Below are 68372 nucleotides of genomic sequence, written 5' to 3' on the forward strand. Positions count from 1 at the left end.
GTGCAACCGGACCTTTTCTTTCTGGTTATTTCAGTTTGCAAACGGAATACTGGTATTTGGGAAGGACTGGTGGAGAACAGCCGGGCTCCCTACCCAGCCCCACAGCCAGGTGAAGAGTTAAAGCTATTCTGTAAACATCGGAGTTTCCTCCTCGCGGAATTCACGCCCCTCTTTCCTCATCCTCATCTTCTTTGTTTTCTTCTTCTTCCTCTTCTTCTTCGTCATCTTCTTCTTCTTCTTCTTCTTCTTCGGCCCCCTCGCCCCCGCCCTCCCGACCCCCCGCATCGGCCCCCCCGCCCCCGCCGCGCCCTCTGCGCCTCTCCAGCTCCTCGCCATCGCCTCTCCCCCCTCCCCGCCCCGTGCGCCCATCATCACATCTGCAATTAAATAAAAAGCTCGATTTAAACAGTATAAAGTCCTTAAAACGCTGCGGTGTTGGGTGGAGGGGGTGACGGCCGGGCCGGCCCCCGGGCTAGGAGAAGATGTGGATGGCTTGGGTGGCGGGCACGTGGCAGGCGGGGCACTGGGGCTGTGCGCGGCCGCAGATGCGCAGGGCGCACTCCATGCAGAACAGGTTGTGGCCGCAGGGCACCAGCGCGGCCATCACCTCGCTCTCCAGGCACACCATGCACTCCCGGGAGCTCTTGCGGTGCCCGTCCGAGCTGCTCGAGTCGGTGGGCGAGCCCGAGGCGGCCGAGATGCTGCCGGGCAGCGAGGAGGAGGAGGAGTAGCCGGTGCTGTTGGAGAAGGAGGAGAGCGAGCCCTGGGCGGGCAGCCAGGCCAGCGCGCCGGCGGGGTCGCTGGGGATGCGCCGCGCCGAGGGGTGCTCCAGCCCCGCCGCCCCGGCCTCGGGCAGCGTGGGCGACAGGCGCGGCGTGGCCGGGCCGCTGTTGCGTCTCTGCGAGCTGTTGATGGAGGAGCAGCTGCTGAAGGCTTGCAGGGGGTTGCCCGAGCGCTCGAAGGGCGACCAGATGGCGGTGGTGGGCGTGGTGAGGTCGAGGGCCAGGAAGTCGAAGCCGAAGTCGCACTCGTCGGAGCCCAGCGGGGCCGGGGGCTCGCTGAAGGTGCTGTAGGGGCTGGTGGGGCTGGCGGCCGCCACGCGCCCGCTGTAGAAGGACTCGGTGGAGCCGCTGCCCAGCGAGCTGAGGCTGTCGTTGCGCAGCGCGGCCGAGGGGCGCTGGGCGGCGTGCGGGGCCTTGGCCCAGGGCGCGGCCGCGCCGCCCTGCAGCTCCAGGCAGACGTCGGTGCCGTTGGAGTGGAAGTCGTTGTCGGCGTTGACGTCGATGAAGGAGCCTGTCCTCATGGTGATGTGCGCCTCGATCTCCTCGCGCGCCCGGTCCACGTTCTCGGGCATGCCCGTCACCTCGAACACGGGCTCCTTGTCGCGGCTCGGCGTCACGATGTACGTGTGCGTCTGCTGCTGGATGCGCTTGATGGTGGCGCCCTTGGGGCCCACCACCAGCCCCACCACGCGGTAGGGCACCCTCACCTGGATGGTGGTCTGCCCCGGCAGGTTGGGCGGCCCCTGCAGGGCCCCCGCCAGCCCGTTGACTTTGTTGCGCGTGGCCCGGATCATGGAGAAGTGCTCGGCGGCCGACAGGATCTCGCGCTTGGCCATCTCCACGTCCTCCTTCCTGCCCGTGACGATGAACACGGGCTCCTCGCCCCGCACCGGCGTCTTGATGTACGTGTTGGTCTTGGCACGCAGCGCTTTGATCTTGCAGCCTGCGGGGCAAGGAGAGGGGGAAATGACACATCAACGCCGAGACCTCACGGTGACCCTGTGCTCACCCAGGATGGGGCGCAAAGGACCAGCAGGAACCTGCAGGTGCCTCTGGCTCTGCATCTGCAGCACGGGCTCCCTTGGAGAGAGGGCTCCCTCCCGCCCCTGAGGCAGATGGGGGCTCATGGCTCAGTGCTGGGGGGCTGCCCTGGCTTCTCCCAGCTCCTGGCACTGTTCTGACCCTCAGGGGGTGGGGATCAGCAGGATGCAGACTGCAGCCCTGCCCCAGAGGCGTGGGACAGCATGGGCAGAGGTGCCAGGACAGGCAGCCATGGGGGCACCATCAGGGCAGGTGAGAAGCTCTGGAGATTCACTCCAGAGGTGTTTAAGGAGGTACAAGAGAAGAAAAGATGCCAAGATGGAAAGGAAGGAAAAGGCTGTTTGGATCCTGCAGGTCCACTGACACCTCTGAGCCAGCAGCTGAACCTGAGGAACAGCCCTGGATGCACTCCTGGAGAGACAGGGGAGCTGGACCTCCCCAGGGCAGGGGACACAGCCACCCCTCCCCAGGGCAGGAGACACAGCCACCCCTCCCCAGGGCAGGAGACACAGCCACCCCTCCCCTCCCTGTCCCACAGGAGGGATCCCCAGTGCCTGGGCTGGGGCAGGGCTGCTCCCCAGACTCCTGCTTCCCCCACAGCAGGGATGTGATTCAGCAGGCAGAGCTGCCATGGCTGGCTGTGGGACTGGGAGATGGTGCTGCAGCTCTGCCTTTGCCCCGTGCAGCCCTGGACACAGCCATGGGGACAGCCCTGGACACAGACCTCGGGACAGCCCTGGGCACTGCCCTGTGCACAGCCATGGGGACAGCCCCTGGGCACTGCCCTGTCCAGGCCCAGCTGGGATCTGGCTGCAGGTCCTGGCAGCACCATCCAGCCAAAGGCTCCCGCTCTCCTCTGGGCTGCAAAAGGCTCCAACTCTCCTCCAGGGCCACTTTGCTCTGCTCCACTGAGGAGCAGTCTATGGCTGCCAGCCCAGCTCCACTCCCTGCACCCCCAGCCCTAATTGCATCCACTCATAATTAAGTCCCTGTGAATCAGGCACAGTACAACTGGAGCTGAGTTCACTGGCCACTGGCACACAGCAGTGAATGACCCCTGTCTGCCCCCTCCCACCCCTGAGCTCTGCAGGGCACCCAGCACAAAGCTGGGAGCCAGCAGGGATGGAGGTGCTCCACTGGAGCCCTGAGCTGGCCCTGTCCATGGCACACACTGCTGCACATGCCTGTGGATAAACAGCTCCACTCCTCCAGGCACAGCCGAGCGCCTGCCTGGCTCCTCTGAACGGCTCAGGGCACTCCTGCCCCTCCTCCTCTTCCCAGACGCTCCCTGAGGAAGGGCAGGGCTGCTCTTCCAGCTGGGAGGCTGGGAAGGAGAGGCCTAGAAGGCTGAAGGGCCTCAGCACATGATAGATACAGAGCTGCTGGAGCCAGTCCAGAGAGATGCTGCAAGGGCTGGAGCCCCTCTGCTCTGGGGACAGCCTGGGACAGCTGGGGGTGCTCACCTGGAGAAGAGAAGGATCCAGGGAGAGCTCAGAGCCCCTGGCAGGGCCTGAAGGGGCTCCAGGAGAGCTGGAGAGAGACTGGGGACAAGGGATGGAGGGACAGGACCCAGGGAATGGCTGCCACTGCCAGAGTGCAGGGTTAGGGTTAGGGATATGGGATATTGGGCAGGAATTGTTCCCTGGGAGGGTGGGGAGTACTGGGTTTCTGTAACCAGGTTTTGGTAGCAGTGAGGTTACAGGGGTGGTTCGTGTGAGCAGCTGCCCAAAGCTTCCCCTGTGTCCAGCAGAGCCAATTCCAGCTGGCTCCAGGATGGACCTGGCACTGGCCAAGGCCCAGCCCAGCAGAGGTGGTGGGGACACCTCAGGAACATGAATTTGAGAAGGAAGAAAGGTCTTGTGCAGTTGTAATTGGGCCTAGAGAAGAGCAGGGTTAGATGTGAGAGGAGCAGCTCTGCAGACTCCCAGGGCACAGGGAGGAGGGGCAGGAGCTGCTCCAGGCACTGCAGATCCCTGCAGCCTCTGGGGAAACCATGGTGAGGCCATGGAGGTGCACAGGGGTGCAGAGCTGCAGCCCCAGCAGGAGCCCAAGCTGGAGCAGGGACAGCCCCAAAGGAGGCTGTGACCTGTGGGAAGCATGACGTGGAGCAGGGACTGCAGAGCCAGAGAGGAGCCCAGGCTGCAGCAGGTCTGCTGGAAGCACTTGTGACCCTGAGGGGACAGTGTGTGAGCTGCCCCACGGGAGGGACCCCACCCTGGGGCAGGGAAAGGGCTGCAACTCCTCTCCCTCAGCAGCAGCAGGAACAATGTGGGATGAACTGACTGTGATCCCCATTCCCATCTCCCTGCTGGAGGGCAGAGGGAGAGCCCAGGAAGGAGGGAGGGGTAAGGGGAAGGCATTCTTAAGATTTATTTTACTTCTTGTGGTCCTGCTCTGATTTTGTTAATAATAAAATCAATTAGTATCCCCAAGTTGAGTCTGTATGGCCCTTGACAATACTGGGTAAGGGATCTTTCCCTGCCTTTATCTCAACCCATGAACCCTCTGTTGTATTTTCTCTCCCCTGTCCACTTGTGGAGGGCAGAGATGGAGCAGCTTTGGTGGGTGCCTGGAACCAGCCAGAGCCAACCCACTACAGTGAAACAGAGTGCCCAGAGCAGCTGTGGCTGCTCCATCCCTGGAAAGGTCCAAGGCCAGGCTGGATGGGGCTTGGAGCACTCTGAGATAGTGAAAGGTGGTGGCACTGGATGAGCTTTAATATCCCCTCCAACACAAACCATTCTGGGATTCTGTGACTCAGCCAGGGCTGGAATGGCTGAGGTTGACTCAGGTCTGCCCCAACCAGGTAAATCAATCCAGGCTCCCCAGCAGCACCTGGAGAGCAGAGGAGCTGTGCTGCTCCTGCAGCCCCAGGTGTGCATTAGGCCTCATGGATGACAGAGAGCAGCAGGAGCTGCCCTGGGTGTCACAGCCAGGCTCCCTGCACCACTAATCCCAGGCAGGTGCATTTCTGGCTGGGGCACACAGCAAAGCAATGGCCCAAGGACTGGGGCAGGGCAGAACCATCCAAGGCGACATTTAGTGAATTATTATCATGTGCCAGCTCCTACAGGGCTGTCCTGGGAGAGGCATCTACTCCCACATTCCCCTCCCAGATTTATCCTGCTGTAAGATCTGCCCCTGCTCCACTGCTTGGCAAACCAGGACAAGCCCAGGGCAGTGGGAAGAGGCTCTGCTGGTGCCTCCCATGGGCACCAGCCTCATGCCCAAGGTCCCAAATTCATCCTTTGCAGCATCACAGAATCATGGAATATCCTGAGCTGGAAGGGACCATCAGTGCAGCCCCTGTCCCTGCCCAGACCCCCCAGCAACCCCACCCTGAGGATCCCTGAGAAGCCTGGGCAGTGCCCAGCACCCTCGGGGGGCAGAACCTTTCCTTGAGCTCCATCCCTACCCTCAACAAGTGAGAGTTTCAGGATGTAAAGCCACTGGCAGCTCCAGGAGCACTCAGGAGCCACATCCACATGGCTTAGTGAGGTTCTTCCTCACCCCACTCCATCACCCCAGCAACACCAGTAGGACCCAAATGGTGCCATGTCAGCACCAAAGAGAGGAAGAGTTTGTCTGGCTGCTCCTGCAAGCTCTTCACAGGGACAAAGCCAGAAACCTTGGATAAAAATCAAAGGGGTGCCTGGCTTGGCCAGTTCCACCCTCCTCAAACCAGCAGCACAGGAAAAATGCCCCCAGCCCATGGCTGCTGGCTGCTGCCAGGGCCATGGATGGCACCAAACACAGCTGGAGTGGGAGCTGGGTTTCCCAGGGGAGGGGTAGGAGAGGATGGCAGATCAGGGAGGGTGGGGTGTGGGATCACCCGCCACCTGTCCCAGAACCAGGAAGACAGGCACAGGCCAGGGCCAGGGAAGCCACTGCCTGAGGCCATGTGCTGGCACCAGCACCAGGAACTGTGCCTGGAGGAGTCTCCAGCGTGGGGACACACCAGGGGACTGATCTGTCCTGCCCTGGCCCCAGGCCCAAACTCCTCCTGAGACACCCCTTGGCTGCAGGGACTGCCAGGCCAAGGTCCCAATGCTGGAGGGGGCAGGATGAGCTGCAGCCTCCCCAGGCTGAACCTGCCTGGCACAGGGAGCTGCTGAGGAGACACAAACACAAGCTCCCAGCAGGACACCCCTGTCCTCCAGCACAGCTGCACCCCCTGAGGGGCTGAGCCAGGGCTGCCCCTGCTCCTGCTCAGGAGGGCAGATGGCACCTCGTGCCTGAGCCCCCAGAGCCTGATGGACCTGAACTGCAACCTGGGGAAATCATGGAATGCTTTGGGTTGGAAAGGATTTTAGAGTTAATTTGTTCCACCTTTTTCAATGGGCAGGGACACCTCCCACTGTCCCAGGCTGCTCCAGCCCCAGTGTCCAGCCTGGCCTGGGACACTGCCAGGGATCCAGGGGCAGCCACAGCTGCTCTGGGCACCCTGTGCCAGGGCTCCCCACCCTCCCAGGGAACAATTCCTGCCCAATATCCCATCCAGCCCTGCCCTCTGCCAGTGGCAGCCATTCCCTGGGTCCTGTCCCTCCATCCCTTGTCCCCAGTCCCTCTCCAGCTCTCCTGGAGCCCCTTTAGGCCCTGCCAGGGGCTCTGAGCTCTCCCTGGATCCTTCTCTTCTCCAGGTGAACACCTCCAGCTCTCCCAGCCTGGCTCCAGCCCTTGGAGCATCTCTGGTCTCCGCTGGACTGACTTCAGCAGCTCCACATTGTTCTTGTACTTGGAATGATCCAGAGCAGTACGAGGACATTTCAGATGAGCCCCTGCAAACCCCCACCCCAGCACGGTGTGACACCATCCTGGATGGCCACACCCCTGTGAAGCTCTGCAGGATCAGGGTCATGCCAGAGGGGCTGTGGCAGGGACCTGGAGCTGCCAGCCAGGCAGGGCCACACCTCAGCCCAGCAGCAGCAGGAGGCATTCACACATCCCCCTGGCCAAGGGCTGCTGTGCAGCACCAATGGCAACAGAGCAGAACAAAGTGCCAGACTTTGCTGCAAGTCTCCACCAAAGCAGCTTTAATGATACAGATAAAAACAGCCCAAAACCAGAGGCAGGATGGAGGGGACAGACCCAGGGATGCTTGAGCCCCAAGAGCCCTTGGTGAACACCAGAGCCTGGGTCCCACCACAGCCCCAGAGTGGCTCAGCTGCTGTTACATCTCCTTGGTGGAGCTCTGATCCCAAACTAATCCTGATACCCCACAGCCACACTCAGCTGCCAGCAAACCTTGGTTTCCAAAGCTCTCACCCCCCCTCCAAGTCACAGCCCCCTGTGCCACCACACCCAGCTCTGCCTGCAGGGACAGCCCCGATGGGGGGAGAGCAGGACACTCCTCCCAGTCTTCCCAGCTCCAGGCCCTCCTCTTTCACCCTGTCCCCATCCCACATGGCTCCCATTACACTCCACTCTGCAAAGCTGCCCTGGCTGAACCCATCCCACCTGCCCTTGGGATGGGATATTGGTAATTTCTGACAAGAAACAGAATCCCAGGGAATTCTCCCTGGTGATAATGGTGGTGATGGAGGCAGCACCCAAGGAAAGGCAGCTGCTCTCACTGGACATCCTCACTTGGCATCACCAAAGAAAACTTGGTTTCAGACAGATCAGGGCTGAGACCACTGCAAGAGCCCATGAAAACCAGTACAGCACTGGGAGAGAGGGCTGGGAAGAGCCTCTCCATCCTCTGTGCTCCAATAACCGTTACACTGGAGGTGATGAATCCCATGCAGCTCATCCCCTTGCCCAGACCACGTCTCTGCTTGACCAAGGAGGTCTGTGCTGGCAATGCCCAGCTCAGACTGGTGAGCTGGTGAAACCCAAAAAGCACCAGCAGAGCTTTTTTGGAGGAGCCTCTGATGGCAGCAGGCAGGAGGATGGTGTCTGTCACAGGCTTGGGAACCTTCTGCTGCCTCACCCCTGGAGTGCCCTACCCAGGGCTCTTCCTCTTCCCTGCTCTGCAGCATCTCCTGGCCTTTGATCCAGAGTTCTGGAGCTCCCAGTCCCCTTCATTACCAGGGAATGGCACAGGATGGGCCAGGACTGGGACCAGGCATGGAGGAGAAAACGCTGCACCTCCATCACAGCTCCTCTCCCCTCGCTGAGCACTCCTTCCCAACTCTGCACACAGGAACCAACTCATCCCTGCTGCACATCACACCTTGGCTTCTCCTCCAGACACTGGAGAGCAGGGCAGGGAGGCTGGGCTCCTCTCCTCGGGACACAGTGTGCAGCCAGTGCCAGTTCTCAGATGTACAGGCAGATCCTTCAGCAACCAGATCCATCTGTGTGACCAAGCTCAGGAGTTCCCAGCTCTGCTTCGACCCAGCTGCCAGGAGGATGTGCCAGGTGCCTCCAAGGACGTGGCACCTGGGCAGGAGACAACAGAGAGCAGCAACCCAGGGCTTGGAAATGAGAGGATTCCTTGCACCCCTATGATCCATGGCGAGGTTACAGGTGCCCAGGTTGGTCCAGAGAGGCCTACAGTCACTCTGTGCATCCTCTGAGCACTGGAATGCCAGCCACACTCCAGCAGAGAGGAGAGGTGCCACGTGCCATCCTTCCCTGGATCTACCCTTCGAGCATCCCAACATCTTCTATAAACAGCAACTTTCCTTTTGCAGAGCTGTGACAGTCCCTGAGTGTCACAGATGGGCAGAGGAGCTGTGGCTCCATTCCATGGGAGGCACCTGGAGTGGGAGGGGAGAGCAGATGCTGCTGGAATGCCCCTCCAAAGCTGGGGCAGCAGGAATCCACACCAGCACAGCACCAGGGCCGGGTCAGGGCAGCTCTAACACCTGCCCCATGCTCCTGGGGATTCCTGATATCCCCACGGCTCTCCCTGCTGGATGGCAAGAGGAGCCCATGCTGCTCCAATGGTGCCCACAGCAGGTTTGGAGATGGTCCCTCCCACAGCAGGAGTCATGACCAGGCTTGCAGGCGAAGGCACAGCCAGGGAATCCCGCCCGGCCATGGGGGAGAGGAGCTGCAGATCCTGCCTGGAAGAGGAGCCACAGATCCCTGCAGGAAGAGCCAGATTCCAGCAGAGAGATGCTGCTCCACCGTGTCACTGATGGCACTCTGGACATGGGTCATGACAAACAGTTCTCCAGCTCAGGGAAGAAAACACCAATTTGATTTAGAGAACAAAGAGTTACTTGATTGGCTGCTGCTGCTCTTTTGTGAAAGGGTTAAATTAGGATATCTGGAGGAGAGAAACTGAAGAAAAGAAGAAGTTGTGTCCAACTGCCTGTGTCCTATCTCAGCCTGCACAGGACAGGACATCCATGTGCTGGTTCTGGCTGCCAGAACCTCCCTGGTCCCCACTTGCCACAGCAGCCAGGTCTGGGCAAAGCAGAACAGGTCCCCAAGTGCCCCAAGGTGTGTGGGGAGAGATCCTGAGCCCTGCCCTGACTCCAGCCCCTTCCAGGGCAGCTGAGATGCACATCTTCATCCCTTCCTATGTTCCAGGCACAGCAATACTGCAAATTTCTGCTCCTTGGGTCACAACCAGGCTGGGCAGTGAGGGAAAGAGTGACAGGGCAGTGTCACCAGCAGGACACATTTTGTCACCATGACAATGATGGTCCAGCCAAACATCCCAAAGCTCAGCTCTACAGCCAGACCCCACTGCCATGGGGCTGCCAAAACCGAGGGAGACGTGCAGGGAACCAGAAGGACCTGGAGGCACACAGGGTGAGTGAGAAGGGCTCTGCTCAGCGTGAGCCCTGAGGAATAAGCTTGGTGTTACCTGAGGAATAAGGTATCCTTGCTGTGATCCAGCTGCCAGTGGCACGGAGAGCAGCCGGAGCAGACATTGCTGCCAGCCCCGTGCTGCCCAACCACCACAATGGGCTCTAGGGTGCCGAGTGCCCCTCCTCAACACAACCCCAGAGCAAGGCCACCACACTGCATCCCAGCAGGCCGAGCCCAGCAGAGGGGCAGGAAAACAAGGGGAAACCCCTGGAGAGGGCTGGTCCTGCTCATGGGCTGGGGCTGCAGCAGGGAGCTCCAGCTCACATCTGGCACCAGGTCACCCCCGAGCCCACACTGAGCCCCTCAAGCAGCCCTCCTCAAGCCAACAGAATAATTCCTTTGGCAGTATTTCTTTCAAAAGTTTCATAAGCCCGTGAAGCTTAGTGAGCACCCAAACTCCACCAAGGTGTTTTGGGCAGGTACCCGGCTGTGCACCAAACTCCTCGGGGTGCTGGAGGGGCAGCGCCGGGGTCTCACCCCTCCCAAACACCCAGGGAAAGGAGGGCACCGAGGGGCAGCTCCCGGGCCGAACGCAGCGGGGTCCCGCAGAGCCCAGCCCGGGCACAGGCTCGGTGTAAACCCGCCGGACCCCGCGGAGCTCGGCCAGGCCACCGAATCCAGGTGTCCGTGCAGGAGGAGGAGAAGCCGGGGGAGCAGGGCGCGGTGCCACGCTCCGCTCCGCTCGCTCCCGGCTCTGCCCCGCCGCCCCCGCGGCCCGGCAGCCCGGGGGTCCCCCGGCCGGGGAGCGGGACCGCCGAGGGGTGCACGGAAAGTTGGGAGGCCGGGAAGCGGGGCCGGCTGGGAGGCAGCGCAGGCCAATGGGAAGCGCAGAGCATGATGTCACCGCGCTCATCACAGCATGGCTCTGGCTAACAAAGAGAACAATGAGCCTGCCCAGCTCCCCGCTTCCCCCCTGCAAAAAAAGCCCCCCGACCCCCGGGCCGCAGCCCCCCGGGCAGGGAGAGCTGGGAGCCGCCGGCCGAGGGCAGGGCTGGGGTGCCAGAGCCCACAAGGGCAAAACAGCCCGGAGGTCACGCTCCCTGCCAGGGGATTCCTGCCGGGATCCCTGCGGGCAGCAGCTCTCTTCCTTTTCCTTCTTTTTTTTCTATTTTTTTTTTTAAATTTTTTTTCCTTAAATCCTCCGCCCTGGGTATTTTCTTTTTGATTTTTCAAGGTGAAAGTTTGGTTTATTTGTTATGTCCTGGAGACAAAGCCCACTCGAGGCACACCCACCCGGCGGGGCTGGGGCGTCCCTTTGTGACAGCTGGGCGCGAGGGGCTCCTGGGCCGCCTGCGGAGCTCCGGCCACCTGCAGACCAGCGGGTTAACGACCATTTATATCGGATTTATCAGCAGGATTTGTAAACCAAGTCTGAGATGAGTGGCACCGTTTACACGCCGGGTCTGAGATACGGAGCTGGAGGGGAGGGGGCAGCGGCACAACTACAATGAAAGCAAAGCTCTCGCCTCGCTCCGTGTCCTGGCAGCTCCCACGGACTCGCGTGGCTGCCGGGAACTTTCCGCGGGCAGCCGGCGTTACCCCACCCGGGCCGATGGAGTTTAATTGCTATTTCCAGGCAGTTCGGTGGCACCGGCGCGGGGCGCAGCTCCCGGGACCCGCGGCCGACTTTCGCCGTTGAGTTTCCGCCTGCGCACGGAGACAAAGCCCCGAAACTGCCCCAAATCGCGAGGGAGGGGGTCCCCGGGTCCCGCCGTGTCCCCACGCCGCGTTACCTTGCCGGCCCACGATCTCGGCGACGTGCTCGGAGCTGGGCACGGGCACGCACTCGGTCATGTTCACGCTCTTCTTCCTGCTGGCCGGCGGCTCGGGCAGCAGCGCGGGCGGCCCCAGCGGCGGGGCCAGGCTGCCGAAGGCGCCCGCGGCCGGGGCGGGGGCCGGCACCGGGGAGCCGCCGCCGCCGCGCTCCCGCTCCCGTAGGCCGCCCGGCCCCGCGGCCCCCGCCGGCTCCTCCGCGCCCTCCAGCCCCAGCAGCGAGAGCTGGTCCAGGGCGAACCTCAGCGCGGCGGCTTCGCCCTGCGCCGGCGGCCCCTCCCGCTCCCGGCCGGGCTCGGGCTCCGGCGGCGGCTCCTGCCCGGCGGGCGGCGGCGGGCTGAGCAGCGTGAGGCAGCGCGGCGGGCCGCGGGCCGGCTGCCCGGGCTCGGGCTGGTACATGGAGCCGGGCATGGCGCGGAGCGGGCGCGGAGCGCAGCGGGCCGGGGCCGGGGCGGTGCCGCTGCCCGGGGCCGCCGCCGCCGCCTCCCTGCGCCCCCCGCCCCGCCCGGCGATGGGCCGGGCCGCGCCCGCCGCGCGCATGCGCGACACAGCCCCGCCCTCCGGCCCGGGCCCGCCCCGCCGCGGCCCCGCCCACCGGCCCCGCCCTGCTGCGAGCCGGCCCGGGCCGAGGGGTCCCCAACTGGGGGGTCTCAGCATTTGGGGGGGCCGAGCATTTGGGGGGGGTCTCAGCATTTGGGGAGCGCCGAGCGTGGGGCAAGGGGGCCCTGAGCATCGCAGGGGGTGGGAGGGGTCCGAGCGTAGCTGGGGCGTTCTGAGCATCCCGGGGAGCTCCCCACATCCCGGGCAGCATCCGAGGGGCTCGAGCACCGCCTCCCTCCGCCCATCCACAGCGCAGACCCGGCGGTTCCCAGCGCGGAACCAGGGCTGAGCTGCCCGAAAAACGCCGCCGAACCCGAGAGAGGGGGAGGCAATCGGCGCGGAGGGGACAGCCCCGCAGTGCCACCGCTGCCACCGTCACTCGGCAGAGGGGACCGAGGTCACCGGGCACCGCTGGGCCCCGCAGGGACCGGAGCAGCGGCGGCTCCTCCCGCTGCCGCCGCCCCTTCCAGGCGCTGGGGACAGAGCCATGGCACAGCCCCGCGCCGGGACCGCTGGACTCCTCCTCCCCGCCGGGTTACTGAACTTAAGAAAACGTAAAATCTGTCTTTTCCCTCACCATTTCCCCTTGGATCTTCAGCTTCTATTTCACAGTGTTATTTCACAGGGTCCCAGCGCACTTCGGGGTGGAAGGGACTACCCAGTTCCAGCCCCCAGTTGTGCTGCTCAGGCTCAGCAGCAGCGTCATCTGGTTCTGCCTGACAGAGCCACGAACACTCAGCAGGGATCCCGATCACCCTCCCCACGGCAGCAGGTCCCTGCTGCCATGGATGTCCCCTCCATGGCTCACTGCCAAGCAGCTGCCTCCAACCCCTTTGTCCCAGGCAGGACTTTAGAAAATCTTCCCTGGCAGTGCTGGCCCAGCACACTCCTTTCCTGGAAAAACACAGACCAATTCCCAGCTCATCCAAGATCTCACATGCCCAGACATTCCCATTCCACAGCTCGACACTCAAGTTTAATTTTCTCCATTTACACATAATTGTTAATTGTCTTTCCCAATCACTGTCTTTGGGATTAATTCAACCGTTTGGCTTGGGATTGTTTTTAATTGCAAGAACCATCAGTGTCTGGGCTAGAAACCCCCCCCTTCAATCCACCCACTCTGTTCCCATTTCAGATCCCAGGAAACATTAACTCCTGCTTCTCCATGGCCCCAAAACGAGCCACATGGGCTGGCCCTGTGCTTCCAAGCTGGTGACTCTTCTATGGACAGAGGCTTTAGCATTCTAATACTTTGAAAAGGACATCTGAAACTTTTGTGGGATCTTTGCAGCAAGGTAACAGCCACCAGGAACTGTCTCCTTAATTCTTTCCCCTACTCTCACCTGAAAACTAAACTCATCATCTTCCAGATGCTAAAAAGTTTAATGAGAACATTTAACAAGCTGCTTCTCCTCCTGCTTTGCCCCTTCTTCCTCTCCTCCTGCTTTCTCTGCAGAGGACTGTGAACTCCCACCAGCCCTTTCCTTCTGTCAGGCTGTTGTAGAGAAAGCTGGAGCAACTTGTTTTCCCCCAGATAGCTCGATTTCATGGAGATGTGTCCATATCCATCCTGATTCCTGTGCTTACACAGATCCAACAGCATCAGCACAGCTCTGGGAATCCTCCCACTCCAGACCTGCCTTCTCCATGCCATGAGCTGTTCAGAGAGCTGGCAGGCTCCAGGATTATTGCATGGAATCCTTGAATATCCCAGCCTGGAAGGGACACACAGGGATCCAGTCCAACCCTGCCCAGCGCCCAACAGCCCCACCCTGAGCATCCCTGAGAGCGCTGTCCAAACGCTCCTGCAGCTCTGGCAGCCTTGGGGCCGGGACCATTCCCTGGGGAGCCTGGGCAGTGCCCAGCACCCTCGGGGGGAAGAACCTTTCCCTGAGCTCCATGCCAGCCCTGACACAGCTCCATGCCATTTTTGCCTTGAGGGCTTACACCTATTAAGCAGAGAAGCTTCTCCTCCAGGAACAGGCACAGGAAATCCAAGTCTAAGCATGAGACATCCCTCCCTTTGCCCTTTCACTTCCCAAAATATTTAACATAGTAAGTTGAAACAACTAAAAATAGTGGGGTTTCCATAACTTGAGACAGAGGGTACAACCCCTCCTGTCAGAGCTTCTTTTGTCCCCACATAATGGAGGAAACTCAGGCATGACCAGCACTGGCTCTCCACTGGGCAGCCTTGAGCTACCCAAGAGGAGTGCACAGGTACCTGAACTCCTCAGGGATGTCCTTGCTGCAGTTCCAACACCAAACACACTCCTGGCCACTGCAGGACATCACACCCCCAGCTCTGAAGGCACTGGCATGTTCTGTACGTGGGCTTTCAGACCCCCTCAGGAGCTGCACTCCCAACACTGCCATTTTTGTCTCTCTGCTCTCTCAGTCCTTCTGGGAATTTTTACGTCAAGTCCAACAACACCCAGGGAAACTGCCAGTTGTTATTTTAAGCACTTTGGCAAACCTGGTTTGTAGATGTTGTGCCTCTGATCTGTTCCATTTTCAGAAGAACTAGCTCACACTTTCTTCTGAGAGTCTTAATTCTACATATGACACCAAATGGCCTTTGGGGTTTTTTTAACCTGAGCAATTAGCAGTTCTTAAAGAGACTTGTGTCTCCCATTAACAGAGGAAATGAGTCTACAAACCAGGGAAGTTGTTCAGCACAATTCTATTTCTTTACCAAAACATGACCATGGAGAAGAACCAACTTCACTAAACACAGGAGGAAAGAGAAGATGATTGCTCACTGCTTCCAAGCCCATCTGTCCAGGTTTTCCCCCATTTCTCAGCAGAAGTCATTCCCAAATATTTGTTAAACATTTGGTGCCTGACCATTAAAGCTGTGGCTGCCCCATCCCTGGCAGTGCCCAAGGCCAGGCTGGACAGGGCTTGGAGCAGCCTGGGATGGTGGAAGGTGTCCCTGCCCATGACAGGGATATAACTGGATGGGCTTTGAAGCCCTTTCCAACCTAAACCATTCTGGGATTCTGTAATCTACAGAATAAAAATATCCCCCAAAAGAACAATAGAATCCCATGTACAGACAGGGAATTCCAGAACAGTGGACTAAAGTATACCAGGTTTCACAGCCCAGAAAGGTGTTTCCTATATGGAGAAAAAGCAGCAGAAGTTCAGCAGAGCATCAGTGCTACCACAGCTCCCAACTCCCTCAGGAGCAACTCAGCAACTGCTGCTTATTCCAGCCCAAGTGTGCAATGGCACAAGTGACAACAGCTGAGGATCTCTATTCTGCAGGAGATCATCCCTTGTAGATCCACCCCTAAAGATGGGATCAGTGAATGAAGACAGGGGAATGCTCCTGCTCCCCCACCAAAAAATCCCTGATTTCTCATAGAATCACCCCAGACTGATTTGGGTTGGAAGGGATGCTAAAGATCATCCAGTGCCACCCCTGTCATGGCAGGGACACCTCCTACTGTGACAGGCTGCTCCAGCCCCAATGTCCAGCCTGGCCTGGGACACTGCCAGGGATCCAGGGGCAGCCACAGCTGCTCTGGGCACCCTGTGCCAGGGCTCCCCACCCTCCCAGGGAACAATTCCTGCCCAATATCCCATCCAGCCCTGCCCTCTGCCAGTGGCAGCCATTCCCTGGGTCCTGTCCCTCCATCCCTTGTCCCCAGTCCCTCTCCAGCTCTCCTGGAGCCCCTTCAGGCCCTGCCAGGGGCTCTGAGCTCTCCCTGGATCCTTCTCTTCTCCAGGTGAGCACCCCCAGCTGTCCCAGGCTGTCCCCAGAGCAGAGGGGCTCCAGCCCTTGCAGCATCTCCGTGGTTCCTCTGCACTGGCTCCAGCAGCTCCACGTCCTCCTGCTGCTGTTCCCAGGGCTGGGGCAGCTCTGCAGGTGGGGTCTCACCTGAGCAGGCAGAGGGGCAGAATCCCCCCCTCCCCTGCTGCCCACGCTGGGGGCTCAGCCCAGCACAGGGGGGTTTCTGGGGTCAGTGCCCATGGCTGGGGCAGCTTGAGCCTCTCACCCACCAACACCCCAAATCCTTCTCCCCAGGGCTGCTTTATATATTTTAACTCTTGTCTAAATCACAGCACACTAGCCAAATTCTATAAAACTGGATCCAAAATCTAGAGGAAAAAATACTTTTAAAGAACAGTTATAGCTGCTCTTCTCCTCTTTAGGAGGTCAAACTCTACTTTCTGCAGCTCTCCAAGCACATGCAAATACCATGCAGAAAGCACAGCACAGAAGAGGTGCTGCAGCTCCCAGCAGAATCACAAAAAAGCCCTTACTCTGTGTGGGAAGGCTTAAGTGAATATTTCAGCACATCAGGAGCTGAATCACTGCATGTGGGTGGAGCCAGACAGATTGACAAGATCTGGAACTTGAAAGATGACCTCAGCCTGAGATCAATCATCCCACAAAGTCGCTGACTGAGGGAACAGCATATGGGGACAGCTCAAGGTGATGAGGCTCAGTGTCACTGTGCTGTGCCACAACTGCAGTAGAGGCACAAGCTAGAGCTGAGCTCACCCAAAGCCTGGCCCACTGTGGTCCCTCAGCACCACCAGGCTGAGCAGCTTTCTCTGTTACTCTTGGCATCCCCAGCACAGCACCTGTGAGACCCCCTCCTCCAGCTGGACATGAAAGAGGCACCTGGGGAAGGCATCAGAAAAGGGCTCTTTTTCATGCATCAGAAGAATGAAGAATTGAGCTGTCAGGTAATGACTTTGGAGTTGTGGAGAAGCCAGCTTGATGGAAAGCTAAGCATTAATTGCAGATCAGACAAAAGCATGAAAAAATAAAAGCTGGTACACCACACTTTCAGGTTTTACAGCCCTTCAGATCACTGATCCCCACTAAATGTGCACAGTAGGCTAATCCAGGACATGGAACTGGACTCATCTTACAAATAAAAACATGTTAGGAACTTTTCAGGATTCAACTTTTTCCAAAAGCTCAGGTTTTGGGGGTCAATACCCCACCTGGAGAGACATGTCCAGGTCTGGGTCCCCAACATCAGGAGGACGTGGAGCTGCTGGAGCCAGTGCAGAGGAACCACGGAGATGCTGCAAGGGCTGGAGCCCCTCTGCTCTGGGGACAGCCTGGGACAGCTGGGGGTGCTCACCTGGAGAAGAGAAGGATCCAGGGAGAGCTCAGAGCCCCTGGCAGGGCCTGAAGGGGCTCCAGGAGAGCTGGAGAGGGACTGGGGACAAGGGATGGAGGGACAGGAGCCAGGGAATGGCTGCCACTGCCAGAGGGCAGGGCTGGATGGGATATTGGGCAGGAATTGTTCCCTGGGAGGGTGGGGAACCCTGGCACAGGGTGCCCAGAGCAGCTGTGGCTGCCCCTGGATCCCTGGCAGTGTCCCAGGCCAGGCTGGACATTGGGGCTGGAGCAGCCTGGGACAGTGGGAGGTGTCCCTGCCAGGGCAGGGGTGGCACTGCATGGGCTTTGAGGTCCCTTCCAACCCAAACCAGTCTGGCATTCTGTGTATCAGAAAACTTGTCATTATTAAATGCAAATGAAACCAGATTTCTTCAGCAAAGCATTTCTAAATCTTTCTACTGAAGATAAACCAGTTCAGGTCAGTCATTGCCCAGTTCTGTGCAGTCTCCAACTACTTGTGTTTATGACTCTGCAAGGTAAGAAAAATCCACTCTGAGACTTAATGAACTGACTAAAAGCTTTCCCATTGGAGGCCAGTGTTATTTCTCACTCGTAGCTCATGTACTAGCTAGTCAGCAGATATTGGTAAGAAATTAGCAATACTAAATGAGATGGCTAAGCAATGCCCTGACAATTCCAAGTGCATTTGGTGGGTCATTCTGGAGTTCAAAACGTTTTTCTCTCCCCACCCTCCCAAATGTTCTGTCACTGTAAATACCATTTAGCACACACTGTTCTGTGCTGTTCTCTCCTACACTCCAGCTACTCACGGGATCAGCCTGGGGAGGAGGGGGAGAAAGGTTTTCCCTCATTAATTCAAGTTGATCCCTGCTAATCTGAGAACAAATCCAAATTTTTAGCTCACTACAGCCCATAGAGGACATTATTTTCTGTGCTGCAGAATTAGGACACCACCTTCCCGTGGCTGTGTTTCATTAAAGCAGGAAGGTAAAATAGGCAACACCAGGATCCTCAACCGACCCCAGAGTCTGGAGCAATTCCAGCAGGTGCAGAAATTCCTGTTCAGAGTGACAACAGCTAGGAATATGCATTCTATGTGATAGGGAAGAAGTGGTATTATACAAGTATTTGCATGGGCATCTGGGCTTTGGAGATTGTTCTTATGCACATAATCCCAAATAACCAGGATTTCCTGATAGGAGAAAAAACTTACTTTTTCTCCATTAAGCATTCTCCAGCCTCCTTCCCCTTTAAACACATTATTCCACACTCTTTCCAAGGAGCAGGATGATCAGTCCAGACAGAATAGTCCCTCCTTAAAGCAAGACAAAAGCACATGACTCAGGAGTCCTTCCAGGTGTCCTGTCTTATTCATATCCCACAGAGCAGAAATAACTATTTAGATGGGATATTGGGCAGGAATTGTTCCCTGGGAGGGTGGGGAGCCCTGGCACAGGGTGCCCAGAGCAGCTGTGGCTGCCCCTGGATCCCTGGCAGTGTCCCAGGCCAGGCTGGACATTGGGGCTGGAGCAGCCTGGGACAGTGGGAGGTGTCCCTGCCAGGGCAGGGGTGGCACTGGATGGGATTTAATGTCCTTTCCAACCCAAACCCCCAGCCATGGTATCAGAGCCTCCCCAGGCAGGGTTTAAAATGTCTGCATTCCCAGAGTCCAGCCATGTCATCCCTGACTCTCCTCTCTTCCTGGTGTGCTCAGTTTACAAGCAAGAAAACTCCTCCCTTTCCTTGCTCAACAGCCAGTTCAGCAAGTTCAATTTCAGATGTGAATGGAGCCAACTTTTCCTGGGCAGAACCACCCCCAAGAGCTCTGCTGGCCAAATCTAGACTGCACCAATATCCATTCCAACTCATTCTATGGTTTGCACAAAATTTAATCCAGCTAGAATTCAGTAAAAAAAACACTCCCCAAAGAGCAGGGTTATGACATTCCTTTTAAATTTTTAAGTTTTGTAAAGCAAAGTAGAAAGGAAAAAACTGTAGCCATCAACACCCTATACAGAAAAGAATATTAATTAATGAAATGTAAGCTTTGCCCCAATTCCTGCTTTTAAGTACATTATTTACTAATCATGTGCTTAACAACTTATACCTCAAGCTGCTTCCTCCACCCTGGGACAGATCTGATGATGGCAGACACTTTATGCCCATCAGTCACGTCCAGGACTGAGATCTAAGACAAACTAATCCAGTTGTTATTGCAGCAACATAAAAAACAACCATCATGGGCAGTGAAAAGAAACAGTTGATTCCCTTACCTTGCTAAGCAGGTGAAGTTATTTCACTTTGTTTGGCTGTGAGAGGAGTCCTGGGTCCCTTCTGGCACTTTGCACAAGCAACTCCTCCACATCAATGAAAACATAAACTTTGTAAACTGAAGGAAAGAGCTGAACTGGGAAAGCAGGGGGTGGGGAACAAGAGAGTTGCCAGCAATTTAAACCTGATATTCAGTGCTTTAAAACATGAGTATCAACATCTCAATCACCTGTGTTATGGTCTCTCAAAGGTATGTGGAGATTCAAGTAAAAGTAGATAAAGACATCACCAGGTATTAAACAAGTTTTCAACAAGTGTCAGAGTAAGATTGCTCTGGGCACAAGGACACCTCTGGTGTGGGATATGAACTGCTGGAGATGAGATCCAAAGGCCATAAGGGAATAGACTCAAATTGAGCCAGGAGAGGTTTAGACTGGATATCAGGGATTTTTTTTGTTTGTTTTTTTTCTTACAGAAAGGGTTGTCCAGCTGTGGCATGGGCTGCCCAAGGCAGTGGTGGAGTCATCATTGCTGGGAGTGCTCAGAAGCAGTGTGGATGTGACCATGGGGACATGGTTTAGTGCTGAATGTGGTGGTGCTGGGCTGATGGGTGGAATTGATTATCTTAAAGATCTTTCCCCACCTTAACAATTCTGTGACTTTATGACCAACCTGCCCAAGAGATGGGACACCTGGCAGCCTCTCCCTTGGTGAGGACACAGGAGAGCATTCTGCAACAAGAATGAACTGCTTTCCATCAGTTTCCCCCCACATTCCCCAGATGTCCAGATCTAAATCTCAGTGTGTTCTGCCCACAACAGAACCCCCAGAGCATCTCCACTGGGAGAAGTGGAAAGGGCAGAGCACAAAACTCCAGGAAGGGCTTGAGGCAGACCAGAAGAACCTCTTCTTTGTGAGAAACATTTAATTCAACACGGTGACTTACAAGAGGACAGATTTACAGAGTAGTAACTGTAACAGACTGTTCAGAAAGGAAAATAATGGTGGCTGCCTGCAGTGCCAGGTAAAGCTCCCCAAAGCAACACCTGGCAGAGCAGCAGCAAAGTACAATTCAGCCTCCTTGCAGTACCCAAATGAGCAATATCAACCAATTTTGTGTTTTCAAGCCTTTATAAAAGAGTGAATAAAGGATCAATCACTTTGGCATGGGATATTTTTCAGGGATCACTAAGCTGCATTACTCCCAGAGACAATTCCCTGGCTGTCCCTGCTAATCTTTCTCACACTATAAAGGCTCTGGGAGCTACTCTCTTCCCCAAGTTTTGGGATACCAACAACTTATACAATTGGTTGGTGGCACAATATTTAATCCACCACTTTGTAGTGTTCTCTCAGCCCAGACAGCCATGCACAGATTATGCAATGGATACCCTAAGATGAAAATAATTTTTGCAACCCAGTCAACACATTCCCCAAGCTATCAACTCTCATCTTCCTCCCCTTGTCTCCCTTCCCAGAGATATCCATTTTTAGCCACAAGTTATGCCAATATGCTCAAAGATGTACTGGATGAGACTGAGGAATCAATCAAAGTACCCATGGTGAAGCTGAATACTTATAAACACATTAAGGCAGGTTTCACATCAGTCCAATTTTTGACACAAAATGCTGGTCACTTCACTGCACATGCAAATAGGAAAGATTCAGTACTTAATAAAAAGCTTTAAATTCATTTTTTTAGATATCAATTATAGAAAAATCAACCTTTTTCCTTTCTTTTTTGTTTTTTTTTAAAGAGGTCAGAACATTACTGCACACAAAAGCAGGTGTGTAGTCACACCTATTGGAATGGATCCCCTTCCCTCCACACTGAGGAACAGAGGGCAGGTTCTTGGCACCAGAAGAGAAAAAGGAGGAAGTTTTGCTCATTATCAGTCAGAAATGAGTCAATCCTTCCATCCCCAGTTGAGAAAGTCCTTCTGACTGGACTTAAACCAAAGTAAAATATACCTCAGGCTGGGTATATTTGCCTCCAAGACTGTTCAGAATGTCTGGACACACAGAGCTCTGTATCCAAACCATGGTGTGGAATAACCCAAATCCCCAATTTCCAGAGCTGGCAGCCCAATCCTCGAGTGCAGCTTCCCCTCCTCACCAGGCTCAGCTGGGAGAGGCACTGGCAGCTCAGCTCTGAGACTGCCTTCCCAAGACCAATGTGATCTTGTGAGGAAATGGCAATTCAGTGACTGCAATTCACACATGGAATGAACCATTCACAACATGAAATGACCTCCCTACAGTCAGGTACAAACAAGTAGCCCACAGCAGAGTAGCCAAGGAGTGAAACAGCATCTCCCTCCCTTGGGTTAGAGAAAAAACTGTTTCTGTGGGTCATTAAAAGTACTTCAATAGAAAAGCTTAAAAATGTATCACCCAGCACCGACCCACAAAAAGTAATACAAAAAAAAATAAAATAAAAAAAGCCAGCAAATTCAGTTCCTAGAATTTTCCCTCCCACCATGTAATATTCCTTTAACCCCTCCCACTTCTGCATTCCCAATCACCCTAGCCCATTAGAAAAAGGAAGGGGAGTAGAGTTTAGTCAAGTTCCATCAGCAAAACTCCCCAGAAATGAATGAACCATCAGCTTCCACATGTCCTGAAGTCCATCCAAAGGCTCTGGGGTACAGTTGGACTGGTGGTGCACTCTTGGCTCTGTGAATGGTTGTGCTGACCCTGCTGAATGGGTTTATACTGGGAATTCTTAGATGGAACTCCCTGAAAGAGGAAAAAAAAAAACCTTGTAACTCAAAAAGGATTTTTGCATCTTTTCTTAAAAGGAACAATCCCACTGTCACAACACATGCATGTCTTTATCTCCTGGATTTCACCTGCAGCAGTCAGTTTGATCTGGCTCCTGCCTGTTGCCAGACCTCTAGAGCAGAAAGGAATTCAAGGTATCACTGTCCAAATAAAGCTACTGTTGGTGATACAGGAAAATGGGAAAAAAAGAGCTCAGATAAATGATGGGATCTCCCAAAGGCCAAGTAGATTGCACATTATAATCAATCCTCAAGCTACAGGGATTGTTTAACAAAATCAATCTTCCTCCTACCTGAAATCCCCATTCCCTCCAAAGGAGCTCTTCTGATACCCATCCTAAATAGTCCCTTTTTTCCCCCCCCCACATTCTTGATTCTTATTTCAGAGGCTCTAGAGGAGGCCACTAAGTTGATCTTAGGGCTGGAGAACTTTTCCTATGGAGACAGGCTGAGACAACTGGGGCTGAACCAGGAGCCTCCTTTTCTCCAGGCTGAGCTTCCCCAGTGCCCTCAGCCACTCCTGGTGCTCCAGAGCCTTCCCCAGCCCCATCCCAGCCTGGCCTGGGACACTGCCAGGGATCCAGGGGCAGCCACAGCTGCTCTGGGCACCCTGTGCCAGGGCTCCCCACCCTCCCAGGAACAATTCCTGCCCAATATCCCATCCAGCCCTGCCCTCTGCCAGTGGCAGCCATTCCCTGGGTCCTGTCCCTCCATCCCTTGTCCCCAGACCCTCTCCAGCTCTCCTGGAGCCCCTTTAGGCCCTGCCAGGGGCTCTGAGCTCTCCCTGGATCCTTCTCTTCTCCAGGTGAGCACCCCCAGCTGTCCCAGGCTGTCCCCAGAGCAGAGGGGCTCCAGCCCTTGCAGCATCTCCGTGGTTCCTCTGCACTGGCTCCAGCAGCTCCACGTCCTCCTGCTGCTGTTCCCAGGGCTGGGGCAGCTCTGCAGGTGGGGTCTCATGCCCATCTCCCCCATTCCTGACCCAAGGTCACCACACCTTTCACAGCACAGGCTAAAAACCAATAAACCTTCCTGTCCCCAATGTAAAGGTGAGACACAGCACTATCACCTTACCTGGACTATACATTTTCCATCTCCTGGTCATGGTCCTGCTCCTCCTCCTCCTCTTCCTCTTCTCCTTCCTCCTCTGCTCCTTCTTTCTCTGAGGGAGGCTCCCCATCCCTGGCAATCTCCTCCACGTGGGCCAGCATGTCAGCCATCAGGGCCTCCTCCAGCCTCTTCCTCACCTGCTGCACCAGCTCCTCCTGCTTCCTGCCCAGCACAAGGGACACCCAACATCAGCCCCCAAGGCTGCCCCTGTCAAAGGAAAGGAGTCTCCAATCCCTCCAACATGAGACAAGCATGGAATGGAAAAACCCTCTAAGAACTCCGTTGTATAACAAAAAAAAACAAACAAACAAAAAAAACAAACATCCAACCAACAAACAAAACCAAACCAAAACAAAAAAATAACCCCAAAACCCCCACCTAGCATTGTCTTGTAAGTAGAGATGAAAAACACTTTAAAAATTGGTCCAGTGTTTATATTATGACTCCTGCACCTGTTGATTTCTGGCTGAAATTTGGCTATTCTAGCAGTTCACTTTTTTTTAAGCCTAATTTTTAACTCCTACTACTAATATCTAACAAGTCAGCCTATCCTGCAAAGACTTTCAAAAATAAGATTGGAGAAAATGAAGTTTCAGGCCATTTATTTCTGCTCCTTTTCCTTTTGAGTCCCAACCCTAAGAAGTCAAAGACACAGCAAAGGAGTGATCAACAATCAGTGGCTCATGGGGCTCCCATTTCAGCCCAGCCACAGCACATCAAAGTTACAAACAGACTGTTTTTCCTGGTCAGTTATGTCCCAGTCAAGCCCAGAAAAGTCATCCTGCAATTCCAAAAGATTTATCAAGCAGTCAAAGCAAGGGCTGCCTTTAAACCCTTAATAAATGCAAATTGCATGCTGCAGGCCTTTGGCACATTCAGTTCTTCATCAAAAGCTTAAAGCTGAGTTTGACCAATCCTGATTTAACAATATTTCATTACTAAAGCAATCTAGAGCAGAATAAACTGCATCCCTGTTCTCTGTCACCACAGCAGGCTTGGATTTGGTCAATCCATAAATTCTATTTAATTCATTTACTGACACAGAGAAGGGGAAGAGAATCCAATCCCAGTGTTTGGGATTTCTCCAATCCATCTCTGATCAGAGGTGCCTCAGTCAAGGGTCCCTCAACTCAGACACTTTTGTAAAGAAAGGAAACTTGACATGAAAAACAAACACGAGCCTGAAAGTCCAAAGTAACTGAGCACAGCCAAAATGTAAAACAGTGGGCTTTAAGCACATGACAGAGCTCAATGGAACTACTTTTGTCTATTGCTAGAGAGCCATTCAAATTAAATCCCAAGCCACAGTTCCATCAGACATTCAGAAAGAAAAGAAAAGCACTGCTTGAGCACAAGGAACCTGGCTCCAGGACAGCAAGCGCTATTTCCAGTTCACACCTGATATCTTCATCTGTCACCATGAAGGCTTTGCAGAGAGGCTGGGAGGTGTTCAGCCAGACCCCAGGGTTCTTCTCCACAGCTGCAGAGAGCTGGCCAGTGATGGGCATGGTGCTGGTGTGCAGGGCACTGGCGATGGCAGAGAGCAGAGTCTCGTCCGTGCAGCCCGGGCCCACCCCTGCAACGGGAGGGGAATCCATGACCAGCACTGCCCCAGGCAGGGAGCAGGAAATCAGGACAATGGCAATTAAATTTTAATGGCAAAGCACAGGCTGTCAGTTTGAAAGCTCACATGACAGAAATCTCAGACCTAAATGCTTCTAACAGCACCTGTGCAGCTCTCCAAGGGTGTTTAAACTTAGAGCAGTTCCTCATTTTGTTACAAGCACAAACAGAGTAAAAACCACCCAACTGGGAAGGGAAAATGTTTCTGTTCCTCTTGAACAATGCTCAGAGAGCTGGGAGTGTTCACCTGGAGAAGAGAAGGCTGCAGGAGAGCTGGAAAAGGACTTTGGACAAGGGCTTAGAGGGACAAAACACAGGGAATGGCTGCCACTGGCAGAGGGCAGGGCTGGATGGGATATTGGGCAGGAATTGTTCCCTGGGAGGGTGGGGAGCCCTGGCACAGGGTGCCCAGAGCAGCTGTGGCTGCCCCTGGATCCCTGGCAGTGCCCAAGGCCACGTTGGATGGATGAGTTTTAAAGTCCCCAAACCCAAACAGCATTCTGGGATGCTCTGCTGTTTCTGGAAAATGATTCCCCCAAAAGGCTGGGAAGCTTCAGTGTCTGCTCAGAACAAAGGGCACTGAGACCCCCAAGCACAGCCCTGCCAGGCCTGGGAACAGGGAGCTCATCTTCATTCAGTGCTGCCAGGTGCCAAAATGCCAGCCCCCAGTGAAGGGCACTCTCTGATTACCTTGCAACCCTTTGGGAAGGTCCATTGTCTTCACCAGCTCCTCTGCAATGTCAAAGGCATTCAGTCCACTCAACTTCTTCTCCCAGAAGAGCTGCAGTCAAAGCAGGTGGTTACTGGTGGTTACTGGTGGTTATTGGCACAACCAGAAATGGAACTGGACAACTCCACAAAATCCTGCTTCCCATGCAGAGAGGGAACAGCAGTGCTGGGACAGTTTAATGAGTATTTACCAGAGAAGGATCTGCCACCTCCAACAGCAGGAACAACCCTCACTGCCAACCAGCCCCACAACTCCTCTCTCCCAGTTTGCTGCCTTGGAAAACTCTCTCTTTTCTTCCAGGGCCTGGTACTTTCACTGCTCTGAGCTGCAGCAGCAAGGCCAGGCTTGCTGACTCCCAGCTGCAAGCCCACAGTGTGAGACAGCCTTTTTTACACCCTACTTCTCTCCTACCAATCCCACAGAAAGTTAAGGAATGCAAGACCTGTATTCAAGGTAAACTATTATTTTCTTCCTGTCCAACAGTTTGGGCTTTTCCCTCCTGTCTGGTCCTTCACCAGATTTTGAGTCACAGTATCTCCCCAGGCTTAAAAGCACTGCTGTGGTAGAAAGTCAAACACATCATCTTGATAGAGCTTTAACTTTGCACCTGGTGCAGGAGGGACATCAGGAGGGCAGCAATGCATAGCTGGAGGATAAAGTGTCTTGCAAATAACCACATTTTTATGGAGATTTTGAGAAATCAAGAATTCACCTTGAACAGTCTGGGCATATCCCACCCCTTTTTCCTGCCTGTCAAAACCCAAGTGCCACTGACCTCACATGATTCCAAAAAGAGGAATGAGGGCACACACAGCCCAAACACAGGCTGCATGTCCTCTAGCCTTTCAAACAGGTGATTTTTTTTTTTTTTTTTTTTAATTTTTTTTTGTTACTCAGAGAAGCTGTGGCTGCCCAAGTCCTGGAATTGTCCAAGGCCAGGTTGGATGGGGCTTGGAGCAACCTGGGATAGTGCAAGGTGTCCCTACCCATGGCAGGGGATGGCACTGGATGGACTTTCAAATTCTGCAGAAATATCTGCAGTCTGCTGAGCAGAAGTCAAAATATTCTGCAGTCCAGTCAAATATGTTAAACAGGAACACAAATTCAGCTTGGAACTGGAAGAGGACATTTTATCTTTAGTGCTCTTTTATAGCCTTAACTATAAAAACTGCAGGAATAGCAACACACAGTGAACACACAGGATCTACTTCCCCAGAAAACCATGGTTAAGACCCTGCCAACCTGCTAAAAAAACCAGAAAAAAATCCATCCTAACCACCAAAAAACCCCACCCATTTCAGATAAGTTGTCTCACACCTAGAGGTTCTAGTTGAACTAAATTTATGTAGTTCTTAGAAACTGCCTTTAAAAGTTGTTTGTTGAAGTTTTCAGAAAAGGTTTTCAGTGTTCCAACAGGTACAGCTCTTTTTCCCAGGGCCTTCCCTTGTCCTGAGCACCCTCTGCTTTAACTTTGGTGTGTTCTCTTGCTTGAGATAAGAAAAACACTTTGATTTTATATTAATAATAACATTGCACATGAATTTATGATCTTATACTGGCAGAGGTGACTCCTACTGATGTACAGACCCTTGCACTGCAACCAACACCATATTGGATGTGATCTGTGCAGGAAGATGGATTTAATGGAACATGGAATTCTTATACAACTGCAACATTTGACAGTGATTCTAAACCTAAGTGTCCTCTGAAGTGATTACAATGTCTGAATAATTTTGTAGCTAACACTTAATGAAATTCAGGTTTAGCAACACCAGAATTGTGATCTAACCAAAGACTGGAGTTTATAAAACCCAGTGCACAGAATCCAGAACTAGAGACTGGGAATGGGATTTGTTCTGATTTTAAGGGCTGGAAGCTCTGCAAGCCACTGCCTCAGAAAGATCAGATTTTGAAGTGTCAGAGATCAGGAGTTGCCAGGGAGTATTTGTTCAGCATCACAAAATTAAAGTGGATTATTTTGGGAAACTCCCAGTAGCAAATCCAGGAGTTTCTCAGCCTTACCTGCCTGGGCTGGTCCACAGCTTTCTGGGGGTCACTCTTCACCTTGTTGCTGGGGTGGTTTGTGATCTTTGTGACAGGCTGTTTGAAGATAGAAGCTGTCTGTCTCACAGGCAGGGCTGTGTTCAAATCAGGCTTGCCCTGTTTGAAACAAGAAGAAAAGGAAAAACCCACAAAAACAGTTTAAATTTGCTAAAATGCTATTACAGACACAAAGAAGTGCAACAGGGAACAGTTCCTGGGCTTCAAATCTTGTCTAATCTCTAGTTATACAAGTTAGGCTGCTAAAAATACATAACTAAATTCAAATCTTGCCTTAGACCTATCAAAGTTTTCCTCTCATCCTGTTTAACATGGCAGTCTCCTCCCATGTTAGTTCACACACATCAGCTTCACTCTCATTTTTAATTACTTTAGTAGTTAGAACAAACCACGTGTAATCACTAAAAGAGTGGATTACAACACAATAGTTGTAATAAATAAAAATATTACAAACAGGGATTTAGAGGCTGGTTTCTGAATCCCAAAACCACTCCAAACCATTCCTTCTAAATCCAGTTGTGACCAATAAACAAATCAACACACTGGAAGCTGAATCCCTTTTTTTACCTTTGGTTCTGAACAAAGCTCAGCTTCTAAATGAAGCTCCTAATCAATTTTGCACTACATAACTGCATTTTCTGTTAGGGGAAGCACAGAAGGCTGTTCCCCATGCCCAAAATCTAACACACAACCCTTGGAATGGCTGCAGGACAAGCTTTGTTCTGGGGATGCAAACACTGAGGCTGCTCCACAGATTTATTCATGAGATGTAGAAAAGATGCATTCAGGACAAATATAATTCTGAACCATCTGGGTGCTAATCCATTCAGAAGCCAGTGATAACATTTGTACATTTATTGAGAGTTTTGGGCAGAATTTTTAGCCTGAGAGGTGTGTGAGCTGCTGGTCTCTGCCTCAAGGCAGGTCTCAAAATATCACTGCAGCACCCAGGACTGCAAGAAATGCTCCCAGCACTCTCGTGATGATGAGCCTTGACTGGCTGATGGATTTAAAAATGAGCATTGTGCCTTTTCCACATTCAGTGTTCAGGTGCACACACAGTAGCTTTTGGGCTCTGGGAAAGATTTTAGCACCTGATGAAGATCCTTAGGAATGACTTGGGACAATCAATTCAGACAGGGAGCCTGTCACTGCCATCCTGACACCTCAACAATCTGAATTACCAGCTAGAGAATCTTTCATTTTGTTTTACAAAAGGCCTCACAGTCCTCTTCCCTCTTGCACTGTTTGCCCCAAATGCCACCTCCCCTTCCACCAATGCCAAAGCTGGGTCACCACACAGCCTGAGAGAGCTCCAGTGAGTCACTGGCAGGAGCTGCAGCATCTCCTCATCCCTGTGGACCCAAATCCCTCCTCTCCTTTCAAATCAAAGAAAAGGGCAGGGCAGAGATGCTGCACAGCCCCAGAAGTGTGAGGCTCTGGAGGAGATTGTGCTGGAGGTGAGCTCACACTCCAAGTAGGGGCATCACAGAATCATGGAATGGTTCAGATTGGAAGGGACCCTAAAGCTCATCCAGTGCCACCCCTGCCATGGCAGGGACACCTCCCACTGTCCCAGGCTGCTCCAGCCCCATCCAACCTGGCCTGGGACACTGCCAGGGATCCAGGGGCAGCCACAGCTGCTCTGGGCACCCTGTGCCAGGGCTCCCCACCCTCCCAGGGAACAATTCCTGCCCAATATCCCATCTGTCCCCTCTAGCAGTGGGATTTTACACACATTCCCTGTGTCCTGTTCCTCCATCCCTTGTCCCCAGTCCCTCTCCAGCTCTCCTGGAGCCCCTTTAGGCCCTGCAAGGGGCTCTGAGCTCTGCCTGGACCGAAGAGGGAGAACACTCCCAGCTCTCCCAGCCTGTCCCAGAGCAGAGGGGCTCCTCTGCACTCATTCCCACAGGTCAATGCCTTTCTTGTGCTGGGAACTGAGGAAGGTGACAGTCTCTTCCCTGCCCTCCTCCACAGCAGACAGAGCAGTGACAACTCCCCTCCACAGCACCATCCCCAAGGCAGCAGCACTTGTCCAACCCCTACCAACAGCTCCAAGCTCACACTTCAGCTGACATGCTGCACTTCCCTCTGTCCCAGGCCCTGCTGAGGCAGTGGCACAGCAGCTGCTGCTGCTCAGGCTCACCTTGGCCTGGTTGGAGCAGTCGTAGCGCATCCTCTGCCGGTTCTTGTTCATTTTGTTCATCAGCATCTTGCCGGTGCGGAAGTCGAAGGAGCCGAGCTCCATGGAGCTGCCCAGGTACCGCGCCAGCTGCGGCTTGCTGCGGAACTTCTTCCCGCTGGGGCTGCAGAACACAGCACAACAGGGAAACTGAGCCTGGCGCCTTCCACACTGGCACCTCCTCAGCTCAGGAGACAGGATTGCTATTTCCTTCCTGAAAAACACGTGCTGGGATTTCAAGAATGAAGCTCACGTTCCATTCTAGAACAGTGTTTGTGCTTTCATGTTGACTCCTTCTTGTGGAACACACCAGCTAAAATGTTTTTATATGTCAAGAGGAAGGTTCAGATCAGGTAAACAAATGTAGGATAATGCACACAATAACCAGCAAGGGAGATCTCAGCACAGAAGCACTTTTCATTCAGTTGACTCTCACAGTAAATGCCCATTTTCAAGCATAATTTCTTCTCCCAGGACTGTTACATTTGACCAGCACCACAAATGCTCCCTGTCTCCTCTCCCTGCCCTTTGAACAGCACATTCAGGTTTGATTCTATGTCTTTTGCAGCATCCTGAAGACTTCAGAAAAGGAGAAAATCAGAAGTTAACTACTGACAAGCTGCAAAACAAAGAACCACAAAGTGATGCAAAGATAAATGTCAAAATCTCATAAAACTTTCCATGAATGGCAAAAGGGAAGAGAGATTGTTCTGTAACACTTGGGTTTCCATGAAGACTCAACCTGGAGAGCAGGCACAAATTATTCCAAATCTTTATTGGTGTTTTCTTTGGGGTTTTTTGTTGGTTTGTTTTTTTAACAATCCAACATCAGAAGCTAAAATAAGCCAGTATCTTATGGCTGCAGAGTAAGACTATAAAGATAATAAGCACCAAGTATTCTTCCCCTTCTCACTGAGCATCATAACAACACCTCTTTATTCCCTTGATTACCCTCACTTCTGGTCTTCTCCACCTTGCATTTTCAATCCTAGTTCACATCCAGAAGAAGCTCATTCCCTGTATCTCCATCCCACTATCAAGGGTTAAGGGATAGGAAGACATTTTGAGACCAAAAATGCCAGTTACCTTATCTCACACTGGTGAGACACTGAAAGCCTTACCAGGGTCTTAACAACAACAAAACAAAACAAAAAGGAAAGTCTATTTCCACATATTGTCTCCTGCCTGAAGCTTTATTAGGGGAAAACCAGCATAAGCAGAGAATTTCTGGTATAGGACAGTGACAAAGCAATTAGGCTAAGTCAGACTCTGCATGAAAAAAAAATAGGTTAAGAAAAAAACAAACCCAGAAAGTACCAAAGTATTAAAAGCTCTCCAAAAACTGAGATAAATTTAATATAAATTACACTAAAACTGAAATTAGAATAAGTCTCTCGAAGGAGTTAAGACTGAAAGGTTGTGGTGATCCCACACAGCATCTGCTTAGGAAGCTCTTGGCTCCAACTGCTCCAAGCTGCTTATCCTGCCTGGATCTCCTCCCTGCCACCACCACTGCTCACACATCCCAGTGTTCATGCAAATGAACCAGCTGAGGAAAATAATCCATCTTTGGAGGGCAGGGAGGAGAGGAGGAAACCTCCCTCACTGGTTATTCCTCAGCTGGACCAGCTCCTGTGGAGCTGCACTTGGGCCAGGACACAACACAGAGCAGGACCAAGCAGCCAGGAACAGAGCCTGTCCAGCCTCAAATTTGTGAATCCCTTTTTTATACTCTAAAGGGAATTATTTGCCTCCATCCAGAGAGAGGAATAACCAACTCCAGCAGCTTTAGGGCAGAGCAGTCGCTGCCAGTGAAGCCAGGAAGAGAAACTCCTGCAACATGAAGAACATGGCACTGCTTCCCCTTCCAAGATCTGCTGCTCCAATTTAGGGTTTAGTGTCTTAGCAGGTTTAAAAATAACACATTAAAGTGCAGAGTAACTTCCAGAACAGTCAGTACAGTCAAAGACAAGATTTTAAGTGAACAGAGCCCTTCATCTCTGTGTGTTTAGTACATGCTGTGGTCATTTTGAACTGAAAAGCTGCTCAGAGTCTCAAAAAACCCACCTGAAATGACTGAGAGTCCTGTCTCTTCCTGGGGAAGCTTGGCCCAAAGGAAAAGCACTGAAATGTTCAGAAGAAAAACTTTTATTCTGATTAGGTCTTGCAAAAGGCAGGATCATCCCCAGGCTCTCTGGGACAACAGCAGAGCAGGGAGCAAAGCTGTGACCAAAAGGTGACAGTGAAGGGAGAAAGGAGGGGGTGGGGTGCCCTGGAGCTCCTGGGGACCCTCTGGCAGGACCATGCAGGACATTGGGGCACCTACACACACCTGGGAGGGTCAGAGCGGGGAGGGGGGGCCAGAGGAACCCAAACTTGAGCAGGACTCCTGCTGCACACCAGGACACACAGAAACTCCCCCAACACCACAGAACTCTGAGCCCTGTTCAAGTGCCCTTTAAATGTCACAGAATACAGAATTTACCTCCTTCTGCTCCTCCTGCACTCCTAGTTTTGCACAAAGATTTTAAAGAGGCCCCAGAAAGAGCCATTCTGGTACAAAGCTGCAAAGCCCAAGCCCTGCTCTGTGACATCCCCCCAGGCAGGGACGCTGAGAGCCGGATTGATCCGGGCTCCCAACGAGGCTCTGTCACAGCTGCCCGTGTGTGAAAGGCAAGGACACGGCCAAGTTGCAAAGCAGTTCACAAGTTGCAAAGGATTTTGCATGCTCGTCCATCACCAGCTCGGGGCTTTATTCCCCCGGGCTCCCGCTAACAAAACAGACCTGGCTGGGGGAGCCACCCCGAGCACCCCCAGCCCTCCTTCCCAGACTTTTCCCTGCACATTAATCCACGTCCAGGGCAGCCCACTGAAGGGCCAGGCCTGCCAGGTGCCCCTGCTCTCCATGTGCAGCTCACCCTTTGTTTCCTGCCTTATATTCTTAAGGAGAGAGCGGCTGCCCAGGCCCTCTCCCCTCCTCCCTCATCAGTCTCCTCCCCTCTGCTCTCCCATTTAGCCTGCACAGGATCTGCACAACTTGGGAAGCAAGGGACAAAAGACAAAAAAAACCAAACCCTGAGCAAACCCAGGCACCGCCTGCCTGCCTCTGGAAGAAATGGAGGCAGGAATAAGCCAGGGAAAAGGGGTCACTGAAAGCTGAGCCTCGTTCCCTCGCTGGATGGGGCAAGGGAAGAACACAAAATGATTCTCCCTCTTGCTTTCCACCGTGCTCCCCCCCCTCGCTTCTCTCCCCAGCTCTGCCCCAGGCAAATCCCAGCACCAGGGGCTCCTGGAGGGCTGCAGGAGCTCCTGATGGTGCTCCAGGGAGAGGGGGACCCCAGGACACCGCACAGCCCACTCCTGTCAGCGCCCCTTCCACAGCATCCTGACTTCACCCCTGGCTGCAGCACCCACCCAGCCCGCCTCGGGGTCCCACACTGCAGCTGGGTTGTGCTGGGATGGGCTGGCACAGCCAAAAAACCAGGCCAGAGCAGGGGGGGACACCTCCAGCTGCCACAGCCCAGACACACCCTGACACACCCACAGACACATCCCTACATTTTCACACACCCACAGCCCCATCCCCATCCCCTTGCACACCCACGGCCCCATCCCCTCACCCTGACACACCTACGGCCCCATCCCCTCACCCTGACACACCCACGGCCCCATCCCCTCACCCTGACACACCCACGGCCCCATCCCCACACCCTGACACACCCACGGCCCCATCCCCATCCCCTGACACACCCACGGCCCCATCCCCTCACCCTGACACACCCACGGCCCCATCCCCACACCCTGACACACCCACGGCCCCATCCCCATCCCCTGACACACCCACGGCCCCATCCCCTCACCCTGACACACCCACGGCCCCATCCCACAGATCCACTGGAGCAGCCTCGGGGACTCGACCTGTCCCAAAGCACAGAAGGGATGATGCCCCCGAGGGATGATGCCCCCGAGGGATGATGCCCCCTGCCCCACAGGGCAAGGGGGGTGGGGGGGGTCTTCACTCAGCAACTTGGACTCCAACCATACCAAAAATAAACCCGCCCCAAAAACCCCAAACAAAGCACTTGGACACACACAAAATCTCCCAAATTTCCAGAAGCATCACATCCCTGAAGAAGAGCCCAAGTGGCAGCTCTGTAACACCCTGGTACTACAAACACAAATACAACCAGGTGATTTTGTAGGGCTCAACTCAGGCATCATGGAATTGTTAAGGATGGAAAAGACCTTTAAGATCATCAGATCCAACCATGACCCCAGCATCACCACTATGTTCACCACCAAACCATGTCCCAAAGTGCCACATCCACATTTTTTGAACATTTCCAGGGATGATGATGCTGCCACCACTACCCTGTGCAGCTTGTTCTACTCCTTTACAACCCTTTCCATAAAAAATATCTCCCCAACACCCAACCTAAACGTCCCCTGGTGAAACTTGAGGCCACTTCCTTTTCCTGTGAAAAATCATGAGCTTTCCTGCAGGCAAACCAGAGCAACAGAGGAAAAGCAAAGTACAGACTCAGTAAAAGCATTCTGCTCCACATTTTTTTTTAAAAAAAAAGATTGTACTGATCGAAATATCCTTGGAGGAGTGTTAAAAACATTCCCCTCTAACTTCTTACATTTGTGCTGCAAAGGTAAGGAATTCTTAACAAAATAAGTTTTGCACGAGAGTGTGAAGTTTCCCAGCACAGTGATGTCAACAACCTGAGGCAGAGACAAGCAGTGATCCCAAATTTCTGACACTTGGTCATCAAACCTTCAGGAGAAAAACACTCAGAAGAAAAAAGTCCCACAAAGCAGCACTAAATTCTCCTTCTCCTGTGTGAGAACCCTGAGTCTGAAGAGAGCCAAAACTCTCTCAAAGACAACGTGCCACTTGGACAAAATCCCTGTCACGATTTTCTTCCTGAAATCCTCCATCCCTGCACTTTCCTGCTCACTCTGAATCCAGCCCACAAGTCCCATCCTATCAGCCAGAAAACCTCCTAAGGATGAAGTTCGAGGACTGGCTTTAAAAGCCTGCCCAGGTACTCACACCTCAAGGAAGATGTAATTTCCAGCCAGAGACTGGCTCACACACACCTCACAGGGGCTTTCCACAAGCCCTTCCTGCATCTGTATATCCCCAGGAGCTGGACAGAACAATCACCCAGCTAAACAACAGGCAGAACTTGCACAGGTATTACTGAACTGCCACACCTGCATTTGCCACTCTGAGGTAATGCAAAATGCAACAGAAACCAAAAATTAATGCAACAAAGCTCGATTCTATCTTTGATCTCTGTCCAAATTGATACAAAGGGAAAACCCATAATTTGGGAATAAAAGCATGCTACTTATCCTCTCTCCCCCTTTTTTAAAAGTTCAGCTCAGACACTGCAACTTAACAAACAAGTTTCTTGGAAAAACAGGATCTTTGAAGCTTTCAGCTGCTGCTGGTGGTCTTATCCTGCCCTCAGCCCCCGAGCTGCAGCAGCAGAATCGGCTTCACGCTCTCGAGGATGGCATTTTCTGGTTCACTCACCCTTTTCTCACAACCACAATCTGATTCTAAAAATGAAACCTGAAGCTAAAGCTGTGGCTGCCCCAATCCTGGAAGCGTTCAAGGCCAGGCTGGACGGGACCTGGAGCCACCTGCTCCAGTGGAAGGTGTCCTGGCAGGGGACGGAACGAGACGGGCTTGAAGGTCCCTCGCAACCCAAACCAGCCCGTGAGGATTCTGTGACAGATGCACAAGTTGAAGGATTTTCCCGACAAGCAGGGCCAGGTGAGGACACAGGGACAGCTCCTGCCGCGTTCCCAGCTCCCGCTGGACCCGAGTTTCACAGCTCAGCCCGCGGGTGCCTCGTGGGTGCGGGGAGGATCCATATGGCCACCTCCAGCCCCGTGAGCCATGCAGGGCTATAAATAGCACCCTTCAGCTGCCGGGCCAGCGCTCCCCCACAGCCACGCTCCGGGAAGGCGCACGGCCGCCAGCGGCCGAGCTGCCCCCAGAATTCCCAACTACACCCGAAACACGGCAGAGCGAGCCCCGAGAAAGGAGGAACAACAGCCCTGCTGCCCATTTGAGAATAAAGAGCCCCGGGCGCCGGCAGGGCAGCAGCCGCTCCGAGGGGCCGCGGGGGCTCCTCACGGCGCTCCCCCAGCCCTGAGGGGGCCGAGCACCCCCGGCTGCCCCGGGCCAGGGCTCCGCCGCCTTCCCCTCCACCTGTGGCTGCAGCCCCGGCCCGGCCCCGCGGCCCCCCCGCGCCCGGGGCGGCCCCGCCGAGCGCTCCCACCTCTTCCGCTCCATGGCGGCTCCTCCCGGCCCGCTCCCGCCTGGCTCCGGCCGCCTCCCGCCGCCTCTCCCGGCCGCCGCGCTCGCCTCCCGCCGCCGCCTCTTCCGCGCTCCCGCTGCCCCCGGGAGGCGGCGCCACGGCCCCGGCCCGTCCCGCTCGCGCTGCCGGTCCCGGTGCCGCTCCTTCCCCGGTGCCGTTCCCGCGGGCGCCGCCGGGCCCTGGCCCCGCTCCCGCCGGCCGGTGTGCGCCGCTCCCTCCGCCCGCCCCTTCCACCCACCGAGCCGCCTCCCACCGCCCGCCGCGCCCGGATCCCTCCGCCCGCATATAGTCCCTCCCCCCGCCGCCCCCGCGCGGGACCCCCCCCGTCCCAGCCCCGTTCCCCCGGAGAACCCCCGCGGTCCCGGCCTCACCCCAGCGCCGAGTGCCGCGGGCCCCCCCGGTGTCCCGGCAGCGCCGCTTTGGGCATCTTCCCCCGCGCCCGCCCGGCCGCGCTGGCGACCCCGCGACCCCCGGCCCCGCCCCGCGCCCCGGGCATGCGGACCCGCCCGGACCCCCGGGGACAACCGGCCCCTCGCCGTGGGGCTGCCCCCGGGGGATTCGGGGGGTTCGTTCCGTGCAACAGCAGCATACCAAAAATAAACCCTAAAAAAAAAAAAAAAAAAAAAGTCCAACAAAAAATGGGGGAAATCTGCACATGAGGAACTGGAGTGAAGACAAAGCAATGAAAAGTTTTTCAGGAAAGCGCGTAAACCAGCACCTACAGCAGCTGCAGTAGCAAATTCCCTCCTGTGGTACCGCCAGGAGAGGTGTCTGCCTCCTGCTACCGCGGAACATCCACCTGGGAGCCCCAGCTTTGGGAAGGAGAAACCACCCAGCACCTGAATTCCGGCAGCTCGTGATCCTCGCCATTCCAGTATCCACATGCTGGGAAGCACCACAAGGCAGCCTCCTTCCCAAAAAGCAAGTCAGAGGAATCAATTTCCTTTTAATGAATGATGTATTAGATTTTCGTTAAAAAATCCTGCTTGGAGCAGCATTCGGAAGGGATCAGTGTCAGACATTACAGCAGAGGTGTCCATAGGAGTGTGCCCACTCTCTCCAGCCACCACGCTGCTCTGACATCAAACTCTGTGTCAACAGCCTGTTCTTCCTCCAGTCCTCAATTTATAATCCGGAATATCCTGAGCTGGAAGGGACACTCAGGGATCCAGCCCCTGGCCCTGCCCAGCCCCCAACAGCCCCACCCTGAGCATCCCTGAGAGCGCTGTCCAAACGCTCCTGCAGCTCTGGCAGCCTTGGGGCCGGGACCATTCCCTGGGGAGCCTGGGCAGTGCCCAGCACCCTCGGGGGGAAGAACCTTTCCCTGAGCTCCATGCCAGCCCTGACACAGCTCCAGCCCTTGCTGGGCTCCTGGCCCTGTCCCAGAGCAGAGCTCAGCCCCTGCCCCTCTGCCTTCCCTCGGCAGGAGCTGCAGCCCCCGAGGAGTCTCCCCTCAGTCTCCTCTGCTCCAGCTGAAGGAGCCAAGTGCCCTCAGCTGCTCCTCAGCCCTTCCCCAGCTCCGGGTTCCTCCTTTGGACACTCTCCAACAGCTTTGGCTCCTTCTGACCCTGTGGTGCCCAAGGTGCCCCAGCACTGGAGGTGAGGCTGCCCCAGTGCAGAGCAGGGTGGGACAATCCCTCCCTGGCCTGGTGCCCCAGCACACGGTGGCCCTTTGGGCTGCCAGTGGTGACTCAGATCCAACTTGGCACCGACCAGGACCCCCAGGTCCCTTCCCAGGGCGCTGCTCTCCAGCCTCTCATTGCCAGCCTGTCCCTGCATCCCTGCATCCCTACTGGGGTTCCCCACCCCAGGGCAAGAACCGGCACTGGCCATCGTTAAACATCACACGTTAGGAATTACTTATTACCTTCTTTTTTCAAGTCGAGGCTCACTCACTCGTTTCAAACTCCCTCGTTCGAAAAGCAGCAGGAGAGCGAGGGAGGAAGTGAGACGTGTCATGGATGGAGGGAAGCCCCCACCCCCACAATGGGCTGCAAATTGCCCAGACTGCGGCCCAAACTGGAAACAATTTCCAAGAGCCAGGTGTGACAGTGGGTGCTGGGTTACATTTGCTTTGTTTAAAAAGATTTAAGATCCATGAGGGTGGCTCTTAATTTGATCAATGCTGAGCTTTGCCCTGAAGTCATTCCAGTTCCCCGGGACTGGGGTGTGGTAGTTGATGTTTTCTCCTCTGGGCTCACAGGTAGGAAATATCTCGGTTTGCCACTAGTATTATTTTCTGCAATCTTGCACAAAAGAGATGAAAAACTTCCAATTCCCACTATTGATCAAACCCACTGTATTTTCCATAAATGCACTTCTCTTTTGTTTTTTTTTAAACTAAAAACACCCCAAACCTCACAATCCAGCTCAACTGATACTGTTGTAACCAAAAACTTGTACTGACATGGAGCTTTGGAGTGCAAAAAGGAAACTGAAGCACGGTGAAACCTCCAGTTGTGTTTTTTACCAATGAACTGGCAGAGCTGGGAGCAATTGGAGCTGTGAGTTTAGATATGGAAGAGGATCCCTGAAATGTCCTCTGGACCTGGAGCTGAGAGTATCAGGAGGTAGAAAACCCGTTTTCACTAGCAGCTGGCACTGGTTTGTGGAAGGGAAACATTTACTCTCTTCTAGGACTGCGTGAAATGTTTGGGTAGAAATGAACTCTTGAGGCGAAGGGAAAATATTCCAGTGCTCCTCTGGGAACACTGCCAAGGTGAGGTATTTGCAGGTATAACCACCAGCTGAAAGTGGATGCAGCTTCCAGAGACTCTGTGTTGCCCCAGGATGAGCAGATAATCAAAAAAATAACCAAAATCAACAACCAAAGTTGTTGTCGGGCATGGAAGGAAGCAGCAGGATATCCTGACACAAACTCTTGATTTCACTCTGCAGGTATCCCTGGTTTGAAGCTTCCTACTCTGCACTCCCAGAGCCAACTGAGGAACTTATTACAGAGCAGGATTGGCCATGGAATTCCCAACTCAGGAGCCCCAGCAGAGGCTCTTCCACCAGGAGAGACCAACAAGGGCTGTTGCAGGCTCACAGTGCTGAGCTGGCTGCAGTAAAAACCCCAGTCCCACCTCCACTTGCACATTCCTCGAGGACAAACACTTGGAAGAGGCAGACAGGAATGCAAAGCCTCCCTTTTCTTAAGGGCTCTTGCAAAGTTACATCATCAACCTGCAAATCCAAGGCTACCTCTGTGCCCTCTCCAGGTTTGGAAGGGGAGGCTTTTTCCCCTCTGTCTTTCCCCCTTGACAGACAGGGAAAACAAAAAACCAAATTGTTTTTGAATTTGTCCCTCTAACATATGTGGTATTCATAGCTCATTATGAAAACAATTAACTGTCAGAAGACAGGCAAAGCTAGGATATTAAAAATTAGAAAGATCACCCATGTCACTTGAACAGTAATTATTTGAAATTTAACAGAGACTTGCCCAAGAATGTAGAAGGCATTTTCAAGTGTTTCTTGCTCTTGTAGCAAGAGAAATATAGCAATTAAAACAGTTATACACTAATCCTAGGGTTAATTAGCAATAAATCCAGCACTGGAAATGCTGCACAAAGAACAAGGAGCTGAACAATCTCCAAACAAATCCAAGGTCTGTACACTCCTTGCAGTGCTGCCTGTGCACACAGCTGGGATTTTAAATATGTTTTTCTCCTTTCAGCACCTCATCTCACCTGCTGGGCACAGCTCTACCACTGGGGCTGTGTAAAGGTGACTGTCACACTGACTGGCAGCTTGGGGACCCCAGGCTCCTCAGACAGATGGACACCACAGACCCCCAGCTTCAGGCTTCCCAAAGAACTCCAAGCCATGGGAACAGGTCACTCACCCAAGGGACAAGGCAAAACCAGGGAACTCCTGAAGCAGCAGGTTACACCTATCCTGTCCAGGTGTGTTACACAGGTCAAGCAAGAGCAGGGACTGAGCTGGCCAGAGCTGAGGTTACAATCCTGCTGCTGTGCAAGGACAGGCTGACAGAACATCCACTTTCCAAGAATATCCACTTTTCAGGCATTGGGCTGGGAATGACCAGTATGAACACCCCCACACATGGCAGAGGGCTGCTCTTGTCAAGGCTGCACTCTCAGCATGCTGAGGTTCAGCTGAGGCCTTGGCCTCCTGCAGGTCAGTCAGGAGCAGGGCTGCAGCAGGGAGGCACAGCCTGAGGAACCAGCACTGCTATCTCATTGTTCCAGAAGCTTCTGTTCCATCAGATCCCAGGGAAGCTGCCCCAAGGCTGCCAGAGCTCCAAGAGAGTTTGGACACCACTCTCAGGGATGCTCAGGGTGGGATTGTTGGGGTGTCTGTGCAGGGCCAGGAGCTGGACTTGAGGATCCCTGTGAGTCCCTTCTCACTCAGGATATTCCAGGATTCTGTGATTGCATCTTAGTAGACACAGAAAAGCAGCAAAGGCAGTTTTTGCATGTGAAAATGATATTCTTTGCCCCCAATTAATTAACAGTGAAGCTGCTGAAGCAACACTTAGAAATTTTACTGTTAATTAAGTAATCCAAGTGTCCTGTGTAGTGCCACTGTTTGGGCAGGTTTTCCAAGAGTTTTCCATAGAAAACATCCCTGAGGGTGACACAGCCCTGACAGTGACACACAGGCAGCACAGCTACAACCGGGATTTCACCCTAAAGAGATTCAAACCTTGCATTACAGCCAAACATTCTAGTAAGATGAAATTGGGAACTAAACAGAGAACAAACAGTGACCCTGTTGTCACACAGAGAAAGTTTGTTTGTAAATTCTGGTCTTTGTGAAAAGGGATGAACCCTGAGTCTGAGTCATCTGTGGCTGAGTGGCAGAGACCAGAGCAAACTAATCCTCAATCTTCCTTTTACTAACAGCTAGAAACTCTCTCAGCTGAAGGGTTGTGGTAGGGGGTTTCTAACAGCTAGGAACTCTCACCTAAGGGCCTGTGTTTGGGGGTTGTTGCATCACTGATTTAAGTTCACAAATAAGTAGATCTATGAATTGAGGATTTACATTCTTTTACTACTCAAATCCCAAGACAAGAACTAAACAGTTCCCTGAACTCCTGTTTTTCATCCTGGTACAAAGAAAGACATCCAGGATTTGAGGCCAGCCTTCCTCAAGCCCCTAGATGAAGTCAGAAAAGCTTCAAAAATAGACCATTTAAGTGGTCCATGGATTGATGTTAAAAACTCCAAATCCTTTCTTTAAACTAAATTTCAGGAATCTGTTACCATGAAATTCTGCAATATGGACTGTGAAAAGTTAACTGTATCCATGAGGCCATAGTGATCCAGGAATGATGAGCCTAAAATCAACACATCCCTAAGAGTAGCTCAAGAACTGTAATTTATATAAATAAATCATCAAACCCAGTACCCTAGCAGCCAGTGGTTGATTCCCAAGGAATCTACACAGGAAAAGAGACAAACATGTGGCAGTCCTACACAGTCCAAGAAGCTGAAGACATAACAGGGTGTCCAGAGCAGCTGTGGCTGCCCCTGGATCCCTGGGAAGTTTCCAAGCCAGGTTGGACAAGGCTTGGAGCAATCTGGGATAGTGCCAGGTGTCCCAGCCCAAAGCAGTCTGTGATTCCATGATTCTATAACTCAAAACCAAACCAGGAGTCTGGTCTTAAGAATGTGGACTAAGAAGGTAACACACCCAAAAAAACCCAAAAACCCAACCCCCCCAAAATCATTCACTTGGTTTATTTTGGACACCAGGTTTATAAATTACTCCCATCAAGGCAAGGTGTGCTGGGAAAGTGCTCAGAGGAAGTGGTCAGTGAAGGTGAATTTGCTCACAGCTGTTCATGAGACAGACAGACAGACAGACAGATCACAACTTGTTGCAGAATCTGTACTGGGCATTTCAGGGTCACCCCAAGCAGGGTCTCAGCGGACGGATGCTCCAAACACTCTCCAGCAGTGACAGTCCTACAACAAACACAGACAGTGGTTAAGCACAGCTTCCTGCACAGTGCCACAGCAGAGATCTCAAAAGCCTCCAGTATCCAGGCAGAAGTTCTGGTACAGGAGCTGATCTGGGTGCGGGTGGCAGGCCTGGAGTCCCTTTGGAAGGGAGCACAGGCCACCACAGACACATCCCCTTTCTCTGCTCCTCTTTCCAGAGGACTGACACACAAAGTTCTTACTTCAAAATGGGAAACACTGACTGTTGGCTCAAGAACAGAGCTGTGTTACTACTACTGACAATTTTTAAGGAAGGAAAGCCCTTAGAAAGTAATTTAATTGCCCCTACATAACTTGAGAGCTTTTCCACTTGAAAACTTTTCTCCATCTCCAGGCTGGACGGGGCTTGGAGCAGCCTGGGATAGTGGAAGGTGTCCCTGCCATGGCAGGGGGTGGCACTGAAGGGCTTTAAGGACCCTCCCACCCAAACCAGTCTGTAATTTTATGCTTCTATGACTTTTCTGTAAACATCACAATGACCCAAAATGCCTCCACTCCAGCTCAGCTGACTTCCAAGACAAGTTTCATTCCTCTCTCGGTTACAGAAGGATCTGTGCAATATCAAGTTTGCAAACAGTAAATTGTTTAAACTGCAACAACTCTTGCTGAAAAAAGATTTAAAAAGTACTGTCTGTGCTTTCCAAACTGACTTCCCTACAAAATACTGTGTAGCTGGAACACAAGTAACTCACTTTCATTAATCAACATTTAGATGTAACTGTTATTCTGACCAGCAGAAACAAACACTTAGGTGGACAGTTTTCTCTGGACTCAGTTTCCCCATTACCATCCTTTAATGAATGGAAAAATCTTCCTGATTCCCTTCTATCTGCAGCAAGGAATAAAAAAATCTGAGGCCTGCCTACTAGAAAGAAAAAGCAGTTAGAGCCCCAATAGAAGGATTGTCTAGTTGCTGCTTCAGCTTTAGGAATGGCCAAACTTTCAGAATATTCAAAACAGCACTTCTGATACGCATTTAAAGAAGGAAAATAACCTTGAGAAATCAAATCTTCAAAGGTATTTGTGGAACACAGTCACCAGCTCTGAAAATTCAATTTACTTTTAATACCAGTCACAAGGAGTAGAAAGGAGCCTGAACTTGCATAGTCACAAAAGTAGTCCTGAGCTTGTAGCCCTTCTGCTCAGGAAGAGAAACAGATACATCAAAAGTTCAAAGTTAGCTTGACTTGACCTCTTAAGAGGTCACACATCATATGCAGAAATTTCCACATTATGTTGTGGAAAACCTGCTGCTTGCAAATTAATCACTTGAAAAACATATTGTAATGAATATTTCACCTTTCTGGTGCTCTGTGAAGCTCCACTAAAAAAGTTAAAAAAAAATTTGATTATGCCCCAGGCAAAGAGGAAACATCCACTGTTACACCAACACAGGGTTACTGTGTTCAAGTATTGCAGGCCAGGTTGTCCTGGCCAGGGCTTGGAGCAATCTGTAAAAGGTGACAGTGGAAGGTGTCCCTGCCCATGGCAGGGGGTGAGCAGGATGAGCTTTAAGGTCCTTCCAACCCAAAACCATCTGGGATTCTGTGATTTTATAATTCTATTGATTAAGCCAAGAGATGCACAAACAAAACTCACCATTAGAGGGAAGCTCAGTCTTCAGTTTTGTACTTGCCGCCGATGTAGGGAACGTACTGCAAGACCAGCTTCCAGTCTGTGGCCCAGATCACACCAACACCAGCCACACCACCCCATGTCACGAGGGTGGGGGTCCTAAAGAAGAGACACACACCCAGGTAAACAAAAAATTAGCACTGTGACAAGCCTGGAAAATGCTCAGGGCTGAGGTAGCTGAGAAAATCACCTCAATCAGGAAAAAAAGCTTAGAATTCCAGAATATCCTGAGCTGGAAGGGACCCTCAGGGACCATCAGTGCAGCCCCTGTCCCTGCCCAGCCCCCAACAGCCCCACCCTGAGCATCCCTGAGAGCGCTGTCCAAACGCTCCTGCAGCTCTGGCAGCCTTGGGGCCGGGACCATTCCCTGGGGAGCCTGGGCAGTGCCCAGCACCCTCGGGGGGAAGAACCTTTCCCTGAGCTCCATGCCAGCCCTGACACAGCTCCAGCCCTTGCTGGGCTCCTGGCCCTGTCCCAGAGCAGAGCTCAGCCCCTGCCCCTCTGCCTTCCCTCGGCAGGAGCTGCAGCCCCCAGGAGTCTCCCCTCAGTCTCCTCTGCTTCAGCTGAACGAGCCAAGTGCCCTCAGCTGCTCCTCAGCCCTTCCCCAGCTCCGGGTCCCTCCTTTGACCTTGTGGTGACCAAACTGGGCACAGAAATACTGAAATAACCTCACAGACACATTAGTCCTCAGTTAAGATATTTGACAGGAGAAAGGTCATAGCCTTTTACTTAAAAAGACAACCACTCAGCAAAGAGGAGTCACACTGCCATACCCTGCTGCAGTCACATCGCGTCGTTCTGCCCCCCCCCGACAAAACTTCGTTTTGTCTCCCACAGCCCTGCAAAGGGCACCCAGGGGCACTGCTGTATTTATAAATGTGAAATACAGCCAGCGCCGGGCGGGCCGCAAGCCCTTTCCGCGGCTCCCCGGCCCCTCAGCCCCGGCCCGAGCGCCGCTCCGCACCCAGGACAGGCCCGAGACCCTCCCAGGACGCGGAGGGGACGGGGAGGCCTCGGCACCGCTTGGGGAAGGGGCGGGACGCCCTTCAGGCTCCCACAGTGCGCGGAGGACGCGCTGAGGGGAGCGCAGAGCCCGGGGCGGAGCGGACAGACACCCCGGGCCGGAGCGGGCAGACAGCCCCGGTCCAAGCGGGCAGGCCCGGGTGGGCAGCCCGGTCCCTCCTCACCAGGTCTGCAGCAGTTGCGCGTAGCGCGGCCCCAGCAGTTGGCTCAACATGGCGATGGCGCCGCCTCAAAGTGACCCCGAGCGCCGGCGCGGCCGTGGCGGCGGGGCCGCTCCGAGCACGCGCGGGGCTGCGGCGGGGCGGGGCTGGGACCGGGGCGGGGCTGGGACCGGGGCGGGGCGGGGCTGGGACCGGGGCGGGGCTGGGACCGGGGCGGGGCTGGGACCGGGGCGGGGCGGGGCTGGGACCGGGGCGGGGCTGGGACCGGGGCGGGGCGGGGCTGGGACCGGGGCGGGGCTGGGACCGGGGCGGGGCTGGGACCGGGGCGGGGCGGGGCTGGGACCGGGGCGGGGCTGGGACCGGGGATGGGCGGGGCTGGGACCGGGGATGGGCGGGGCTGGGACCGGGGCGGGGCGGGGCTGGGACCGGGGCGGGGCAGGGCTGGGACCGGGGCGGGGCAGGGCTGGGACCGGGGCGGGGCGGGGCTGGGACCGGGGCGGGGCGGGGCTGGGACCGGGGCGGGGCTGGGACCGGGGCGGGGCGGGGCTGGGGCCGGGGCGGGGCGGGGCTGGGACCGGGGCGGGGCGGGGCGGGGCGGGGCGGGACGGGCACTGGGACGGGCCCGCGCGGGGCTGAGGGGCCGCGGCCGTGCCTGTGGGGAGCGGGCACACGGGCCCTGAGGGGACACGGGGACTAAGGAGACACGGGCCGAGGGGACGGGCTGTCGCCACGCTGGAGAGGGAACAGCAGCCCTGATGAGACACGGGCCCTGATGAGACGCGAGTCCTGAGAGGACGGGCTTGTCTCTGTGCAGGAGGGGGGACGCGAACCCTGAGGGGACACGGGCCGAGGACGGGCTGTCCCCACAGCGGAGAGAGCACAGCAGCTCCGTGGGGAACAGGCTGCCCCTGCCCTGGAGAGGGGACATGAGGCCGGAGGGGACAGGATGTCCCCAGGCTGGGGAGGGGACACGAGCCCTGAGGGGTGGCAGTGCTGGCACTGAGCTGACACTGCTGCTCAGCCTCTTGTGCTGCCCCCTTGCCCAAGCGGTTTCCCCAGCGCCCATTAGTGCCTCCAAACCCTCCTGTCACGGCCACTCAGTGTCCCCCAACAGGAGAGGGAGTTTCCAGCCAGCTATTTCAGGAGAGGGTCATAAAATCACCATCAGTTCCGTAATGTCCCCAGGCTCTGCTGGGAGCCTGCTCAGCCTCTCATGAACATGCAAGAGGAACAGGGGAACAGATACCCCAGAGCAGCTGTGGCTGCCCCTGGATCCCTGGAAGTGTCCAAGGCCAGGCTGGACAGGGCTTGGAGCAACCCGGGATAGTGAAGGGGTCCCTGCCCATGGGATGGGCTTTAGGATCCCTTAGAACCCAGGCATTCCATGATTCTGTGCTTGTCTGGCAGTGTGAACATGATGTGCCATTTGCCCACACGATTTGGTAGTCTCATCCCAGCTCATCTCCAGCTGGTAGGACTCATCTCCAGGGAGTGCAAGTTCACTTGGTGGCCACTGCTCTCATCTTGGCAAGGTGTGTGCTCTCAGCAACTCCTCTGTGCTGCTCCTTGCTCCAGTCCTCACCAGCTCTCCCAGCCCAAGCCTGCTCTGGACACTGGCACTCTCCTGCTTTCTGCTCCTCCATCTCCCAGGCTGCTCCAAGCACACACTTCTCCCTCGTCTGGATCTGAGTTGTGAACTGCTGGCACAGGCTGCCCAGGGCAGTGGTGGAATCACCATCCCTAAAAGCATTCAAAAAATGTGTGGATGTGGCTCTTGAGGACATTTTTAGTGGTGAACATGGCAGTGCTGCCAGGTTAATGGTTGGACTGGGTGATCTTCAAAGTGTTTTGCCATCTTAATGATTCTGTGATTTTATGATGGAGTTTAAGAGACTGTCATTCCATGCACCCAGAGCAGCTTGGGGAGGGCAGAGCTACCTCACTGCTGAGAGAAGGCACCCAAGGCTAAGGGAGATGTCACCAGCTGTGCCAGAAACACTTAGTGGGGTCTGTTTGTCCTGCTCTGCATGAGCCTCGAGCCAGAGCAGCACACTGAAAACACAGGCAGCACACCTGGGGAAGGAAGGCTGCTGCCAGGCAGATGCCTTGGCTCTGGAAATGTCCAAGGCCAGGCAGGATGGGGCTTGTGGCAAGGAGTGGAACGAGATGGGCCTTACGGTCCTTTCCAACCCCAATCAATCTGTAATTCTGTGAAGTCCTGGGGGACATGGGAGCCCAAAGGGCAGGAGGGTACAGGCAGGTGGGGGTCGGGTTCTGTTCCCAGGGAACAAGGGACAGGACGAGAGGAAATGGCCCCAAGTTGTGCCAGAAAAGGTTTAGGTTGGATATTAGGACAAATTTCTTCACAAAGAGGGTTGTCAGGTACTGGAACTGCCCAGGGCAGAAGGGTAAAGTCACCATCCCTGGCAGTGTTCAGACAATGGATGTGGTGCTTGGGGCATGGGTCAGTTGTCAGCTGACAGTTGGACTTGATGATCTTAAAGGTCTTTTTAACTTTGATTTGATGAATTTCTCCCATCACCAGTCTGTGCTGGGCTCCTGGGATGGGCTGGGGGCATTTAACTGGATTTCCCACTTGTAGGTGCTCCCCAGGGGCAGAGATAAGGAAACAAGAGTGATGCAGGGGCAGGATCCACATCCAGAGCAAGTGTCTGAAAACCTGTCTGGTGTTTTCTTTTGTTTTTTTGTTTTTTAGTACAAGGCAAAGCCTTTATTCCAGCTTTTCATTCCTAGGGATACAACATCTGAAGGACACACATGGGGATAAGAAAAGTAATATTGTTATAAAATGTCACATTTATTGCTACATTACTGTTATATACAGGACAGTTCTCAAAATCTACTTTAAAAAAGTTAGGATTATTTAAAAATTCCAAATAATCCAGCCAGCTGTTTTGACACTTGTATAAAATTATTTAAAAAAATGAAAACAATTCATATCTTGAGGCACTCAGAAACACAATTTCATCCCCCAATTGTGATTCATTTCAAAGAGCAACGCATTTCCCACCCCCAAATACTTTATTTTTTTTTTTTTTTTGCTGGGTTAGGCATATATATATATATATTTACTATATATATAGTTCAAAACTATAATGTGTATCTGATTTAAGAACAAGGATTTCAGCCACTTAAGTACATCTGGATTTACAGGTAGGCAGCATAAACATCAAAAGCAAGGACCATTTTTTATTTTAAAGGCCAAAAACCAAAAACAACCCAAAACTTTCTTCAGGGTTAAAAATAAACAACTTCCGCAGGCATCATCCATCTGCTCTCCCACCCCCATTCCTACAAAAATATAGAGAAAGAACATCCCAAGAATGCTTTGTGTCCCCAGGGAGCAGGAGCTGGGGGCACCCAGGGGGTCATTGCCATGTGTGGGGTTGGACCCTCCCTGTGCTGCCTCACCAGGCACCTCCTTCCCTCTCCTGGCACACCAGCAGTGCCTGCTGGGTGGCTCCTTCCCTCCCCATGTACAAGGTTGGCTCAAAAGCTGCTGGGTTGGAGTGATTTGGGAAGACGTGGCCCTGGGGAGGGGGAGCTGCGGTGTCCTGGAGCTCCGTGGCCCAGGCACAGCCCAGGGATGCTCTGGGGGAAAAGGCCTTGGGACCAGCACACCTGTCTGGAAGCAGGAACCCCTCTGCTGTCCCGAGCTGTGCTGCAGTCACACAGAGCTCCGCTGTCCTGGGCTGTGTTACAGCCTCACCCTCCACCGTGGCAGGGCTGGCCTGGGCCAGGTGGGAATGGAGAGCCCTGAGGAGCAGGAGGGGTACCAAACCAGGGGAACAGAGATACCAGTGTGGAGAGCCACGACAGGACTGCCCTTGGCCCTGAGCTGGGCTCAAGACGGTCACACACACAAGGTTTGGCAGACGGTCACATGGAGCCTGCACCACCCTCCTAACCAGAGCCCACCTCCCCGTGGAGTCCTGCAGGCCAAGGCACAGCAGTGCTGGCTCCCCAGAAGGGCTGAATTGTCCTGGAAATCAAAGTACAGAGCAGCAGGTCCCCTGGCACCTGCTCCAGGGCAGGGAGAGGCAGCTGTGCTGTGGGACACCAGCAGCACCCACCCCCAAACCCTCCTGCCTGCAGCCCAGCCGATGGCACTGCTGGCATGGCTGCCCCTCTGCAGAGGGAACCAGCTCAGAGACGCTGGCTGGAGAGGCTGGGGAGCACGGGAGGAAGGGAAACACCCCCTCAGGCTTGGAGTGGCTGAAAGAAGAGCAGCCCCAGCCGAGCCTGAGGCTCAGCTGTTAGAACAGGGCAGTCTGGGCAGCAACAAGGTGGAACAGAGCTTCTCCTTTCAGGGGCTGGGGGCATGAAGGATGCTGGCAGTGCCCCACCAGCATCGAGCCAAAGGCACAGGAGGGTGAAGGGGGCGTGGAGGAGCCCCAGGACCAGGCCATGCCCCCTCCACTTCAGTGCTCAGTGTGAGCTGGATGTTCCTACAGACTCATCTGCCCCCTCTCAGCTCCAGGGCACAAGTCTCAAAATGCTTTTGGAGCTGCCAGGAATGAAGCTGGACCCTGAGGGCAGCAGGGAGCAGGAACTCAGGAGCAATCATGGACAGGAGCAGAGAGAACGGGCTGGGCTGGGATCTGCAGACCCTGGGACAGGGGAGAGGGATAAGATTTGCATAGGATTTTTAACAGGGCAAAGACCTTGTGCAAGCTCGGGGTACAGGAAATAGGCCTTGCTATTGCTGGTGCTGGGCAGGAATGGGGGAGTCCAGTGGCCAGGGCTTGCTCTGGGTTAGCCAGCACTGCAGGTGGGGGCTGAAGGCTTGTTCTGGCCCAGCTCCATCCCCAGCTTTGCTCCACCTCCCAAAGCCCAGGGACGGAACTGGAGCTGGCCCAGGCTCCCCACTACAGCACAGCAGGGCCTGCAAGAGAAACTCGGGTTCCACAGGCCCCAAAGCTGGCAGCAAAGCTCAGGGGGTGCAGGGGATTGAGGGTTTCCAAAGCCTCATGTTTCTCGAGGCCCCACAACTGGAACCACCAGCAAGGGCCCAAAGGCTTCAGTGGGGACACTGGTGAGACACAAAGGACCTTGGAGAACAGTTTCTGCACTGACTCTGGAATTGCAGCCTCCTGAGGAAACCACAGCTTGATTCCATCTTTCCTGCCAACACACTATGGGATAGCTGTGACAGCAGGGGAGCAGAGAGCCCCAGGATGCTGGCTGGGGCTGTGAGCAGATCTGATGGGGGTCACAGCAGGGGTGAATGCCAAACAGCTGGAATTCTGTTCCCTGGGGCACTGAGCAGGAGCTGCCACCACTGCCTGAGCACCACCCCATGGGAGGCTGCAGCTGCTTTGAAAAGGGAGAAAAACAAAAATCTGCAATTTTACAGACTGGATTCCAGACACTCCCCAGTACTGGGGCATGCACAGCTTGTGTGCAGGGAGACAGGGGCTGGCAGAGTGGGGCAAGAGAGGCCCCTGGGCTGGGGACACAAGAAATGTCCCATGGCAGTGTCCCACTTCTGCTGCTTCACTGGGATGCAGCCTGGGGAAAGAGGAACTAGAAACTGCACAGAAGGGAAGGCAGCCCCCTGTCTGATGAAGGAAGCTCTGGGGGGGCTCAGTGGCCCCCAAAGAGGAGGGCACGTGTCCCCAGGAGCAGCCATGCAAGCAAAGGCTGAGAGAGGGAGAAAATGGAATAAATGGCACTGTACAGCATGTCACCCACCTGTGACACCTGTCCTGGCTGTGGGGACAGGCAGACAGGCAGAGGAGCAGGTCTGGGGATCTGTAAGATCCCAGGGGAATGGAGCAGGGCTGTGGGCTGGGGAGGGTGCAGACCTGGCCCTCGCTCACCACAACACCTGAGGACAAGAGTTTCACTGCTACAGGGTGACATTTCAGGTCTGGGCTGGTGGTACTTTGGGGACAGCACCTGGCAGTGGTTGTTTTTAGAAAAGCCACTTCCCCTGGCTGGTTAGTTCACACTGAGCAAGACATAGGATTTTTTTCTTGCTGCTCTTCCCAATTGTTCCCTGAGCACCTGGAAAGCAGAGATGCCACACTGGGCTGGCACACAAAGCTGTGTCACCCTGTGCCATCGAGGCAGCTTCAGGGAGAGCACTGCCACCCCCTACATTGTGCTTATGAAATGATCTTTCCAAACCCTGGCTCCTAGGGCTTGTGCTCAAGGATCTTCACCCAAGCTTGCCATGGAAGGAAGTTGGCTGGATTTGCTGTCAAAGTAGCATCTTAAACTACCCAAATGCAGCTGAAAAGCCCCATTTTTGTTGCAATGCCTGGGGATTCAGGCATAGTGAAAAAGGCTCTGGCTCATTGGGATTCCTCCCTGGCTGTAGGACTCAGAGGGGATGAAGAAGTTCAGCAAATTTGTGAACAACTCATAAATCTTCTCAGATTTCCAATTTTGTTGAATTTATGGAATTTTCTTGACTAGTCCATTTAAGTCCATTTGTCCATGACTGCCACCTCCAACTCTTGGGGCAAAATCAAAGGGTTTGTGAACCACTTTAAAATATTTTTTGTAGGGTTTCAAGCTTTCCAGGGCTGGGACACTGCTCCTTCCCTCCTGGCCCTGGGACAGGGGCACTGAGCCAGCCAAAACCCCTGAGCAGTGGGTACTTTGCAGCCCCAGCACTGTCCCATCACTGGAGCAGGAACTCTCATGGATGAAACAAAAAGCAGCTGCTGGGCCCTTCAATTTGCATTCTGGAGCATGAATGGGAGTCAAGGCTGTCACACATGGAGGAAAACCTCATCCCTTTCCCTGCCCACTGCTTCAGCAGCCAGAAGAACAAAGGGAGGGAACAGCCAGGGTTGGAACCTGACCAGCTGATCAGGCTAAAATGTGTCTGTTGACACAAGCAAGAAGAACCTGGGTTACTGGAACCACTGGAACCACTGGAGCTTTCCTGGCCTTCCCAGGGACAGAGCTGGGGCTGCTGAGGTCTCACCATGCAGAAGGAATGGTGGGAGCAGCAAGCTGGGGAAAGCCAGGAGCAGCCAAAAGCTTCAGAGCAATGGCTGGGTGCTGGGGAGCCCCAGGGCATGGCCAGGGGCAGCAGGGACAGTCCCACCCTGCCCTGGCACTTGGAGTGGCTCAGCTTGGAGCTGCCACGGGCTGAGACCACAGTGCCCAGGTGTGGGAGGGAGATAAGCACTGCCCTGAGCACTTCCAGCACAGAGCACAGCCATGAGCATGGGGGAGCACCAGGCTATGCCAAAGCCTGGGGGTGCTGGGAAGTGCCACAGTCCCTCCCTTTCCCTGTGCCAAAGCAACAGGAGCCCAGGCTGGAGCAGCACAGAGCAGAGATGGACCCTGCAGGGGAAAGGGGTTAGAGCCCCACATCCCCCAGAGCAGCACCCACGTCCCATCCTGCCTGACCGGGCTCTGCAGAGCTGGGAAGAACCAGGCACAAAATGTTTCAGAAGAGGAAGGAGAGGGAAGAAACAAGAGTAAATTCCTGGTGGATGTTTTTCCATGGCCATCTCTAGACCAGCTGCTGCAGTACCTCTTTGCTCTACACACCTCTGGGGCACCAGAGGGGCTGCCAGGGATCCTCCTCCTGCTGAGCACTCCAGAGTGCTCTGGAGTGATGGGGAATCCCTTGGAGTGAAGGGATGGCTGGCCCAGGCTGGCTGCTGGAGCACGTGGTGCAGGACAGGCACTCCTGCTGCCCTCCTTCCAGCGCTGGGAGGAACCCAGGGGCAGGTGACTCAAAGCCCCTGGCACAGTGCTGAGCTCAGTTTGCCTCGCAGGGTGCCTGGGAGATGTGGCAGCAGGTGACAGCAGGCTGTGAAGCCACCCCTCTCCCCGAGGCAGCGCTCTGCATTCCCGACGGCGGCGGCTGCGCTGCACGAAGGGATCTGCTGCTGGTCACGGCTTTGCTGAGCCTGAGTGAGCCACGGGTGAGCCAGGCTCCTCTCCTGCTCCAGCATCCTCATGGCTGCTGCTGCTGCTGCTGCTGCCTGGCTTCTGGCCCTGGATCCACTGCTGCTGCTGCCGTGCTCCAGCTCCTCTGCCTCTTCCCCGCTTTGTTCACTCGGTCTTTGTTCAGTGCTGCTCCTCGAGTGCCGCCAGCAGCTCTGGGAAGAGGCGCTTCCCCCGCGCGTCCCTCGCTGCTCTGCTCACCTGGAAGCGCCTCCGTCCCTCGGTTCTGCTCCAGCTGGGGCTGCTCTGTCCCAGCAGCTCGTCCTCCCCTCGGGGCTGCTCTGTCCCAGCAGCTCGTCCTCCCGTCGGCATCTCCGGGAACAAAGCAAACCTGGTGAGTCACCTCGGTCACCGCCGGGGAAGCGGGAGCTCTGCTGCCACTCGCTTTGCTGTTCAACTTCCTTTTCCCAAATCAGAAGTGGCCGAAGCAAAGAGATGGTGAATTCAGCACGAGTTTGTTTGTTTTTTTGTCATGGAAGGTACAAGCCAGGCAAGGAAGAACATTCCCTCACTGTGGCTACATTCGCTTTTAGTGGCTTTCTGAGCCGAATCTGAGAATTCCTCTCTTTATATCCAGTCTCTCTTAATACAATTTTAATATTCTGGTTGATCCTAAAGATGCAACGTTAACTATAGAAACAGCAGCAGAAAAGCGGAGGGTACAAGACATGTTTTTATACAAAAAAAAATTTTTTCGTTGCTTACAAAACATATGCAAAAGAAGCTAAAAAAAACCAAAAGGCATTGCTATTTGTTCTACATAAAAAATCTCATAACTAATGTTCTTTTTTTTTAAAAAAGAAATATCAAGCTTAGGCACAATTTTGCTGCTGGCTGCTTGTGAACAAGCCAAGAGAACACGCCACCCCCTCCTAACTGAGTGATATGTATTGACTGTTCTGCACTTTATACTTAAGGCAATTTTTTGTTTCCGTTTTGTTTCTGACAAAGTGTTTTTTCCACCCCTTACGTCTCGCCAGGATCCGTCTGCATGTGTCAGTATGAGCAGTACTACAGTTTGTGGTTCAACAGGGCTGCAGGTCACACCAAGGGTTTTCTTCCTACAGATCTCCATATCCAGAGGAACAAAAAGATCTAAAAAAAAAAAAAAAAAAAAAAAAAAGTCTGAAGATAGGAACCCAAATGAGAATAAAACTGCTCCTTGCACAGGCCCCAAGGCTCCTGCTGCAGCTTGTCCTGGCAGGGCTGGGCAGGGCTGCAGCTGAGCTTTGCCTTTGTTTTGGTCAGGCCACCCCCAGGCACCCACTGGGGCAGGGGACACCAAGGGACTCTCCAGGCACTCTATGGGATCAGCTCCTGACCTACCACTCCTGGATCTGCTCAATCCCCCCACCATCTCTGCACTGCTCAGGTGCTCCTGGTTCCCTTAAAAATGGGAACAGCCCATCAGAGAATTACCAGGGGATTTTCACTTTCTCTGACTCGCCTGTAATTTCTGGGACCTGCCCACTCCCTCTCACAAGGAAAAGGAATTGCTTGTTCCCAGTAGCTAACTGGGGGCAGGACTGGGAGGTGCAGACAGAGCTGAGGCCACTCAGAGAGCTCCAACCACCCCCCCCCATCCCAGCTATGGGGCTGCACTGTGCTGTGGGGCAGAGGCTTTGGGTGTCCATGGGGCACGTGATACACAGACAGAATCATGGAATGGCTTGGGTTGGAAGGAACAATAAAGTTCATCTTATTCCATCCCTGCCATGGGCAGAGACACCTCCCACTATCTCAGATTGCTCCAAGCCCCTCCAGCCTGGCCTTGGACACTTCAGGAATGGGGCAGCCACAGCTCCTCTGGGCACCCTGTGCCAGGCCTTGCAGGTCACAGATTTCAGGGGAATGAAGCAGGGCCATGGCTGCTGCTGAGGGAGGGGGGCTGACCAGACAGAGCACAGCAGGGCATGGGCACAGGCTGGACCCACACTGGGATCAAGGTGGAGAACAGTACCTTTACATGTGTCCAACAGGGTTGTGACCGTCTCCTAGACCAGGATGTGAAGCTGACAGTGTCATCTGGGGGTCTCCTACCACTCCGGACACTTTCTCCTCTTCCCGACGCTTCAAGCAGGCGGCTTTTGGGTTCAGATTGCGCTCTGTGCCCAAAACAGCAGCGGGGAGCAACCTCAGTCTGGGCAACAGCATCAGCCTGGCACAGCACCCCAGAGGGACAGCGGGGACAGTGCCAGGCAGGCCCGTGGGAGGAGGTGAGCACTGTGCAGTCAGTCCCTGCAGGAACCTGCCAGGCCCCTGCTCAAGCAGAACCCCAGGCCCAGCTGCACCCCCACTCAAACATGGAATCATGGAATGGTTTGGGTTGGAAGGAATGTTACAGCCCATCTTGTTTCAGCCCCCTGCCATGGCAGGGACACCTTCCACCATCATCCCAGGCTGCTCCAAGCCCAGTCCAACCTGGCCTTGGACACTGCCAGGGATCCAGGGGCAGCCACAGCTGCTCTGGGCACCCTGTGCCAGGGCATCTCCATGTGCTTGTTACAGGAACCCCCAAGTGCCTCAGCCAGCACTCAGAGCTGAGGACTGAATTTTCCAAAGCTGCTTAATGGGATCCAGGTGCCAAATCATACTAAGCACGAGCGAAGAGAGAGAGGAGCCTCAAATCCACCCCGGGCCGGGGCTGGGGAGAGCTCAGCACCCAGAGGTGCTGCTGGCGCTGCAAACACACAGCTCACAGCAAAGCAGGAGGCAGGACAGAGAAGCACGAGCATGCAGAGACAGGGGAAGAGACAGGCCCCAAAATGCACCTGCCAGTGGTACCATACCTCGTACTTGCTGCTCCAGGCCCAGAATGACCTGCACCGCTTGCTGCAGGATGATCAGTTTGGTCTGTGCTTTGTCCGTTTTTAAGTGCATCTGGCACATGCGTCCCAGCTCTTTAAAGGCCTCGTTAATGTCCCGCACACGCACCCTCTCCCTGGCGTTATTGGCCATTCTCCTCTCCCGGTCCCTCAGATCTTTGTCCTCCAGTGACAAGGCCTCGTCTGTACTGCTGGGTTCACAGCACCACAGGGGTTAGTCAGGGGGTGCCACCGAGGGGGGCTCTATGTTGCCGTGCTGGAAGTGCTCCGGGTGTCCACTGGAAATGGCCCAAACAGCCTCACTTTGCAAAGCACATTGCTCTGGGTGCTGCCCACAGCAGCCCAGGCTGTGTCACCTCTGTGAGCCCGGGGAAGGTGCTGCCAGCACAGGGCCAGAGGGCTGGAGGGGCCGCTGGGGACAAGGGTGGGCATTGATGCAGCATCACCCACCAACACCTTCTACCCTCTGCAAAATTTTGTTTGTTTTCAACTGGAAACCCGAAGATTGGGGGCGGGTATCATCCCCCAAGGAAAGATTTTGGCAGGAAGCAAATCCTTCTTTGTAAGATTTGCTTCCCAAATTGCATCTGCAGCTCCCAGTGCTGGTGTTTGGAGCAGTGGTGCTGCAGCAGCAGGAGCAGCCTGGCCTGGCACCCTCTTAGGAGCCAGGGCAGCATTGGGAGCAGGAGCCAGGGCTGCTCTGAGGATCAGACTCGGATACAGACACTGAATCCTGATCTTTCCACACAGCCAAAAGCCCACCAGAAGGGGTAATTTTCTCTTCGAGGCACAGTCAGAAGCTCTGGGAGAGCCCTCACTGCTGACAGCACCCCAGGGATGCCTGACACAGGCAGGGATGGGGAGAAGCAAAGTTGTGCTGGCAGCATCTTGAACCGTGGCCTTGCTCAACCTCTCAAAAGCCCCAATTTGAGCCCAGACGACCTTCTCCCCCAGAGCAAAACTTCTTGCAGGAAGACACCTGTCTGAGGAGGGTCCTTGGATGAGACCTGATACTGAGGACAGCCTGTGGCCTTGGGCTCCTGGGGAGCAATGTGGGGATAAACCTTTAGCAAAGAGGGGCTGCAGAGCCAGAGCCTTCCTGGAGAGCCTCTGACAGTGCATGGCCACGGGAAGGGGAGCAGGGGCTCCCTAGGCAGGCACTGCCCCCTGTCCCTGCTGCACCCTCTCCTGGCTGCCTTGGCCCTGTCTGTGTCCCCTCCTCGCTGCCCCAGCTGGCACTGCCACCTTCTCTCCACAGGACAGGCTGGGGGACAGGGCCATCCTGGCACCTGTGCCCCCCCCACAGGATCCCAGATCCTTCCTCCAGCACAGATTGGTGGCTGCAGGTCCTTGCTGGTGGCCAGTTCCGGCTGGTGGCTTGCCCAGCAGAGGCCAGGCTTGGATGTCACACCAGGGCAGACAGAGCTGTGTCCCCAGCCCTGGCAGCTTGCATTGTGTGATGCTTCGGCTGCCTTGTGCCCCTGGGGGTCACCAACCAGCCTAAAACTCCTCAGTCTCCTCCTTTCCCTGTAGCTGCTGTGGCAGTGGGAGGATCCTGGCAGCCCCCCTGGGCACACAGGGACCTGATGGCCCCGTGCCCATGGCAGTGCTGCCAGAGGGGGTGTGAGGTGCCATTCTCTCCTGGAAAGCAGCACAAACACACAGAGGGGACACTGCCTGTCTGCACCAACTGCTGAGGGAGCCTGCAGGGCTCTGCCACCTCCCTGGCTGCCTCCAGGAAGGGTTTAAAAAGGGACAAGCTTGGGAGACCAAAGTGAACATGGTGCCAGCTCTGCCTAAGCCCTGCCCCACCCTCGGTCCTGCCTGGGATCCGCGAGCAGCAAGTACAAGGTAGAGTGGGACCACCGAGAGGTCACGGCTGGGGCATGTCTGTAGGAGATTGGAAAGAACAGAACCAAAAAATAAAAACTCGAAATTAAAAAAAAAAAAAAATCCAAAGGAAGGGGAAATTAAAAAAGAAGACAGGAAAAAATATACGTTATGAAAGGCAAAAAATTACAAACTGAAGAGAGGCACAAAGGACTCCAACATCAAGGCACAGCAAGGCCAGCAGAGAGGAGCACAGGCAGGCACAGCCCCCGACGCGTGTTACGACAGCTCTGCAGAGAGAAAGGGTTATCCTGCCCCAGCACCCGCTGCAGGGGAGCAGGAGAGCAGAGCATGCACTGCGGGGTGGGGACAAAGCAGCCAGTCCTGGCAGCAGGACAGCCAGCCCTCCTGCCCTCCCTGGGACGGTGCACACACAGCACGGTGCACACGTGTGTGGAAGGGACAGAGGTGCCCTGAGGTGTCCAGGTGAGGGGCAGAGCCTGCAGTGCCTGCTGGCAGCTCCAGGCTCAGAGTGCACAGTGCTCCCAGCCTGTGCTGGACACCAGTGACTGCAGGCAGTGAGGGCTGCTCAGCTCAGGGATCCCGCTGCCCTCGCACAGCTCCCGTGGTGCCAGGGCTTTGCCAGGTGCCACACAGAGGGGACAGCAGCACAGAGCCCCATCAGGCACACAGAGGGGACAGGAATGGGCTCTGTGCCCAGAGCAGCCCTTGGAGATGGCAGAGCTGGGCCCCTCTGGGAGATTTTCTAGTGGGGTTTCTGTCACTTTGCTGGCCAAGCACTGAGCACTCCTGGCTGGGGGAAGCAGGATGGCACAGGTGTCCCCACAGGGACCAGCATGCAGCACGCATGGCAGCGGGGGACAAAGGAGGGAACAGCAGGGATGGATGCAAAAAAGGCAAAAAAAATAAAAATAAAAAGGACATCGACAGCCTTGGGTTGGTCCCCAAGGCCACAGGGGAGAGAGACAGTGCGAGGCACCACAGCACGTCACAGGAGACAGACAGACAGACAGCCCCGTGCCGATCAGGTACGTAAAATATCACCACTCCGGGACCCTCACTGACCTCTAACTTGTTGCTCCAGGTTCAGTATGACTGATACGGCCTGGTGTAGGATTAGCAGTTTGGTCTGCGGTTTTTCGCTGTTTAGGTGCAGCTGGCACATGCGTCCGAGCTCCTTAAAGGCCTCGTTGATGTCACGGACCCGCAGGCGCTCACGGGCATTATTGGCGACCCTCCTTTCTCTCTCTCTCTCGGCTTTTTGCTCTGGGGGAAGAAGATCGTCCTCCTCATCCTCATCTTGACTAATGGTTTAAAATAAGAACGAGACAGGGACATTCCTCGTGTGCACTCTCAGCACTGGTCAACTCACAGACAAGAAACACACGGTGACACACGGAGATGCCGACCCCCCGTGTGCCCTGCCAGGACCTGCCCGTGCCACGTGCAGGGACACGCAGGGGCTTTGGAGAGAAGCAGTTAAGGCTCTTCTTCTGCCTCTTTTTTGTTTTGTTTTTAAACAGCAAAGAAAGAAACCACAATGTGATTAAGGCCTGAGCTTGTTGCCAGGAAAGTGCAGGGTGGCCCAGACAAGGTGAAGGCCAACACTGGAATCCCCAGCTGGAATTTGGGAAGATGCAGCCCTCTGCCTCCAGGGCAGGAGTGGGGCTGGTGCTGCCTCTCTGGGCACCAGCACCCTGGTGAGGCCTCTGAGCTGGTAGCGAGGCCACAGAGCAGCCAACACGCTGAAGGACTCTACCTGAGCCACTGCCACTGCTCTGGCTGGATGTGACAGAGGACACAAGAGCCCAAGGCAGAGAGCAGAGGAGCCTCAAGGCAGGGAAGGGCTCAAACCATGTCTGACTGGGGCTGAGCACTTGCTCCTTCCCTGCACAGCCCCAGGTGATCACACAAGCAGGTGGGGGATCAGGTGCATCCCTCTGCTTTAGGAGCATGAGCACACCCTGAGGACACAGGGACAGGCCCCAGCAGGAGGGTGGCAGGGACCCTTCCCCCTGGGGCAGCAGCAGGAGCCCAGACTGTGTGAGACCACCCCAGGCTCCAGGGTGGGCAGGTGCTGGGGGTCTGTGCTGCAGGATGACCCCAGGCCAAAGCTCAGTGCCTGGTGGGTCCTGGCAGCTGGACCCCAGCCCAAACACCCCTGGCCTGGGAACAGAGGAAGTGAAGGGAGAGACCTGTTCAAAGAGCACCTTGTTCTGTTCCGGGAGGGTTTCAGCTCCTTCTTCTCCTCCTCTGAGTTATCTGCCACTGACGTGTTCTCTTCATCCTCCTTCTCCTCCCTCTTTATCTCACTCGTTCCTGAGGAGACGCTGCTCCGCCCCAGCCCCCCGGACAGGCCTGCAGAGAGACACAGCCACAGGCACAGCTGAGGGGCCTGGCCCACACAGGAGGCTGGGGGTGCCCAGCCCTGCTCCTGCAGTGCCACCCAAAACTCATCCTGCATTGCTGCTCCACACTCAGGACGGTGGAGGGGATGCTGGCTGTGCCCTGCTGACACTCCCTGTTCTCCCTCTGAACTCCCAGACCTTCCAGTTTGGGAACCCAACCTACAGAGCAGAGCACTGTGAACTGTGCACCCACACCTGTCAGAGGGATGGGAAAACACAGGTCAAACATGTAGGGTTAGATGGGATATTGGGAAGGAATTCTTCCTTGGGAGGGTCATGAGGCCCTGGCACAGGGTGCCCAGAGCAGCTGTGGCTGTCCCTGGATCCCTGGGAGTGTTCCAGGCCAGGCTGGATGTTACACTTGGAAGGTGTCCCTGCCCATGGGAGAGGGTGGAAGAGGATGAGCTTTAAGGTCCCATGCAAGCCAGATCATTCTGGGACCCTGTGAAACCTCTGGAAAAGGCTCCAAGTAGAAACTGCCCTGTGAATGCAGCAAGGAAGCACCAGCCTTGCAGAGACATCCATCTCCTCCCAGGCTGCTGCTGCAAGCCCCACAGGTGACTCCCCAGACCCCCAGCAGGTGACCCTTAGCACAGGTGAGCCCACCCTGCCCCCGTGCAGAGCTGCCTTACCACTGTACGTGTCCTGCTGCCTGCTGAGGTCCGGGAGTGAGCTGGGCTGGGATGGAAGTGTGACATGGTTGTGGAGCAAGCTGGGGGTGCTGGACAACCCATCTTCAGGGTGGCCTCCTCCCACCTGCAGCACAAGGAGCAGAGTGAGCCTTAGAGGGGGAAGTGTCACAGCAGTGGGACACTCACCTGAGCAGTCACCCCAGGACACCCACGGACCAGGGTGAGGCACAGCCCTGTGCTCCCCTCACCCGAAGCTCTGGAATGCAGGAGGAAGAGCCAGCCTGCTCCAGCACCAGCTCTCTGGGACTGTGGTGGGGACACTGCAGCCCCCTGCTCTGAACAGGAGCTGCACCCAGCCCAGAGCCCCTGGCACTGCTGTCCCCACCCCCAAGGAAAAGCCCCTCTGTGCCTGCTGCAAGGCCAGCACACCAGAGAGGACATGTGTCCTGTGTCCCTTGAGCACCACCCTTTCTGCCACCTCCCCAGTGCCACCAGGGCAAGGGACATCCCAGCAATATGGACTTGGCTGCAAAGGGGCTGGAGGCAGAGTGAGGGCCCCTCCTGAGCCCTGAGGCTGTGTCACACAGGCTGGGGGCACTGACAGGACAGAGCCAGCCCTGCTGGCTCCCCAGCTGGCAGCAGCCTGCAGGGGACACGTCCCATTCCCTGCTCAGGAGCAGAATCCAGGGAGCCTGGAGGGTGATCACAACTGCTTCTCTGGAGACTGGAGATGTGTCACTGTTTGCTGCAGCAGGCAAACAGCTCTGCCAAAAATGTGCTGCTGTGGTCACCAACCTCTAGACAAGGGGGGACCCAGGTGACCCTGCATGGGACCCCAGGATCCACGTGCCCAGGGCACCCTTGATCCATCACATTCCCTGGAGCTGGAATGAGCCCTCACACACCAGCACTCTCCATGTGCACAGAGGGACATGGTGCCTGCCCAGACCATTCAGAGCAGGGAATTCCTGGTGACACCTGGCCCTCTTGTACCTACTGGATCCCTCTTCTCCTCCCTGCATATTCCAGGGATGCCTTGAAGTTATTTTGAGGGATTTCCAATCATGTTGCAGGGTAAGAAGAGCAGCTCTCTCATCACCTCTGTTTGCCCCAAGAAGGGGCACAGGGGAAGGGCAACACAGAGCTGGTGTCAAGGGTGGACTCAATGTCCCCAGAGCAGCTGTGGCTGCTCCTGGATCCCTGGCAGTGTCTAAGGCCAGGCTGGCTGGGGCTTGGAGCACCCCAAGGCAGTGGAAGGTGTCCCTGCCCATGGCAGGAGGTAGAACAAGATGAGCTTTGAGGTCTCTCCAAACCAAACCACTCTGGGATTCTATGACTCAACTCTCCCTTGCAGGAACATGGGAAGTGACTTCTGTGCATGTCACTCAACGCTGCCAACACCTGACCCAAGCTGCACCACACTGAGCTATTCCTGCCCCAAAGGCAGCATCCCCCTGAATGCCAGGGCATGCCACACGTGTCCCCAGCGTGTCCCTGCCAGCTCCCACACTCACCAGACTCGGGTGCCTGCTGCCCAGGGCCATGACTGAGGCGGGGAAGGCCTGGCCCAGGCTGCCCACGGCCGCACTGTGTGGAGGAGCTGAGCCCAGCAGCCCGTGCATGTCCCCGTGGCTGCTGGGCATGGCAGAGGTCTGGCCCACAGCATGGTTCCTCAGCACGTGGATGGCTTCATCCAACCTGTCTTCCATTTTGTTTTGCTGGAAGGGCAGGACAGAGACAGGTCTGTGTTAAGTGCCCCATCCCTGGACGTGTCCAAGGTTGGACAGGGCTTGAAGAGCCTGGTCTAGCAGAGAGTGTCTCTGCTCATGGCAGGGGGTGGAACTGTGTGAGCTTTAAGATCCCTTCCAACCCAATCCTTTCCACTATTCCAATCCAATTCCATGACTGCAATCCCATAAAGCCAGCAGCCCCCTGCTTCTCTGCACTTTGGAATGGCTGGTGGCAATCCTGGACACAGGTGCCACAGGGCAGGGATGGGGAGAAATAACCCCACCCAGGCAGTGCCATTCCCCAAATGCACAATGGATCACATGAGTGGAATTACTCAGGGCAGGGAGGCAGAAACCTGCCAGGAATCCCTTGGGCTGGGCCAAAGCCCCAGGATGGGCCTGGGCTGGGGGCAGGGGAGGTGCCAGGCTGCTGGGGGACTCCAGGTCAGGGATGCAGCACTCGGCTCTGCTTAGCTGGGCCACCCCAATATCCATCCCTGACCAACCAGCTGATTCCAGGCAGTCAGGGGAGAGGCATCACCAAAAACCCTTCACCACCAAGCCCTGAGGGATGAGAGAGAAAACGAATTTTTGGTGCCACTCACCAAGGTGTGGAGGCTCCCTTCGTAGCTGGGAGATAAGGCACCCGCTGCACCCGCCCGCGGCCACTGCGATGAGCCTGGGGACACACGCACACTTGGGGACCGGCCATGGCCACGGCGGCCACTAGATGGGGCTGCAAGCTGGGGCACGGCCACGTGCCAAGCACAGCTCTGCCCGGGCACTGCTCGGGCCACACAGCACCCCCAGCACTGCCCGGGCCACCAGAGCACTGCATGGGCCACCATGGCACTGTATGGGCCACCACGGCACTGTATGGGCTACCATGGCACTGCCTGGGCCACCATGGCACTGCATGGGCCACCACGGCACTGCCTGGGCCACCATGGCACTGTATGGGCCATCATGGCACTGCCCGGGCCACCATGGCACTGTATGGGCCATCATGGCACTGCCCGGGCTACCATGGCACTGCATGGGCCACCATGGCACTGTATGGGCCACCACGGCACTGCCCGGGCCACCATGGCACTGCCCGGGCCACCACGGCACTGTATGGGCCACCATGGCACTGCATGGGCCACCACGGCACTGCATGGGCCACCATGGCACTGCATGGGCCATCATGGCACTGCATGGGCCACCACAGCACTGCCCGGGCCACCATGGCACTTCATGGGCCATCATGGCACTGCATAGGCCACCATGGCACTGCATGGGCCACCACGGCACTGCATGGGCCATCATGGCACTGCATGGGCCACCAGAGCACTGCATGGGTCACCATGGCACTGTATGGGCCACCAGAGCACTGCATGGGCCACCACGGCACTGCCCGGGCCACCAGAGCACTGCATGGGCCACCATGGCACTGCATGGGCCACCATGGCACTGCATGGGCCACCATGGCACTTCATGGGCCATCATGGCACTGCATGGGCCACCATGGCACTGCATGGGCCACCATGGCACTTCATGGGCCATCATGGCACTGCCCGGGCCACCATGGCACTGCATGGGCCACCACGGCACTGTATGGGCCACCATGGCACTGCATGGGCCACCACAGCACTGCATGGGCTACCATGGCACTGTATGGGCCATCATGGCACTGTATGGGCTACCATGGCACTGCATGGGCTACCATGGCACTGCATGGGCCACCATGGCACTGCATGGGCCACAGTGGCACCACATGCTCTGCATGGGCCACTATAGCCCCACACAAGCCCCATGGCAGTGCAAAGGCCACCATGGCACTGCTTGCCCCCTCATGGGCCACCACAGAGCCATGTGGCACCATGTGGACACTGTGGCACCATGTGGACACTGTGGCACCAAAGGGACACTGTGGCACCATGTGGACACTGTGGCACCAAAGGGACACCATGGCACCGTGTGGACACTGTGGCACCATGTGGACACTGTGGCACCAAAGGAACACTGTGGCACCATGTGGACACTGTGGCACTGTGTGGACACTGTGGCACCGTGTGGACACTGTGGCACCATGTGGACACTGCGGCACTGTGTGGACACTGTGGCACCAAAGGGACACTGTGGCACCATGTGGACACTGTGGCACCACACAGACACTGTGGCACCGTGTGGACACTGTGGCACCGTGTGGACACTGCGGCACTGTGTGGACACTGTGGCACCACACAGACACTGTGGCACCATGTGGACACTGTGGCACCATGTGGACACTGTGGCACCAAAGGGACACTGTGGCACTGTGTGGACACTGTGGCACTGTGTGGACACTGTGGCACCAAAGGGACACTGTGGCACCGTGTGGACACTGTGGCACCACACAGACACTGTGGCACCAAAGGGACACTGTGGCACCAAAGGGACACTGTGGCACCGTGTGGACACTGTGGCACCACACAGACACTGTGGCACTGTGCAGACACTGCACCCCGTGGCACCATGAGCTCTTCTCTGGCTCAGACCCCAGGAGGTGCCCAAATGTCCCTGGTCTCTGACTCACTGTGACCTTGGTTCTGCCAGGTTATGCCTGGCCCAGCTCTGCTGGCCACAGCAGGACCTGCCCTGTCCAGGGGGAGCAGGAATGGGCTCTCAGCAGGTGCTGAACGTGGGTTTTACCACTTGGCTGCTTCCCAGTTCCCACTGTGCTTCTCCCATGGGAGGCAAATCCAGCCACAGCCTCTCTGAGATGGGACACTCAGGGACAGGATCAGGAAAGGCAGAAGAGGGTCCTGGGGTTGCTGCCAGCCCTGGGCTGAGGGTTTGGGGCTGACCTGGGAAGTCCCCAAAGCAAACCCAACCCCCCTCACCCTTCACATTGTCACTCACCTGCGAGGCCCTGTGGGGACCCGACTGGGGTGGAGGGGTTGGAGGAGAAGTTATTGCTAGAGTGGTCAGGGGAGTAAATCTGCAGGGACAGAAGGGGGACAGTCAGCAGTGCCACCCTGAGCTAGCTGTCCCCTCCCAGTGGCACCCACCACCTGCTGGGACCTCCCTTCCCAAACCCACTGCCAGCACAAAGACCAAGCCCGGTTCTCCCCAGTTCCCCCATTAACCCTGGGGTTTCTCTCTGTCCCTACTGTCACCACCCCTGAGTGCAGCCTCTGCTCTCCAGGTCCCCTCTCAGGAGGAAGCAGGAGCTCTCAGGAATTGTTGCAGGGTGCACTGTCACCTGCAGCCTGGGGTGTCACAGACACCCCTCTGCCACTGTGCAAAGATCACTGAATGGGACAGAGGCAACTCTCTGGAAACCCAGTGAGACCAGTGCCCTCCAGTTTGAACCAGCACACACAGGACAAGGACTACAGGGACCTGCAAGACCTGTCACAAGGTCTGTGTAGGGCAGTCTTGGCAGAGCAGCACCAGGCTGGGAGGGCACAGAGCAGGAAATGCAGCTGCAGGGCCACCACAACCTGCAATGCCTCGGTTTCCCAAAAGGGGCCAGGACTGAGATGACAGCACATGGAGAGGGGAAACTCTCCCTCAGAGGCTGCTGTGGATGTGGGGTGCGTTCACCAAATGTGGCCATGTTCTCTGCAGGGTAGAGGATCCTGCAGCAGCAGGACTGGGAGGAGGTCAGGACTATCCCAAACTCTTACCGAGGCCAGAGCCTTCCCAAGTGCATCTCCAGAGCTCCCAGCTGTGGTTCCTCTGTTACCTGCCAAGAGAGGATACAGATGCCACTGCCAAGGCCCCAGACCCCAGCAGGACCTACCAGACCTTCTTTGGGGTTGGTCACCTGCTATGGGCTGGGAATTTTCTGCTTTTAGAGCTTTGCTTGAAAATTAAATGTTTGTCCAGCTTGGGGCAGCTCGGACATGGAGCACCTTCCCCTAGAAGCCATCAAGGGGCTGCAGGGACACCTCTCCAAGCTCTGGGCTGGAGGTGTAGTGCCACCAACAGCAACCACGCATCCTGCTGCAGCACAGCCATTGCCATGGGGCATCTCAAACCCCAACAACCACTGGATGATCCCAGAGGTCTCTTCCAGCCTTAATGATACTTCCATTCTATGAATTACAAACTTTCTGCTCCATAGAAAAACAAGTTTTTTCTACAAATCTGTGTCAGGATCCTCATTTCCTGGGGAGCATGAGCTCATTTCAGTAACAGGTTTTGTAACAGGTTCAGCAGGGTGAGAGACTACAGCACTGGGGGGTTAACGTGGTATCCAAACCCAGCATGAGCATTCCCATTCTGGATCTAGGGGAGCAGCTTCACACAGGTGCAAATCCATCCCACAACTCATCTAAGCCACACCACCTCCAGGAGATAATGCCAGATCTCCTGGGATCCTGCCAGACCCCCCAGGTGCTCCAGCAGCAAGAAGCTCACTGTGCCTGTTCCCCAGGCAGGGACTCCAGGCACAGGTGACACAGGGACCAAAGGTGTCTGGGTGTGCTGGATGCCTCAGGCAGCAGGTCTGCCCAAGGCCAGGTTTCTCAGGTGAGCCGTACCCATGATGCTGTCGGTGCCGCTGATCGGGGGCGTGTGGCTGGACACTCCGTACGCTGTGGAGGCCGAGGAGAAGCCGGACACCGAGGGGAGCCCACCGTTCACCTCTCCTGTATGCAGCTGGTAGTTCTGGCAGGGAGAGGGACAGCGCTGAGAGGGGCCCTGAGAGAGCTGTGGGGCTCAGCAGCTGGGGCAGCACCCAGGTGGCCCGAGCCCACAGCCAGGGGAGAAGGGGACAGGGAGGTGACACAGCCATGGGGACGTTACCATGCGTTCGTGCTGATGTAAACTGTTGAAGCCGCTGGACTGTGGGAGCGGGGAGGAGGAGCTGCCCAGCATGGCACCGTAGCTCGACTGGCTCATGGCACCTGGGGAACTCCACAGGTCTGCTGAGTTATGGAGTCCATCTGCAAGGAACCCAGAGCTGAGTGGGGCAGGGACAGCAGCCCCCAGCCCCCAGGGGGGAACAAGTCAGCCCTGGCTGAGGGGCTGGGACTGTCCCCACCACATTCTGCCTGTGCTCAGCATCACCTGCTGAGCAAACCAGGAAAAACTCTCTGGGACAGGGACAGGAGCCCAGCAAGGGCTGGAGCTGTGTCAGGGCTGGCATGGAGCTCAGGGAAAGGTTCTTCCCCCCGAGGGTGCTGGGCACTGCCCAGGCTCCCCAGGGAATGGACCCCAAGGCTGCCAGAGCTGCAGGAGCGTTTGGACAGCGCTCTCAGGGATGCTCAGGGTGGGGCTGTTGGGGGCTGGGCAGGGACAGGGGCTGCACTGATCATCCATGAGGGTCCCTTCCTACTCAGTATATTCAATGATTTTGGGGCTGCATTGTGTCTCATGCACTCCAGCCCTGAGGTCCCTCCAGATGTGCAATCCCTCCCATGGTCCATAACAGGAAGGCTGCCTCTGCTCTGCCTGGCTTGTGGGATCACAGCTCTGGGAATACCTCACCTGCCATATAAAAGGCTCCAGGATACACAGTGCTGGGAGGTTTCGAGGGAGTATATCCAGCTGGATCCCTGCTGTAGTCATCACCTGAGTTGGATGGATACACCTGTGGGGCAGGAAGGGGTTGAAGAGAAGAGCTTGGTCAGACCATGGCCTCACATCCTCACCATGGCTGCTCCCAACCCTGCACAGCCTCAACTTCAAACCTCAAACTTCAGCAGTGCTTGATCACCTCTCCCATGGCAAATGAGCAGCAAGTGCTTCACTGAACTGACCTTTCAGGGCATGGAGGGACAGGACCCAGGGAATGGCTGCCACTGGCAGAGGGCAGGGCTGGATGGGATATTGGGCAGGAATTGTTCCCTGGGAGGGTGGGGAGCCCTGGCACAGGGTGCCCAGAGCAGCTGTGGCTGCCCCTGGATCCCTGGCAGTGTCCCAGGCCAGGCTGGACATTGGGGCTGGAGCAGCCTGGGATTGAAGAGTCCCTGCCATGGCAGAGGTGGAACTGGATGGGCTTTGAGGTCCCTTCCAACCCAAACCATCTGATAAGCCCCAGGAGCTTT

General features: G+C 55.1%; 4 protein-coding genes across 19 annotated transcripts in view; all 4 read right to left on the minus strand.

The window, feature by feature from the left end:
* Window positions 1–376: 376 nt before the first annotated feature.
* On the minus strand, window positions 377–11856 carry MEX3D (mex-3 RNA binding family member D). 2 transcript variants are annotated; one of them, XM_056512539.1, is made up of 2 exons: window positions 11327–11856; window positions 377–1725 (listed from the first exon to the last, which is right to left on the minus strand). In XM_056512539.1, the coding sequence occupies exons 1-2, from the start codon at window positions 11775–11777 to the stop codon at window positions 473–475; spliced, it is 1704 nt and encodes a 567-aa protein (XP_056368514.1). In that variant the 5' UTR covers window positions 11778–11856; the 3' UTR covers window positions 377–472. The 2 variants fall into 2 exon arrangements, with proteins under 2 accessions (XP_056368514.1, XP_056368515.1); XM_056512540.1 differs by lacking the exon at window positions 11327–11856 and adding an exon at window positions 7999–9580.
* An 8399-nt stretch (window positions 11857–20255) lies between these two features.
* Window positions 20256–36773, minus strand: MBD3 (methyl-CpG binding domain protein 3). Of its 2 annotated transcripts, XM_056512541.1 has the most exons (8): window positions 36139–36773; window positions 31904–31960; window positions 29801–29960; window positions 27616–27753; window positions 25554–25644; window positions 24639–24816; window positions 23205–23402; window positions 20256–22089 (listed from the first exon to the last, which is right to left on the minus strand). In XM_056512541.1, exons 1-7 carry the CDS (start codon window positions 36150–36152, stop codon window positions 23210–23212), a joined length of 831 nt encoding a protein of 276 aa, XP_056368516.1. In that variant the 5' UTR covers window positions 36153–36773; the 3' UTR covers window positions 20256–22089; window positions 23205–23209. The 2 variants fall into 2 exon arrangements, with proteins under 2 accessions (XP_056368516.1, XP_056368517.1); XM_056512542.1 differs by lacking the exon at window positions 31904–31960.
* Window positions 36774–41870: 5097 nt separating this feature from the next.
* LOC130264403 (cytochrome b-c1 complex subunit 10) lies at window positions 41871–45079 on the minus strand. The gene is made up of 3 exons (XM_056512543.1): window positions 44972–45079; window positions 43749–43883; window positions 41871–42113 (listed from the first exon to the last, which is right to left on the minus strand). Exons 1-2 carry the CDS (start codon window positions 45019–45021, stop codon window positions 43763–43765), a joined length of 171 nt encoding a protein of 56 aa, XP_056368518.1. The 5' UTR covers window positions 45022–45079; the 3' UTR covers window positions 41871–42113; window positions 43749–43762.
* Window positions 45080–53566: 8487 nt separating this feature from the next.
* The window catches only part of TCF3 (transcription factor 3), an 82530-nt gene continuing 67724 nt past the window's right edge, over window positions 53567–68372 (minus strand). For 5 of the 14 annotated variants that reach the window (XM_056512558.1, XM_056512545.1, XM_056512546.1 and 2 more), the window contains 12 exons: window positions 67813–67915; window positions 67129–67268; window positions 66864–66990; window positions 66006–66064; window positions 65236–65314; window positions 62958–63031; window positions 62137–62340; window positions 60623–60746; window positions 59778–59940; window positions 58648–58886; window positions 54867–55011; window positions 53567–54001 (listed from right to left, as the gene is read on the minus strand). In XM_056512558.1, coding sequence (XP_056368533.1) covers window positions 54869–55011; window positions 58648–58886; window positions 59778–59940; window positions 60623–60746; window positions 62137–62340; window positions 62958–63031; window positions 65236–65314; window positions 66006–66064; window positions 66864–66990; window positions 67129–67268; window positions 67813–67915 — 1455 coding nt within the window. In that variant the 3' untranslated portion in view covers window positions 53567–54001; window positions 54867–54868. Of the gene's footprint in view, window positions 54002–54866; window positions 55012–55695; window positions 55923–58647; window positions 58887–59777; window positions 59941–60622; window positions 60747–62136; window positions 62341–62957; window positions 63032–65235; window positions 65315–66005; window positions 66065–66863; window positions 66991–67128; window positions 67269–67812; window positions 67916–68372 lie in introns of all 14 variants that reach the window. The other 9 variants (XM_056512554.1, XM_056512560.1, XM_056512553.1 and 6 more) reach the window with 4 other exon arrangements.

Source organism: Oenanthe melanoleuca, chromosome 28 (assembly GCF_029582105.1).
Source record: "Oenanthe melanoleuca isolate GR-GAL-2019-014 chromosome 28, OMel1.0, whole genome shotgun sequence".
Taxonomy (NCBI): domain Eukaryota; kingdom Metazoa; phylum Chordata; class Aves; order Passeriformes; family Muscicapidae; genus Oenanthe; species Oenanthe melanoleuca.

What these genes read in the sequence shown, in the direction of transcription:
- MEX3D (XM_056512539.1), bottom strand. Translation starts at nt 11,777, where the DNA reads ATGCCCGGCTCCATGTACCAGCCCGAGCCCGGGCAGCCGGCCCGCGGC. An exon ending in CGAGATCGTGGGCCGGCAAG is followed by an intron (nt 1,726 to 11,326) that starts GTAACGCGGCGT and finishes CTTGCCCCGCAG; the next exon opens with GCTGCAAGATCAAAGCGCTG.
- MBD3 (XM_056512541.1), bottom strand. An exon ending in AGGACTCTCAGTCATTTCAG is followed by an intron (nt 29,961 to 31,903) that starts GTGGGTTTTTTG and finishes TGTGTTCTGCAG; the next exon opens with CCCCAGCGGGAAGAAGTTCC. An exon ending in CTGTGGACCAGCCCAGGCAG is followed by an intron (nt 25,645 to 27,615) that starts GTAAGGCTGAGA and finishes CTTTGACTGCAG; the next exon opens with CTCTTCTGGGAGAAGAAGTT.
- LOC130264403 (XM_056512543.1), bottom strand. Translation starts at nt 45,021, where the DNA reads ATGTTGAGCCAACTGCTGGGGCCGCGCTACGCGCAACTGCTGCAGACC. An exon ending in GCGCAACTGCTGCAGACCTG is followed by an intron (nt 43,884 to 44,971) that starts GTGAGGAGGGAC and finishes TCTCTTCTTTAG; the next exon opens with GACCCCCACCCTCGTGACAT.